Source organism: Scleropages formosus, chromosome 12 (genome assembly GCF_900964775.1).
Source record: "Scleropages formosus chromosome 12, fSclFor1.1, whole genome shotgun sequence".
In the NCBI taxonomy this organism is placed as follows: Eukaryota; Metazoa; Chordata; class Actinopteri; order Osteoglossiformes; family Osteoglossidae; genus Scleropages; species Scleropages formosus.
The window spans coordinates 7,683,302-7,751,974 of record NC_041817.1 but is presented as its reverse complement, the minus strand read 5'-3'; the positions used below and the strand labels follow the sequence as shown (position 1 = coordinate 7,751,974).

At 50.5% G+C, this 68,673-nt stretch overlaps 5 protein-coding genes across 13 annotated transcripts in view; 1 reads left to right on the top strand and 4 right to left on the bottom strand.

Moving 5' to 3' along the window:
* LOC108940319 (interleukin-1 beta-like) overlaps positions 1-813 on the bottom strand; it is a 2,456-nt gene extending 1,643 nt beyond the window's left edge. The window contains exons 1-2 of the mRNA XM_029256901.1: positions 778-813; positions 49-238 (exon numbers count right to left, since the gene is read on the bottom strand). Of these exons, the coding sequence (XP_029112734.1) occupies positions 49-238; positions 778-813 (226 nt within the window). The remainder of the gene's footprint in view (positions 1-48; positions 239-777) is intronic.
* A 10,623-nt stretch (positions 814-11,436) lies between these two features.
* Positions 11,437-35,810, bottom strand: LOC108940327 (metal transporter CNNM4-like). Of its 4 annotated transcripts, none has more exons than XM_029257065.1 (8): positions 33,802-35,810; positions 25,956-26,099; positions 25,705-25,839; positions 24,331-24,500; positions 20,421-20,525; positions 14,816-14,915; positions 13,111-13,286; positions 11,437-12,907 (listed from the first exon to the last, which is right to left on the bottom strand). In XM_029257065.1, exons 1-8 carry the CDS (start codon positions 35,234-35,236, stop codon positions 12,689-12,691), a joined length of 2,484 nt encoding a protein of 827 aa, XP_029112898.1. In that variant the 5' UTR covers positions 35,237-35,810; the 3' UTR covers positions 11,437-12,688. The 4 variants fall into 4 exon arrangements, with proteins under 4 accessions (XP_029112898.1, XP_018617910.1, XP_018617908.1 ...); XM_018762394.2 differs by lacking the exon at positions 14,816-14,915 and adding an exon at positions 20,321-20,347 and having other exon boundaries at positions 20,429-20,525; XM_018762392.2 differs by lacking the exon at positions 14,816-14,915 and having other exon boundaries at positions 20,321-20,525.
* Positions 35,811-40,642: 4,832 nt separating this feature from the next.
* LOC108940318 (SEC14-like protein 2) lies at positions 40,643-55,560 on the bottom strand. 2 transcript variants are annotated; one of them, XM_029257086.1, is made up of 12 exons: positions 55,415-55,560; positions 53,685-53,760; positions 50,631-50,674; positions 48,950-49,034; positions 48,617-48,897; positions 48,403-48,498; positions 47,987-48,047; positions 47,797-47,880; positions 47,595-47,701; positions 42,001-42,140; positions 41,745-41,914; positions 40,643-41,622 (listed from the first exon to the last, which is right to left on the bottom strand). In XM_029257086.1, the coding sequence occupies exons 1-12, from the start codon at positions 55,466-55,468 to the stop codon at positions 41,471-41,473; spliced, it is 1,350 nt and encodes a 449-aa protein (XP_029112919.1). In that variant the 5' UTR covers positions 55,469-55,560; the 3' UTR covers positions 40,643-41,470. The 2 variants fall into 2 exon arrangements, with proteins under 2 accessions (XP_029112919.1, XP_018617892.2); XM_018762376.2 differs by having other exon boundaries at positions 48,617-48,805; positions 48,972-49,034.
* A 2,144-nt stretch (positions 55,561-57,704) lies between these two features.
* On the top strand, positions 57,705-61,980 carry rnf215 (ring finger protein 215). Of its 4 annotated transcripts, XM_018762412.2 has the most exons (10): positions 57,705-58,257; positions 58,744-58,881; positions 59,079-59,150; positions 59,265-59,350; positions 59,467-59,521; positions 59,692-59,796; positions 59,905-60,021; positions 60,126-60,269; positions 60,679-60,781; positions 60,992-61,980. In XM_018762412.2, exons 1-10 carry the CDS (start codon positions 57,976-57,978, stop codon positions 61,012-61,014), a joined length of 1,125 nt encoding a protein of 374 aa, XP_018617928.2. In that variant the 5' UTR covers positions 57,705-57,975; the 3' UTR covers positions 61,015-61,980. The 4 variants fall into 4 exon arrangements, with proteins under 4 accessions (XP_018617928.2, XP_018617925.2, XP_018617924.2 ...); XM_018762409.2 differs by having other exon boundaries at positions 59,692-60,021; positions 60,141-60,269; XM_018762408.2 differs by having other exon boundaries at positions 59,692-60,021.
* Positions 61,981-62,635: 655 nt separating this feature from the next.
* On the bottom strand, positions 62,636-67,957 carry ascc2 (activating signal cointegrator 1 complex subunit 2). Of its 2 annotated transcripts, XM_029257067.1 has the most exons (18): positions 67,845-67,957; positions 67,527-67,685; positions 67,232-67,405; positions 67,007-67,136; positions 66,730-66,797; positions 66,523-66,636; positions 66,124-66,236; positions 65,896-65,970; positions 65,711-65,815; positions 65,504-65,572; positions 65,275-65,349; positions 64,925-65,138; positions 64,471-64,667; positions 64,200-64,319; positions 63,856-64,098; positions 63,666-63,756; positions 63,485-63,579; positions 62,636-63,370 (listed from the first exon to the last, which is right to left on the bottom strand). In XM_029257067.1, the coding sequence occupies exons 1-18, from the start codon at positions 67,935-67,937 to the stop codon at positions 63,199-63,201; spliced, it is 2,307 nt and encodes a 768-aa protein (XP_029112900.1). In that variant the 5' UTR covers positions 67,938-67,957; the 3' UTR covers positions 62,636-63,198. The 2 variants fall into 2 exon arrangements, with proteins under 2 accessions (XP_029112900.1, XP_029112899.1); XM_029257066.1 differs by having other exon boundaries at positions 65,504-65,815.
* Between the last annotated feature and the right edge of the window lie 716 nt (positions 67,958-68,673).

Below are 68,673 nucleotides of genomic sequence, written 5' to 3'. Positions count from 1 at the left end.
GAACCTCCAGCAGTGAGCAAAACAGATGTACCACAGTAATTTGCCTACCTTCCACAATGTTCTCGATCATTATCCTCAGCAAGTCATCGTCTGTGAACTCGGTGCCCCGTGTCTTGTCTGTCAGACACTGCATATCATCGATGAAGCTGGCAATTTGCTCGTTGCTCGAGAACGGGATGATGCCCAGCTGGACGTCTGCTTGGAGCTCACTGCCGTAGGTGTCATCCCTGCCTCCCTTCTGCACAAGCATAGACAGGAGGAAATAATGAGGGGCTCTGCCGAGGGCCCGACACCCTTTCCCATGACTATATTACTTTGGAAAAGGTGCAACTGCAGCGTTTTGTCATCACTTCATCAACAGGACCCATTTAATGGATTTCTAAAATATTTCAGAGCATTATTTGCAGCTTCAGTGAATAACACACACACACACACACATTGTCTGAAGCAGCTTGTCCCAAGCAGAGTCGCGGCGAGCCGGAGCCTAACCCGGAAACACAGGGCACAAGGCTGAAGAGGGAGGGGACGCACCCAGGACGGGACGCCAGTCCATCACCAGGCACCCCGAGCAGGATTCGGACCCCAGACCCACCAGAGAGCAGGACCCGGTCCAACCCGCTGCGCCGCTGCACCCCCTTCTCGGTTAATAACATGCTTTTTTTATTTTATTTTTAATGTTTCAATTGTGTCTATGCAACATGTGTTCAAGTATGGATTTCTAGATAGAGACCTAAATATCAGTAATACAAAAAATCCTGATAACATTAAATATATTACCTGCACCAATGCATGGTCACCTTCCTCATAGCCCATGTTTTCCAAGCTGTTAATGCTATAGGAAGGAAAGCGTAGGTTTGTTAATGTCTGTAGGAATAACATTTTCGAAATCAGGAACAACCGTAGACGCAGTATTTCCAGCATTTGCTGCACAACTAGTAGTAGGTATTCAATGCATTTCAAAATAACCGCAATACAAATCTAAAACTGTAACTTTACAGTAGTCAACAAAACTGCGCTAATTAAATAAATGATTTTTAAACGATAACTGCGCAGTACAGAAAACAACTTGCATCTTACCTCTTGAATAGGCTGAAACTTCCGTCACACATTTCTCCTTGAAAAAATTAAAAAGGAGACAATCTCAATCTGTGCAATGAATTCCCACCTTTTCAAAGATTCAGTCAATCAAATGTGTTTAAAAATAGCAAAATGTATAAGTGTATTTTTATGCAATGCATGTCACATACAACTGAAAAACTATATCAGTCTCTTAAGAATAAAGAAAATAGAAATAAAAGACATGAAACAACACGGACAAGTACCTGTTAGAGCTGGTGTAGCTTTTCCAAAGCTGCTTGACTGTTGTCCTGGTTGCTTCTGTCTGAAAGAGAGGGACAGCAGAGCTTATATATCAAGAGCAGCTCATACAAAACCCCCCTGGTGGAAATGGGAAGGAAAGGACTAAACGCTTTGGCAGGATGCCCGTGGGCTGCAATTTGGGAAGGTCAAAGCCTGGGACAAACCAGAAATGTTCTGGAAACAGCAGAAATTCCACCAGTATTGTAATGTTTACCAAAAAAAGAAATCAAGAAAGCAAAAATGTATATACAGTTTACATATTTCATATCCATGTTATAAAATACATATTTCCTCTGCAAGGATTTAGTAGTTTTGGGATAGATTTAGCTTTTTCAGATTTGATAAAATAAGAAATGTTAGGGAATTGACCAGGTGTGAGAAATGCCAGTGGATGTGGATTTGTATTGTTTTTTACTTACATTTTATTATAACTCAGACAAATACAAATTAATATGTAAACAATTATCCAAAAGAAAACTGGATGACCAGTTCTGGGTCGCAGTGCTCCGGAGCCTCTCTACTTGGCGCACACTTCACTGTACTGTATTCTACAATCAAGGTTCAGCTACTGACTGTCATAGGCAGGTTGTAGAAGACTTGAGAATTTAAAAGTTTTAGGCACTTGGTTGGGGAAAAAGCTGTAAAGTGAGAATGCTTACAAAAATAATGCTCTCAATTGATAAACTTCCTACAAAGCTTAGTAAACATCCATCGTCAACGGGGTCGCGGCGGGTTTGGCTGGGTCCTGGTCTCTGGCGGGTCTGGGGTTCAAGTCCTGCCTGGGGTGCCCTGCAATGGACTGGCGTCCCGTCCTGGGTGTGATCCCTCGCCTTCCAGCTTTGCGCCCTGTGTTGCTGGGTTAGGCTCCGGTTCACCGCAACCCCGCTCAGGACAAATGGTCTCAACCAGTGTGTGCGTGTATGCTTTCTTTCTTTAATGACATACATTTTTGCAAAAGCAGTGCTTGTAAATCTAAAATATGCTCTTTCCCATTGACACTAATGCAGAAGACATTAAATAACCGTCTAAAACAAGTATTTTTGTGAAACATCTAAGTGCCTAAGACTTTTGCACAGTACTGCATGTCGCAGACAAATAGTGTGAATTTAAATTGTCTTGGGATACACCAGGTAACGTTGTCCAGGTCATACTGTGTGTTTCAGGTGGAATCTGGATGTAATCAGAGCTCCCAGTCACTACAACTGCTATTCAGTTTTACTGCATGTTTTCCCGCAGGCTTGGCAGTTTAAAGCGCTGCGGTATTTGGAGGTGTGGTAGGAGCAGAGATTTTTCAACCGGATGCCCTTCCGGATGTGAGCCCTCACCATCTTGCCTGGGGCTTCGCACCAGTACTGACTGAACCCAACACTGGACAAATGATTATTGAATGAATGAATTAATGAAGGGGGTGCAGTGGCGCAGTGGGTTGGGCCAGGTCCTACTCTCCAGTGGGTCTGGGGTTCGAGTCCCGCTTGGGGTACCTTGTGACGGACTGGCGTCCCGTCCTGGGTGTGTCCCCTCCCCCTCCGGCCTTACGCCCTGTGTTGCCGGGTAGGCTCCGTGACCCCGTATGGGACGAGCGGTTCTGAAAATGTGTGTGTGTGAATTAATGAATGAATGAAACTTACAAGCAAGAAGTAATCAATTTATTATTTCAACACACACACACATTTTCAGGACCACTCGTCCCATACGGGGTCACGGGGAACCGGAGCCTACCCGGTAACACAGGGCGTAAGGCCAGAGGGAGAGGGGACACACCCAGGACGGGACGCCAGTCCGTCACAAGGCACCCCAAGCGGGACTTGAACCCCAGACCTACCGGAGAGCAGGACTGTGGTCCAACCCACTGCGGCACCGCACCCCCTTCTATTATTTCAACATTGCAAAATATTTTGGTGCTTTTTTATGCATAAATTACATTTTATTTTGCTTCTCTATTTAATTTTATATGACATTTTTCTTCCAGGAAGCAAACATTTTACCCCATCAGTAATACTTAATCTCCTCACAACAGGATTTCACCTAATGGGATGATTTCATAGAGCACATTAACCCCGTTAACCCTATTATGTGAGGAATCACTGCAACTTGCTGGACTTGTCAGAAGCTACTTTTGTGCTTTCAAGAAGAAACTGGACATTGTTCCAGAGCACTGGGGTTGCTGCTGCTATACACCTGAGCAAAGTGTTTCTCTTGCGTTCCCTTAGTGCAGCGCTTCCCAAGGTGGGACAGAAAAAGTAAACAGTCTCATTCACATGGGCCCCCATCTACGCCTAAATAAGACAAATACAGACTAATTTTCTTTCAACACGAGCAGTTCCATCCTTCACATTTAATGCTATGGTTTGTTACTGAAAATTAGTGTTACAGTTTTTTCATTTTTAGTATTTGAATTAACTACTACTTCTGTTAAATTTATTTGTATTATATATACTATTGGGGGTGCGCGGTGGCGCAGTGGGTTGGACCGGGTCCTGCTCTCTGGGGGGTCTGGGGTTCGAGTCCCGCTTGGGGTGCCTTGTGACAGACTGGTGTCCTGTCCTGGGTGTGTCCCCTCCCCCTCTAGCCTTACGCCCTGTGTTGCCAGGTTAGGCTCTGGCTCCCTACGACCCTGAATGGGACAAGCGGTTCAGAAAATGTGTGTGTGTACTATTAATTTATATACATATATGTTATATTAATCAAGATAAAATAGTATTGTCACTGCCCTCAAGCTCTTTTTTGCCTGTGTTCCCTTGGATCATCGTCTTTCCCTTCCTACCTGCATTAGAGTACAATGATGTCAACCGGGTGTCTGTAGGACTGGAATGGGCCAGATATCACTTTCCTGTGAATATATTATTCAGCCTGATGAGTCTTGCAGCCCTCAAGGCAAAAAGAACCTGTTTATACCAGTTTTCACCCACCTTGAGTCAGATCAGGTGGTGAAGAGCGAAAAGAAATTGCAGAGGTCATTTTTATTGGTTCAAATTCCATTCCCTCTGATGTTGCAACCCTTCGACAAAGTAATACATCAGACTCTATGAGACAAAAAACACTGTTGTGTAGATGAGTCAAATTTCTAAGTTTTTCTGGGCAAAAAACAGTTGCAAGACAGCACGATGAAAAATATGGTGAATCAACCGCCATCCGCCTCTTACATCACAGCTCGCTTTTTCCTGTTTAACACAATGTGTGCATGTTTATTCCTGAAAAAGAAAGATTAACCTGTATCAGGCTGAGAACGTGGAATTAACATGTCTCTTTCAGTATGACTCAAGGGGAAGTGTTGGCACAGAGGGTAAAGCGAGTAGCGCTGCTGTCTTACGGCACCTGGGTGGTGCCAGAGGACATGGGTTTGATCCTCGCTCAGTCTGTGTGGAGTTTGCATGTTCTCCCTGTGTCTGTGTGGATTTCCTTTGGGTGCTCTGGTTTCCTCCCACACTCCAAAGACATGCTCTTCAGGTTTACCCATAGTGTGTGAGTGAGTGACAGAGAGAGTGTGTTCCACTGATGTATGGATGAGTGACCCATTGTAAGTAGTGTATCTAGCAGTGTAAGTCACCTTGGTGAGTAAGGTATGTGGTCTGGTAACACTACAGAGAGTTCATTGGAAGTTGCTTTGGAGAAAAGCATCTGCTAAATAAATGTAAAGCTAATGCCACACACCTCCTGCGCTGCTTGGTGGATGTGCAGTTGGAGCCATGTTCAGGGTGTGTGGAATCTGGATGATTCTCCCCATGTTTGCACCCTCCTGAGAAGCATGGGAAGACGGCACTAGCAAACTGCTTCTGTTTCAGCTTTGCCACAGAAACTACACAAGTGGTTTCTATGAGTGAACTGTGTGTATTACAGAAGAAATTATTAGGAATGTGATTATGAATTGCTGATATTCAGATAACCGTTACGCGGCTACTCCTGTGACGAACATTGGTTCATACGGTGAAAAGTAGCGAACTACTTAAGAATCACACGTCTGTATCTAAGTCTCTCGTTCTCCTAATGTGATGAACACATAGTCTTTTCTATGAGATGAACGTCGCTTTGGAGAAAAGCGTCTGCTAAATGAACACATGAAAATGAGTCAGGATTGACTCAATGGCCCGTACATTTGCTATGACCTAGTTGGACGTAATTGTGACTTAAAGATACTCAATAATTTCACTGGCTGTGTCAGGGCCATGTTTTTACAGTATTTTGTCACTTAAACACATTTCCATCAACAGCACTGCTGTCTCACAGCGCCTGGATGGTGCGAGAAAACGTGGGTTCGATTCCCGCTCAGTCTGTGTGGAGTTTGCATGCTCTCCCCGTGTCTGTGTGGATTTCCTCCGGGTGCTCTGGTTTCCTCCCACACTCCAAAGACATGCTGTTCAGGTTCCCCCATAGTGTGTGAGTGTCATGGAGTGAGTGTGTTTCACAGATGCATGGATGAGTGACCCATTGTAAGTAGTGTATCTAGCAGTGTAAATCACCTTGGTGAATAAGGTGTGTGGGCTGATAACACTACATAGTTTGTTGGAAGTTGCTTTGGAGAAAAGTGTCTGCTAAGTGAATAAATGTAAATGTAAACATACAGTGCTGCTGGAAAGTATGTGAACCCTCCTAGGATTGTCATTATTCTTGTATAAAATATTTAAATAAAATAAAATCTAAAAGCAAAATGAAAAATTCACTATGATTTACACACCTCATTCTTGGTTTAACCAATGCAACTTCGGATTAATTTGTTTTTGAACCTGCTCTACTTACATTTTTTCTACGACACACACGATTTCCCCTAAACCGACATCCTTAACTGGTCATTGCGCGCCTACTATTTCAGACGAGAAAGACTGCTTCCCATTAAATAGCAAGTCCGTGGTAAAACTAAGGGACACAAGGGGTTCATATACTTACAAGCAGCACTGTGCCATTTCCTTGAACACCTAAAAGTTTAATTGAAATCAAAAGTTAACTTAATATGTCTACAATTCAGTGCATAATACTTCAGTATAATGTATAACATTTTAACATGAAAGAACTTCTAAGATATTACTCTCCTCAAGATTTTGATTTTCGTTGAAATGTTATAGGTTGCATAGGCAGGGGGACTGGGAAAATATGGTGCAGGAAATGGTCCCAAGTGTCAGGCTGAGGATCAAGATATGGAACATTAAACTGTAAGAATCGATGAACTCGTAACATCCCCACTAAAGAGATTCTCTTGTATATGGCGTTAAAGTTCTTCATGTCATACATTTTCAACGGTATGGTCATAGTATCTCAGTTCATTATTTTTCTTTAATTTTTATCACTGTTATAAAAAAAAAAAAAAAAAAAAAAATCTCTGTTGCAGAATTGGTCTGCATTTCTGCAAAAATGTGATAGAAATAAGAGAATAGAAACTCATTGGTGGTGCAGGACCAGTTCTAATACATGTGTCTGATAGAATTTACTGTATGTAAAGATATTATAAGCTGATACAACATAAAAGCGTTATCGGTCCCGTCCCTGCGGCCAGTTTTGCTGTCCCTGTCACAAATGAAACGCGTAGTATTTAAGGTGAAACGCTTTTAAATACGTTCTCCGCTCCCTGCCCTCTATTACGTTACAACTTGCTCTCAATTCTCTACACTCTTCCTTGCTGCTGTGGTGCCTGATGCATAAGGGGGACACGTCTCATGCATATGAAGCAGAACACAGCACACTGAATAGGAGACAGAAAATGTAATTTAAAAAAAAACCAAAAAAAACATTCCAGTTGGTTTAAAAGAGACCTTACTGTTGCTTCAGATGAATAAAAGACAATAAAAGTTCTCCACCGTACCGATATCGTATCCACCACCGCATTCCCTGTCTCATACCCTGTGCTTCCAATATAAAGTAACAACGAGACCCTACTTTGCTCAAGTGATTGATGAAAATAAAACAAGTCTGACAACTTTTTATTCATTATAGCGTTATGTGATGTTTTTACGCAACCAAGCCCTTGAATAAGATGAGGGATTAAGCTGTTAAGCCTTTATTGATTGCGGCATAATGGTTGGACTTCCAGTTGTGCACATAAGCCGAGGTCCAAGTGTATATGATGTTTACAGCAGCTTGCATAAAGCTTCCTGTAACTTGGACATAACTCGTACGCGGTTGTGTTGCTTCCCAGGAGGGACGGGACAGAAGATGCGATGGCCAGTTTTGGAAAGGTTTGCGGTGATCTCCCCTGCACATTTTGTAGTCCTGGAATTGAAGAGGTCTTGAAATTTGGCCAGGTCATAGTCCACGACGCTCTCTTCTGAACAAACACAGCGCTGTTGTCTGGCCCCCCCCGATCCAGACATTTATGGAGAAAATGAGAATGGGCTGACTGTGCGATTGCCTTTTTTGAACTGTCTCAGTTAAAAGCCATACCGTCACACCAACCTTACACAAGCCATGGATAACACAAGCACTTGTAAAGCAAAGTCAAACCGAAAAGCATCATAAGACGCTTTCAAAGGTCTGTGGACCAAGCAGACACCGGTTGTGATGGGGGGGTCATGATGAGTAACTGATCAGACAATGCAAATATGCATGCCAGGCCGGTAGCGCTGCTGTCTCCCAGCTGTGGGTGGTGCGAGAGGACGTGGGTTCGATCCCCGCTCGGTCTGTGTAGGTTACCCCTGGGTGCTCTGGTTTCCTCCCACACTCCGAAGACATGGTTCAGGTTCACCCATAGTGCCTGAGTGACAGAGAGAGAGTGTGTGTGTGTTCCACTGATGTATGGATGAGTGGCCCAGTGTAAGTAGTGTATCTAGCAGTGTAAGTCACCGCGGTGAATAAGGCGTGTGGGCTGATAACACTACAGTGTTCTTTGGAAGTCGCTTTAGAGAAAAGCATCTGCTAAATAAATATTATTTACTTCTATAAAGTTACCATACAGCTTTTAAAAAGAGGACCGTTTGGCAAAACTTTTTGAAGGAGATCTTAATTTTGTTTTACAGGAGCTTGGTTTAATTATGAAATCAATTAAACCTTTGTTTCTTCAAGCAATTATTTTGAATGAAGTGTGCAAACAATTCATACGTCTTTCAATAAAAATGTTAGTAGCGTCATACTTTCACAACTGTGTTTTGTCGAAAGTATTGAGGAATTTCATACTGAAAAATTAATGTCCCAATAGTTTGAGGAGGAAAAAAAATACACCACGAAATAATTTTGTATTTGCATACTGTAAGTGGAAATGTTCTAATAGTTTCGGGAGAAAAATACAACTAGAAAGCAAATTCACATTGCACAACTTTTGCACAAGAGTCACAAAATGAAACCTGGCATATCTCCAACCAAAACTTTTAAATGTGAAAACGTCTTTAGGAGTTAAAAAAATATATATATTTTGCCAGCTGCATACAGATCATAGTTGACCTTCATAAAGTCTACTATGAAAACAGTTAGGATGAAAATGAGCTTTTAAAACAGCATAAAAGTAAAAGTTTTAAAAAAAAAATCAGTGGAGGGGAAGTCAGGATGGAGGTTAATGCAATCAGCGCAAAACTATAATGTCAGTTTGGGTTTGGTCAATGCTGGTCACGCTGGCATTTCCCAACATGGGCCCTCGGTGGTTTCGTTCATTGACCTTACCTATAATTTAATTTAAACAAATCTAAATAAAAATTTCATCTATTAAGACTATCGCTAAAAATAAGTAAATCAGTCGTCAGGAATAAATCTGGCAGGCGAGACAGAATAGAAACATTTACCGCTACCAGTTGTTGACCATCTTAAAAGTGTTTGAGTGAAAGTACTGACAGTAAAAAATAGAGAAATATATCTCGTATTTATTACATTTTCCTCTTCTTCAAAAATTGAGGCCGTAATTACAAAACAGTATGTACACATCGCTTTAAATTAAAACATGAGAGAAAGCGGAGCGCGGTACATTTCCCCATTCGGATGCGAAATGATTGCTCATCAAAACTGCCGACAGTGTCGTCAAGTAAAAAAAAAAAAAAAAAAAAAAAAAAAAAGAAAGCCCTAGAATCTGAAACGCTCGGCAAACAAAATTGCTTTTTTCCCCCACCGCCGTAGCCGCCTGCCTGCGTAGGAGCGGCACATTTTTCCTTTCTCAAGGGGAATTCTTCCACGACGGCGGCTGAGCGCGGAGGGGAATCCGCTAGTTCTCAACCGGAGTAAAACCGGAGCCCGAGATACGGACTCGGCGGGGGGTCTGTATGAAATCCCGAGCCTTCGGCGAGCGATCGTTGGGCGGAAGGGCACGTTTCGGTTCGAGACGGCGGTGGGCAAGCCGCTCGTAAACCGTTTGTGACAACGTCTGGCCGCCTTGATGAATTTAGTCAGCGAAATTGTTTTCGGGCCCTCTACTCAGAGGCACATTCAGCATTTTATATATATATAATATATATATATATATAATTTTCTCTGCATTTTTGTGGTTGGCTGGTGCAGAAATGGGCAGGAAAGAAACTGGCTGCCCAGCCTTGGTTTAAGAAACGCACGTCAGCGAGCGCAGCGCCCGATCCGACGGACGGTAGCACTTTACATACTGCAGTACAACACACAACACTTCCCCTAAACTGACCTTCTCCCCTTTTCGGAGGGGCGAACAGATACACCCGCGCAAATGCGTACGCTGCGCGTCTACGACGTGCGACTCGTTACTGGAGCGGCGCGCTACTCGTCCGCTTCTACCGTCAGGCATCTCGCCCACCGTTGATGTTCCCATGAGCCGCGATCATTTCGTCACGAAGGCCGGGTTCTAGTTTTGGCGCATCGTCCTCGCGGGCAGCAGGGACCGAACTCCGTTTCCCCTGTTGAGGATCTGGACTCGCCAGACTTGAGTCCAGATCCTCAACATGGGAAACGGAGAACTTTCCTGACGCACCACTGGGGCGACCCCCTCGCCACGTTCATCCCAGGCCTTTTAAGGAATGATTTACGTTGTGCTTATTTTAAAGAAAAAACAATTAAACTGAACTCAGCTTGGATTCCAGCCCGGCAAAACCACGATCTAAGACACTATGGATTAAAAAAAAAAAAAGGAACCAGATACAAGTTGGTATGGAAGGAGCTGTTTATCACACCAAAACACGCCTTACTAATGGGGGTGATGGGTGTCGCAGCCTAAGGAAGATCGTCCTTTTCCAGACATCCTGCGCAGTGCCTGAGAAAGTCGAGGAACACACTGCGCGTATTTAACACACACACACTTTCTGAACCCATACGGGGTCACGGGGAACCGGGAGCCTAACCCGGCAACTCAGGGCGTAAGGCCGGAGGGGGAGGGGACACACCCAGGACGGGACGCCAGTCCATCACAAGGCACCCCAAGCGGGACTTGAACCCCAGACCCACTAGAGAGCAGGACCTGGTCCAACCCACTGTGCCCCCCCACGTGTATTTAACACCCAGACAAATTTAGCATTTCATCATCTCAGTAGCTCCAAAGCATCAGAAATTACTGAACGAGCCCATTTTATAACAAAATTTAAGGAAACGCGTCGAATGCCACAGGACAATGAAATTATCACAACGCACAGGTGGAAACGGCTTCTACGCCATTCATGGATGTACCGTAGGTACGTATGTATGTGGAAAGTGTTTTATTCCCCATCAGGAAGTCATCACTGTGATAACCATTTTCATAAATGGAGATCGAGAACTGGAACTGAGCAGCGGAGCCCTTCTTCCCCGTGGCGGTGCGAGGATCGCCGGCCGAGGCGCAGAAGGACAGTCGCGCCCCCTTTTCGAGGTCCAGGAAAACGCGGAAGGCTGTGTATCCGCTTCCCTTATAGAACCTTTCGGATTACGGCCGGGAGACGCGCAGCCCTAACGATTTCATATACGCTTTGCCACTGCAAACGGCAGTAAAATACGCAGCGGATCACGTACTGCGAGGGGCGAAGCGTGTTTGTGCCGGAGGCGGGATGGGGGACACCACCCGTGGGAAAGTGAAGCTCATTGCTGCTCGCTGGAAATGTGTGTTCATGACAAAGAAACAGTTTATAAAGCAAACGATTATGAAATACAGACAATTTACAGAAATGCACAAAAAAAAAAAAAAAAAAAAAAAAATCACAAAAATATACAATTTGAATCTTAGGCAAAATAAATACAGCAAAGTTTATATATATTTATATATAAATACATATATTTTATATTGGAAGTCTCGGTTCAGACACACACCCTGCCACTAATGGTTAAAGGTTCCACTCGAGTCACACGCTCAAAGCCGACCGCTGGCAAAAACGAACACGGGACCCGCAGCTCTCGTTGAGATCCACGCGTCAAGATCAAGGTCACTTCAAGATTTCTTCCCGTGTCTTCACCTCCGGGGATGTCCTCTAAGGTTTCTTATGCCGACCCCTTCGTCACGCTCGCTGGTAACACACACACACACACACACACACACACACACTGCGTCATGGGGCATTTACACAAGGACACACACGCCGGGCAAGGCCTCAGACACACAACTCCAGGGAGACCCACGCACAGATTTTTTTTTTCCCCCTCCCCCTCACTTAAAACAAATAAATAGGATTGTCTCTGTCTCTCTCTATGTATATATCTAAAGATTGATAAATTTTAAAAATTCTCATCTTTGATGTCTAGCGTTTTCTCTATGCCTGCACAGTGAACAGCCGCCCGTCTAGCTGTAGTGTACTACTTTGTACTCTTCGCTCTCCCTGAGTTGAGGCTCGTGGTGTCGACGTGCGGAACAGCGGGAAAGAAGAGCGGGGGGGGCCGCGACTCGAGCGCAGACCCCCCCGCGGCGCTTCCGACACCGACGACGCAACTCGTCGAATAAAGGGTCGTCTGCGGCTCGCTGTGTGCGGAGGGGACTCCGGGTGCCTTTTCGTACAAAAGTGAGAAAATAAACGCCTATAAGAGTCTTTAGAAAAAGATCAGTCAGTCCGTGCAGCTTAAGGTTCGCCCTTCCTGCTGCTTCCAGCCCCGACAGCAAGCCCTGCGTGGGAGGAGCTGTACCCTGTGCGATTCAGGCCCCTGCACGCGTGACCTTCCTGCACGATTCTCTCTCTCTCTCTCTCTCTCTCTCTCTCTCTCTCTCTCTCTCTCACGCACGCACGCACGCACACAAACACACACAGGTACACACATACACACACACGAGCCTATTTGCCCCGCATCCTCACCTCCAACACACAGAGCAGTCCATGCTGTGAACTGTCCACCTCCTCAAGATGAGACCCCCCACCCCCCCCCAGTCTCGAGACTCTGGGTGGACGCGGAGCGTCGAAGGTTCACCAGGAAGCCGGGGCACGGCAGACTGCGTGCGGGGGTGTGTTTGCGTGCATCTATACGTGTGTGTATCCGCGTGCGTGCGTGCGTGCGGGCCCTCGGCCTCCTCTCGTCAGATGCCGCCCTCACTGTGGCTGTTGTGGTTGGACTGCCGGGCGGGCAGGCAGTTCTGATCGTTGAGCAGGGAGGTGGTCTCGTCGGGGCCGTTCTCCGTGGCCTCGAGGGGCTGCGCGGGGAGCTGCTCCAAGCGCGTGCGGGCGCTCTCGGGGGACTGCGGCGTGCTGTCCAGTCGCGATGCCATCAGGCCGTTCTGGTACTGAGAGCGCGTGATCTAGTCGGGCGGGAGCACAGCACACGGGGGCAACATCAGCGAGGGAAAACCAAGCGCGTGGCGTGATCCACGTGAACATGCCGGCAATTCAACACGACTGAACCTTTAACATTCTGACCCGGACCCCCAACCACGTCACCGCGCCCGACGACCGGCGTCCGGCCTTAGGTACGAGTTGCTCGGCTTGCGAACGCGGGGCCAACCTTGACGAACTGCAGGTCGGTGAGCGCGCGCACGTTGAAGTCGGGGGTGTACTGCGTCGGAGGGATGCTGTTCAGCTGGTTGCTGCTGCCGCTGACGGACTGCGGCTCGGAGCGGTCAGTGCAGCTGAGAGAAGCCGAGCGGTTGAGACCGCTAAGGTGCGATGGCGAGCGGAACTCTGAAACACAGAAAGCGCCATCAGAGAGCAGGAGGGGGGGGGGGGCGGGGGAAAAAAAAAAGGCACCGATCGCAGCAGGCCTGCGACGGGAGACCTCCGCCTGTCACACGAACACACAGACAGCGGGGGTGGCCACACGCGGCACGTCACACAGCCCAGCGGACGAGAACGGTTAAAGCAGGGTCAGCATCACACGTGAAACAGATGCGGTGCGAGATGAGAGATGTATGGGGGGGGGAGGGGTTGACCAGGACAGTGGGCTTTGTCAGAGCTTCAATCTACAGCATCTGCTGACGGCGACAGGCAGCAGAGAGAGTGGTTAATAAAGACTGGGGTGAACAGAAGAGTAAACACAAACCTAATGGTTCGAGTGAAGGTCTACAACACATTTACTAATAAGGACACTACTTTGGTAGTTTACCGGAGCTCCTTTTCCCGCAGTTTCATTATCCGCGCATTAATTATCTTTTCTTTCATCGGGTTCTGCTCTGAAGCATCATGTGGCCGTGCGTTGTTGCGCTAGTCTGACTGCGGTAAAGTGCGTTTACATCCCGAGGAGGGGAAACCAATCGGATGCCACGAGGAACCTGTAGAAGGTGTCGATCGTCTGACGGTTTCAAAGGGTGTGCGAGTGCGTTAGGGGTTGGCACTTTACATTAGTATTGCATGATGAATGTTGAAGGTATTTGAGTGGCTAAGTGAATGGTGTGTGTGTGTGTGTGAGGGACTCAAGGGGGGTCCGACACAGGAAGCTGGGTTTACACTGTGCTGGAAAGCAGAAACACACGAAAAAAACATTAACAATCCGAGTCACATTACAGCAGTCGGTCAAAAAAAACAGTGTCTCCAACAGGGACGACGGCGCCCCCCCTGCTGAAGGAAGACAGTAACAATGCGCTGGGGCAGTGCCAGCTGTGAGCCTCATCATGGTGGCCATGCCCTTGCACCCATCTCTTTGGGACAAATCCTCTAGAACTGTCCCACCGCCCCATCGCCGGCACCGGGATCGAAGCGGAGGGATCCGGCCGGCCTCCGAGAGCAGGGAGCGGGGGGGCCGGCGCGCAATGCGGCCCGACCCCGGGCCGATCGCAGGGGTCGGGCGACACATGTGAGGTGATTAGTGCTGTGAGTTTGTTATATGATGCCAGGGTGGTGATGCCGTGGGGCAGAGCGCCCCCTACAGTTAGGTCGGCCCACCCTTCCTACCGCTGCCCACCCAGGGAGACTGTTCACGCAGAGCCCTGATCCAGCTGGGTGCTACTCCCCCTCCTCCAAAGACACTTCCACTGTCGTCAGCACGAACATCCTGGACTCCTGGGGCGAGAAGTGCTTTGGCAATAATGAGGGCTGAGCTGAGCTCAGGTTCCAATGGCTCCTACGTGAGCTGCGTCTACTGGATCGCTCTTGCTGGATCAGAGCTCTTCAGAAGCAGCACTTGGTAATAGCCACCCCTGTCTACTCCTCCGGCGGGCGCTGGAGTTAGCTACCCCCGTGTTAGCGATGCTGGCCCCGCACATGCCGGAGTTTACCTGGAAACCGATAGAACAGAGAGAATCTCTTTAAAGAGAGGCGATGAGGACGGGATGGCGGCACTGAGGGGGAGAGAGGGACACAGAAAGAAACGGAAATCTGACAAGAGGAAGAGTAGGCTTACAGGGAGGGGAGATGCAGAAAGAAAGGTGGGTACAACCAGAGCAGGGGGGAGGGAGAGAGAGAGAGCCAAGCACTGATTTAAACAGGTTTTCCTAAATCTGATCAATACAAATCAGGAAAAAACTGAACTACAAAAGCACTGATGAGCCATTGTTATCCTTTGCGCCAAGGCCCATCTCCAAGGCAACTTACCGGTTTACAGACCAAGCTGCTCAAAATTATTTACCCATTTACACAGTTGGGTCATTTTTACTTTATCTGTTGAGGGTAAAGCACACTACAGTAGGATTTGAGCTGTGTTTCTCGATTGCAGGGTGACTAACCACACCACCACATGGTGCCTCATATAATGGATTTAGTGGATTTATCTAATCGAAGGACTGTGTACTCGCAATCTTGAGACCTTTTGTTACATTTGCGTCCGACCAATGTCCCGTACGTGCAAATACATTCAAAGTAAAATTACAATTTGTTCAAACTTCAAGAACTATTTCTATGTCTGACAATTATATTTGTTTGCATTTCAGAAATGTTCTAAAAAGTGTTAAGACGATCCATTTCAGAATACAGAGACAAAAATCAAGGCAAGTGTCTTTTACTGCAATTACAGCGTTCCATCTCATAACTCTTGCCCATTAAAAATAATGGAAAAAGTTAAATAATAATTTGTTCTTGGGCCACAAAACATTTACCCATTTTTCCACTGGACATGCAAAATGCATGCTCTGTGTTTTACGCTCAGAGAAAATCTCATTCAAAACCAAGTCCAGTATTAAAACTGCTATGGATGCCTTTAAATCCAGGCTTAAGTCCCACATGCTCTAAATTACTTATGCATAACACATATTGCAGGCCCTCATTTTTCTATCACCTTTCACTCTCAACATGTAGCTTACTGTTATTTTTTTGTTTTATGCTGTTGTGGTACTTTGTAGAGGCAAGGTGGGTACCCGACGGCACCCGACTCAGACTGGGAGGAGGTTCCATGTTCTCCAGGTGAACTGCTGATTCCAGTAATTTCTGTTCATGTAAGGAGTTTCTCGTAAGTGTGAGATGAAAGCTCAGACAGTACCAATTTTAGGGTACAAATTACATGTGCTCCAAAGTCCACATTCTTGAAAAAATTATGCAGTTTGTTACGTTATGTGAGAGAAATCTCTGCAGCGCTGTTTTCTGCATTCTGCAAATGTTGTCTGTGAGGATGTCAGATGTTACCAGATGTTACCCAAGGTAAAGTCTGGTTGTGAGTCGCAGAGGACACTAGTGGCACATCGGTCAACACGCGGTCTCTGAGCTGCTCTTGGTATCCACAGCTATGGACATACAGTCTTTAGGTGGCGTTTTACATGCTGCCATTTCATCAACACAACAGCAACACTCAAAAGCACAAGCGAACAGCGAGTGACCGACGTGTTCGCAGAACCTTGCCAAGTTCTCGACATCACCTGGCCCTGATCGCGCTGGACCTCCCTGCAAAGTCGCGCTCTCCAAATTCAAGCCCCTGTCAGAAACTGAAATCTCCGACCTCCTGCTGTCACACAGAACCACGACCTGTTCGCTAGATCCGATCCCATCGACACGCCTACAGACCATCTCCCCACAACTCTCCACCTTCATCCCCAAGATCATCAACTCCTCCCTACCCTCTGGCTGCTTCTCATCTGCCTTCAAAACTGCCCTCATTTCACCTCTGGTAAAGAAACCCTCTCTGGATCCTGACTCAATGCAAAACTAAAGACCAGTCTCCCTACTCCCTATGGGCGGCCTGTGATCAACTATCCGAATTCCTCACCCGGAACCATCTCCTCGATAGATATCAGTCTGCATTCAAAGCTGGTCACTCCACAGAAACAGTGCTCCTAGCGGTGTCTGATGCTCTCCAGTCAGCTAGAGCGGCCTCCCTCTCCTTGGTCCTCAACCTCCTTGACCTGTCTGCAGCATTCGACACTGTCAACCACCAGATTCTACTCTCCTCTCTTAGTCGGCTTGCCATCATAGGAATGGCACTAAAATGGCTTGAGTCCTATCTATCACACAGATCCTACCAAGCGGTCTGGTGGGGGTCCTGTTCTCCTTCTTTGCCTCTCTCAACTGGAGTCCCGCAAGGCTCAGTACTGGGTCCCCTGCTCTTCTCAATCTACACCTTCTCCCTCGGCTCTGTCATCGTCTCCCATGGATTCAAATACCACTACTACGCTGATGATACCCAGCTCTTCCTCTCCTTTCCTCCTGGAGCATCAGACATTTCCACACGCATTGCTGCCTGCCTGTCAGACATCTCTGCATGGATGTCTGATCATCACCTCCAACTCAACTTTTCCAAAACAGAGATCCTACATCTTCCAGTCATGACATCTCAATCAAACTGGACAACTAACTCATTTTGCCTACCTCCTCGGCTAAGAGTCTGGGAGTGATTATCGAGAGAGAGACAGAGAGAGTCTTTCTCTCAGCACATCGAAGTCACAACCGGGACGTACAGATACATCCTGCATAATATTCGTAGGATTCGTCCCTATCTCACAACTGACTCTGCCCAACTACTTGTCCAGGCCATGGTGACATCCCGTCTAAGCTACTGCAACTCTCCCGTCTGGCCTTTCTGCTACTGCCATAAAACCTGTACAGCTGATACAGAAGCGCTGCTGCCCGAGTTGTGTTTTCACTTGCCGAAGCTTTCGCATGTATCTTCCCGTAGCTGCCCGGATCAAATTTAAGACCCTGGTTATCGTCTAGAAATGCATCAGTAGAACTGCTCCCAACTATTTACAAGACTTGATCATCCACTACACCCCAACCAGACTGCTACGCTCTTCCATATCTGTCCGCTTTGTGCTCCCATACACGAAAGGTAAAGCATAGAGGTTCTTGGTTCTGGCTCCAGTATGGTGGAACGACCTCCCCCTCTCACTCAGAACTGCTGAATCTTTGTCCACATTTAAAAAAGGGTCTTAAAACTCACTTCTTTGGATTCACTTTTCCCATGATCGCTTACATTCATGTAACGTGTATATGTTCATGCTCTATAACTTTGAGATCATGCCTGTTAAATAATGGATGAACCTTTACGCAGCTACTAATGTAATGTAAATGCTTATATATGAACATAACCTTCAAATATTTTAAAAAAAAAAAAAAAAGGTTATTACTAGGAAAGTGATTTGGACTTGTTTTATGTAACTACCCATGTGATGTACATTGGTTCTTTGTACATTGGTGGAAAGTAACTAACTGTACTTGAGAATCACACGTCTTCATCCAAGTGTCTCTTCCTGCTAATGTAATGCACACATTGTATTTTCTCTGAGATGTGTGTCGCTTTGGAGAAAAGCATCTGCTAAATGAATGTAAATGTAAAAGCTCAGCAGAAATAAAGACTGGAAAGGAGAAGGAAAAGCCAGGGAGGTATGAGGGCAGGATGACAGAGATTGTCTGCCGCACCTCTCCAACAGAACTGGTAATCATCAGTGGTACGTGCACCGGAAAAGTCACCAAGACGGTCAACAGCGAGGCTCCGGAAACCAAAGGCCAACGAGAGAACCAGCGAGTGAGGAGAAAAGGAGCGGTGTTGAGAGAAACCGTGCTGAAACAGAGTCCTGCATATATTCTACCTCTGCGCTCAACCTGAAAACAGACTGAATGTATTAAATGCAAACATGGATGGGGTTTGTCATGCTTCAGCAAGGAAAAGTATCCAGCCAAGGAGCGGTGGGCAACCCGCTGGCCGACAGCCACAACGTGCGCGGTCAGATCCATTTAGACGTTATGTTATAAATATTCCTGGAAACGTCCGAATTACTGAATGAGTGTACAGTGGTCCCCGATTCACTATGGTTTGACTTGCGATTTTTTCAACTTTACGACGGTGAGCTGGCGACAGACATTCAGTAGAAACTGTACTTCGAATTTTGAATTCTGATTTTTTTTTTCCCCAGGCAAGCGATACGAAGAGCGATACTCTCTAGTGATGCTGGGCAACAGCAGCAATCCGCATCTCCCAGCGTGCCACACAGAGGTTTGCATTAAGTGTATTCAATGCTTCTTCGAATTACAATATTTGAATTATGATGGGTTTCGCAGAACGGAACCCCACCGTAAATCGGGGACCACCTGTATATCACTGTAAGCTTTTTTTTTTTTTTTTTTTAAAATCAGGCTATTTATACATGGCGTTCAAAAACATTTTTTGCCACTTTCATTTTTACATGGTCTGTCGTTTATGCTGTAACATTACCGGATGATGCATAAAATGTTGCACATCTGTAACGCGTCATGGAAAAACAAGCAAAATTACACTTTTTTTTTTTTTTTAAAACACAATGTGAAATGCCTTTGTAGGTCCACTGTTACTAATGCTGATGTCATAAAAATTTTATTTAGCTGATGCTTTTCTCCAAAGTGACTTACAATGTTGAGGTTACAATTATTTACCCATTTATACAGCTGGGCAATTTTACCAGAGCAATTTAGGGTAAGTACCTTACTCAAGGGTACTACAGCCGGAAGCGAGGCTCAAACCTGCGACCTTTGGGTCCAAAAAAAGTCGCGCTAACCACTACGCTACCCGCTGCAAACACAAATAAATAGAAGTTCAGGTGTGCATATATCCGATTTCGTGTCAGAGGTCTGAAATAAATTTAAACAATAATTTAGCAAGTCAAGCACAGGAATGGTGAGGAAAAGAGAGGGTGCCCACCCCTGAACTGAGGCTTCACAGCACAACACAAAGTGCGCAAGTTGCCATTATAAGAGGCACCACTAGGTGGCAGTAGCGCAGCATTTAGTTTCCATCACTGCTCCCAGAAGCATAGCAGGCAGGCAATGGCGAGCTCTTCTCCTCTGCAATCTCACACTGGCAGGGCCTGCGGCACGTGCACGACCTTTCCACGTACGTGCGCACGAAGTATTCGCGCGGCCTGTTCGCTACATGTTCGCCGCTTCATGCTTCACACATTTCTGCGCATTCCCGAGCAGATGGGCAGACCCATCCCCCCCCGAGAGAGGGAAAGACCGTCCGCTGGCATGGGAAGGTCATGTATGGGCTCACCTGTAGCAAGCATCTCCATTCCAGTATGATCTCACACACAAACGTGCCGCTAAATAAGAGTGTGTGGAAACGGTGCCGTTATCCCTAACTGATCCCTCGCAGCATCCTCTTCTCAGCATGAACCCCCGTGCCCTTTCCAAATGGCTCACAACACAACGGGATGTCGGCCACCTAGTTAAAGGGCGTTCACGACAAACAGGAGAGCAGAGAGGCGACCGGCCAAACTGAGCCGGATGCGCCGACTCAATTTTATCACACAGTTATGAAGCGCAGGCGCAGAACAAACCCCCGGCGAATCACAGCGGTCGCATTCGCACCCTTTCCCGGGGTGTACCTGAGCATCGCGGTGCCGGCGTGCCACCTGGGGTGGAGGAAAGGGGACGGATGGATGAGCGCGCGGTCAGAGGGCGCAGAGGAAGCTCACGCGGCGGGACACACTCACCCAGCGTCGGCGTGCTCAGGGCCATGACGCCGTAGAAGGAGAAGGGGCCCGTCTCGAACTTCATGTTCTCGTTTCCCGCCTCCACCTCCACTCTGCCCTGAGGAGCGAACGCACAGGTACGCACGGTCAGACAAACACAGCGCAAAGGACACGCAGCTGCATTCATTCGCACCTGGATTGCTCACTGGGGCAGTGAAAGTGTGTGTGTGTGTGGGGGGGGCCCTCGTCACAGCGTTAGACTGCAGCCTAGGAATGCGTTAACTACAGCAACAGCACGGAACAGTTGATCCCGGCGCCGTCTGAGCGCTGCGGTCATCTCCGCCACGGACCCAGAGAGGAGAGGGACTTGGCGAACCCCACCTGCCCACCGCGGGGACCCGATCCGACATCGTAGCCCACCCCCCTACGGTATTTACCGTGGGCCGGAGGGGTCTTGCTCGCACCCGGTACCGGTGCCCAGCCTGGTGGAATTCCAGCAAGACTGAGGGCGGAGTGCAGGACGCAAACAAATATGTACATGTGTGACATTCACACACCGTGTAGATCAAGAATAAACGTAGCCAGAGCGTATTTACATTTATTCATTTAGCTGATGCTCTTCTCCAAAGCGACTTACAGTGTTACGGTTACAATTATTTACCCATTTATACAGCGGAGTTATTATACTGGAGCAAATTTAGGGTAAGTACCTTGCTCACGGGTACTACAGAGGGAGGGGAGATTCGAACCTGCAACCTCTGGGTCGGAAGGCAGCAGCTCTAACCACTATGCTACTAGCTGTCCGTACTCATGCCATCAAAACAGCTCTGACCCATCAAGGCACAGACTCCACAAGACCTCTGAAGGTGTCCTGTGGTATTTGGCACCAAGACGTTGACAGCAGATCCTTTACATCCTCTAAGTTACAACGTGGGGCTTCCATGGCTCGGACTTGTTTTTTCCAGCACATCCCACAGATGCTCGATCGGACTGAGATCTGGGGAATTTGGAGGCCAAGTCGACTCCTTGAACTCTTTGTCAGGTTCCTCAAACCATTCCTGAACAATTTTTGCAGTGTGGCAGGGTGCATTATCCTGCTGAATGAGGCCGCTGCCATCAGGGAATACCGTTGCCGTGAAGGGGTGTACGTGGTCTGCAACAGTCTTTGGGTAGACGATACGTGTCGAAGTAACATCCGCACGAATGCCGGGACCCAAGGTTTCCCAGCAGAACATTGGCCAGAGCATCACGCTGCCTCCGCCAGCTTGCCTTCTTCCCATAGTGCACCCCGCTTCCGTCTCTTCCCCAGGTAAACGACGCGCACGCACCCGGCCATCCATACGATCTAAAAGAAAACGTGATTCATCAGACCAGGCCGCCTTCTTCCATTGCTCCATGGTCCAGTTCTGATGTTCACGTGCCCATCGTAGGCACTTTCGGCGGTGGACGGTGTCGGCATGGGCACTCCGACTGCTCTGCGACTACGCAGCCCCGTACGCAGCACGCCGCGATGCACCGTCACGGCCAGCATTAGGGTTATCGGCCATTTGCGCCACAGCAGCTCTTCTGCGGGATCGGACCGGACAGGCTAGCCTTCGCTCCCCACGTGCATCGATGAGCCTTGGGCGCACATGACCCTGTCGCCAGTTCGCCGGCTGTCCTTCCTTGGACCACTTTCGGTAGGTACTAACCACTGCATATTGGGAACACCCCACAAGACCTGCCGTTTTGGAGATGCTCCGACCCAGTCGTTTAGCCATCACAAAGTCACTTAGATCCTTACGTTTGCTCATTTTTCCTGCTTCCAACGCATCAAATTCAGGAACTCGCCGTTCACTTTCTGTCTAATATATCCTACCCCTTGACAGGTGCCATTGTAACGAGATAACGAACGTTATTCACGTCACCTCTCAGCGGTTTTGACGTTGTGGCCGATCGGTGTATGTGTGTATATATACACATAAACATATATATAAAATATATAAACAAAGCACTATTACGCAATGTAGGATTTATCAATGTTAATTGTTTATATATCCTTAATGTTTAAAGAACGCAGCATAAGGATGTAAGAAGGGAACCCGGTCGCAAGCGGAAGGCCACCTGTGCATGGAGCATCGAGGCCCAGAGTCCATGACCTTAACCACCATTTAACCGTGTAACGCAGGCAAACGTCTACGAAGACACGCCGACACAGGGCCACGGGTAACACGCTTCATTTACCCTGCGTTTACTAGCACGATTTCCTCTTTAACCCATTCTTCGCACACTATGGATGTTGGCAGAGGGACCTTAGAGATGTTCCGCGCAACCGGGCCAGTGCGTGACGGCGTGCGGTTTACCGTCCCCTCGCCGTTTCCTGCGGCGGGGACATAAGAGCCCGGAGCTCAGACCGACTGCGCGCCACCAGCTTCGGTGCGATCGCACATTCTTTTCCGCGACGGCCCTCCCTTAATGCCGCCCCCCCCCTCCCCAACGGGACCCTCCTATTCCCACTCCCCTGCCAAACAGAAGGACAAATATTTGTGCGATGATGACAGTGTTTTGGCTTGGGAAATTACAGTTAATGTTCATTCTAATGTTCAGCCCAGATGCGCTATCATTACCCAGCATTTTTGTCTACATAAGTAAGATGAAAAAATAAACAAAGACTAACAATAACTGCAATTACCAGGAAGTCGGTCCATGTTGCCATAATTGGAGAAGAATACAGAAAGGAGCAGACGATACATCAGCAGGATAAACTCCCATCTCCTCCGGATCTCTGCTAATCCTCCCACTGCTGTGCGCGCGCGCGCGCACGCACACACACACACACACACACACACACACACAAACCAAGATGCATCTCACACATCCCCTTTCGGAGGACCTACATTTAGACACGGCGCTCATATAAATGAATGCTAAGCGTGCCGTACGCCGACACAAGGATGTCGTGCGAGATGATGTAACGTGTTGAAATGTCAGCATCCTCCGGGGAACGCCGGGGCAATCGGGAGCGCGCGTCTACATTCAGACGGGCGAGGCCCCCCCGCCCTGCCGTCCTCCGTATGAATGAGCGTGGGAGAGAAGCCCTGGGCTCTCGCCGGGATCAGGCTTCGCAAGCCCTGCGATGGAGACGGTGTCTCCGCTTAATTATTGTTTAGGGGCATAAATGAGAGAAGAGGCTTATGGAAAAAGCGATGTAGGAAGGATGGCATGTGCTCCATCTTCGCTTTGGCCCCCCATCACCCCCCCCACCGAGAGAACAAACAAGACTTTGAGAAAGCGCGCTCCTTGCGCGAAGGGCTCCGCGAGAGACCGCCGAGCGACCGGCGTGCGACGCCCGACCTTCATCTCGCATTTCGGGTCGTTTCCCGGATTTCGACTGGCGGAAGCGGACGGCAAGGCCGCTCGCGTGGCTGCAAAGCGAGCGATGCGAACGCGCCGGAGAGCGCACGCCAAAAGCGGCTGCCGCTCTACGCCCGCAGGTGGCTCGACGCCCGCGCGGACCTGAAAAGGTGCAAGCGCTACTACACCTGTCCTGGAAAAAACGATGAACGTGTCAAGACATTCATCATCTATTCAAAGTCACGCAGAGCTCCTTTCCTCAGCTTCCTTCGATCTTCTCATCTGAGCTGCATAAAGGGAATAAACAAACACCGACAGGAGCGTTATTCATCTTTAAGTCCACGTGGGGGGGGGGGGGGGGTCCCGCGGCGCTATCCTTTGAACAGCCCACCGAGCGCCGGTCCTCGGGGAACCGACACGACTCCAACACCCCGACCGCCACAATGTTAATGAGGCCCTTTTCTTCTCCAGAGCGGGTCCCATCCAGGCCTAACCACTCCATGGGCTGAATTCCTCTCCGGTGAGAACTAAAAAGGCAAGGGCATCACGGGCGTCCTGGGAGTCAGAGCAGAGCACGCGGGGAGGCCTACCTGCAGGATGAGGATGAAGAAGTCGATGGGCTTGCCGCGCTGGTACAGATAGTGCTGCGAAGAGCGCTTGTCGCTCTCGTTGAACTTGAGCTCCTGGATGACGTCGGGGTGCTTCAGGATGCGCAGCAGCACCTTCTCCGAGATCTGAGCCGGGCTGAAGAGGCTCACCTCTGGAGTTGGGGACAGGAAGGAGTGGGAACCGGTCAGGCGGTCGGAGACGAACCAGCCGCAGTGTGTACACACACACACGCACACACTCGACATACATCCTACATCATCATTTACAGTCATTCATGTAGCTGATGCTTTTCTCAGGAAGCAACTTCCAACGATTTATCCATTTATGCAGTTGCGTAATTCTGTATCAAATCAAGGTAAGCACCTGGGTCAGGGGTACTACAGCAGGAGGTGGGCTTTGAACCTGGGACCCCTCGGTACAAGAAAGCAGATTTAGGCCCTTCGGCACCTGCTGCCGCAATCTGGATAGCGGTTTTAATCGCCATGTTTTTAACTGTTTTACCGTGGCCAGTAAGCATTTGAAAGTCCACGCCCGCGTGCAATGAGAACAGCAGGTATGAGAGCCGTGCAAGGCGCGGTCCTGAGGTCTCAGCTAAAAAAAAAAAAAAACACCACAAGGTGGGTGGAAGAGGATCTCCCTTCTTCCCCTCAGTGGTGCCCCACATGCTTCTTCAACCGTTCAGCACCTGACGACGCGGTGGGTAACCCTGGCGTCTCCCGGTGCACGAGCTGCGCGTTTGCGTGTTCTCCCCGTGTTTGTAGACATGCCTGGGAGAGGACGGCGGTGAACCGCTTCCACACCCTCTCTTACCACGGAAACCACGTGAGTAGTCGCCAAACTCAAAGTCGACGGCACTCACCTTCTTGCTCTCATTACTCATTTATCTGACGCTTCTCACTTACGGCGTCACTCTACCTACAATTATTTACCCATTTATACAGCTGGGTAATTTTTACTGGAGCAATGTAGGGTAAGTACCTTGCTCAAGGGTACAACAGTCGGGAGGTGGGACTCGAATCGGCGACCTTTGGCTCCAAAGGCAGCGGGTCTAACCATTACGTTGCCAGATGCTCCCGATGCCGTTTTCTTAAACAACGGAGGGTCACCCAACTCCAGCTGTACTCATCCGCTGCGCTCACAGCAGTGATGGAGATGTGAGGTTGCGGTTAGTCAGTCACCAGCTCCCTTAGAAAGCAACGGCCGTCCCGTACCGTTTGGCTTCGAAAGCTTTTAGATCACTCCCAACGCAACAGCCGCGTGAATGCGAGTCACAGGAGCCGGTAAAACGCGAAGCAAAAACGAAAGGCTGCTTCGCTCCCCATTCCTCGCGCCCAGCCGAACCTTCGGCGTCTCACCTGTGGCCAGGAAGCGATGCGCTGCCAGCAGCAGCTGAGAGGAGATCTTCACCTTCGACTCGCTCTCTTGCTTGAAGGCGGAAAAGTCCCGCTTGTTCTTGTTGGGAGCCACTTTCTTCCTGTTGCGATTGTCAGCTGGAGGGACACGGGACACTTCAGTGGTCAAACGGGCACACGGAGATGCGCGGCATCGAGCGCGCGCCCCCGCGTCTCCGAAGAGGTTCGTTTGCTTTCGGCGAAGGGGGACTCACTGTAGAGGTCGGACTCATCCAGGATCTCGGACTTGATGATCTCCTCGATAACGTCCTCCAGGGTGACCAAACCCAGCACCTCGTAGAAGGGGTCGCCCTCGCCCTCATTGTTAACCTTCTGCACGATGGCCAAGTGCGATTTGCCTAGGAAAACAGGTGGGAAAGAACACGCAAAGAGCACTCGGGACGCGAAGAAGGCGACAGAAAACGGCTTCCCCCCCTCAAGCAGCATCCCTCGAGGACCCCCGGAGCACACAGCCCGCATTCCACACTTGAAGGGATCATTTAGCCGACACTTTTCCCCAAAGCAACCTACAATGTTAAGCTACTATTTACCCATTTATACATCTGGGCAATTTGAAGATAAATACCTTGCTCAAGGGTACTACAGCTGGGATTCGAACCCGCGACCTTTGGGACCAGCTTCCACATTAATATTCCGCTGCTGTCACCCAGCTCCTAAATGAAGAGAATGCAACTGGGAACCCGCACCGCTAACGTAATACACAGCGCAATATAATATATTTATAATGTGTCACCAACTACATGTATTTATATTTGGTCCTGCCACTATTCGCACCGCTAAGCTCATGGCACTTAGGATACGCTCATACCCATCCTTCTCATTAATTATACTCTTGGCATCGCATTTATTTTATTCAGACCGTCACTTTACGGAAGCCTTAGAACGCCGGAGACGTGCCGTAAACCGAAAGCGCGAACGAGCATCGACGCGTCAAATCCTTTGTACGTGCGAACAACCGGTCTTTAAAGTCTAATCGTATCTTGTGCCATAGAGCCACCCTCGCGCAAAGCACATCGGGCGGCGTTCGACTGCGTGACATCTCTTCGGGTCAGGAGCGGACACGTCAAGCTGCTCGGTTTAATTTCGCCGAACAGCATCCTTCTCGAAGGCGTGGGCTTCACGCGAGTTTAAATTTAATTACAGAGCACCGGACGGCACACAGTTACACAACAGCGACGATGTACGGCTGAGGTTCTAAACCAGGCGGCGGTTGAGGAGACGAAAACAAAAAAACTCCCTTTAACAAAGAAATCGCTTATCGCGCTGCCATGTTGCACAAAACACGTTTTAACTGTTACTTGTGTTGGACAGAAGCTGGAAAAAGAAAGAGCAGTGATCAGTCTCCCGATGAATGGGCTTGTTCATCCACTTAGCTGTGGAACAAACCACGTCTTTTTCAATGACTACCTGACATCCTCATTTATGGAGCTACTGGACATTTAGGCCAAACATTGCATGTGGCTCAGAAACAAAACAGGCCTCCCATTTACTACCCCCCCCAACCCCACCCCCACGTGAACAGCATGCGATGCAAGGCAGGGCGTAATGCGACCGTTCGGCGACGTCGTTTCAGCGTTCCAACGTTCCCATTCCTCTCCGTCCGATTCCGACTCGCGGGTCAGCGCTCCGCTGCTCAGGAGCAAAGGGCTTTCGGCGGAGGAACGCGGCATCGGGACGGCAACACCCCCTCTGATTTCTAAGAGGATGCGACATCTAACGTGACAGCTGGTAGCGTTGCGGTTAGAGCAACTGCCTTTGGACCCAAAGGTCCCAGGTTCGAGCCTCACCTCCTGCTATAGTACTTACCCTGAATTGCTCCAGTAAAAATTACCCGGTGGCATAAACGGGTAAATAATTGTAACCTTAACATTGTAAGTTGTTTTGGAGAAAATGTAAATTTACGTCGTAAGGCTGTAAATAGAAAAAGCGGCATCCGGAACAGAAAAACAAATACCGTCCCGCTGTAGAACGTCCCGAGAGGAGCAGGCAGACATCAGGCGGTTTATTCAACTTGTATAGAAATGTTTATTATCGGAGAAAAGGACGCGTTGCGTGTTTTCAACGTCTCGCCGCGAGCGCTCCGTTAACGGACGCAGGGGTGCGGCACAAGGGGCACAGCTCAGGGGGAATACAGGGTCTGCCAGCAGGCCTTGCGCTCTACCTCTTACTAGGTCTCTTCCCTCGCTCCTGTTACCTGGTCCCCAAGCATCCGCTGTAATCGTCGCTACTCTGCGGAGGAGGCGGGTAAAGAGCATCACGTGCCCTGTACTGCACAGGACTCCCCCCCACACACACACACACACACACACACTCATACAGAGATCAACCGCAACCCAGCGTTGCTCACTCATACGCTCCGGACGGGCGGCGTTCCGAGCCCCTCGCACCCAACTAGTCTGGGAGGACCGTTACGGGGAGCCGCAGTCCCGGAGCACGAACGCGCTGCCGTCATCAGGGTCGCGGCTTTAAAACCGACCACGCCGTCCCCGCGTGACGTAGGGGCGCGTCTCCGAGTTCGGGCGCGTCTCGGACCCTCCTTTGCCTCCCCGCGACACCTGCGCCATCAGCGCCGACTCCCTCGGCACGGAGTCGCCACCTGCGGTTTCAAGCGACGCGTCGGACGCGCGGGCGATTGACGCGGGACGCACCCAAAACCCGCCGCCGTCGTCCGGAGAGGGGACGGCAGACGCCGCGGCGTTATTTAATATAATGGGACGGCAAGCATCACCGTGATTTCAGCAGCCAGTTCACAGCCAAAAGCCCAAGGTTCCAATCCCACCTCCTGCTGTAGTATCCTTATCAAGGTATTTACCCTGAATTGACATGGTAAAAAAAAAAAAAAAAAAAAAAAAAAAAAAAAATCACCCAGCTGCATAAACGGGTAAGCCATTTAATATACGACCCACGCTTTGGAGAAAAGTGTCAGCTAAATGAAAAAGTAATTCTCATTTCGACCTCTTGCCGAGCGTGATGGCGCCTCGGCGTGTTTTCCGCAGGCACTACACCTCCACCTTTGCGCTCAAACTTAGAGCTCCGGGCATGTCGTCGGCTGCGCTCCGAAGGTGTAAACAGAACGACGAGGGGTTAAAAATAAAAAAAAAATTTTTAAAAATTAAAAAATTAATTAATAAAAGCGAGCCAGATAAGGACGCGCACGCACCGAAGGCCAGAGGTTCGCACGCTGGGAAAGCGACGAGCCGTCGGATGAGTCGCGCGAGAAGAACAAAGTGAGCGCGGCGTCTGCGGAAAACCACCTCTGACTTGCACACCAACCGAAGCAGAAAAGCTTTCCGCAGGGATGTGACTCAAAACGCTCCCCCCCCGCCGTCAGGAAATCGGCTCGGCGTGAACATTTTTTTACCTTAAACGCGCCGAGCCGCGTCTCTCACGCACCCTGGGAAGAGGTGAGAGAACGGAGCGGCGCTCCCGCTCGCCGCCGTCCGTCGGCCTCTGGCCCGACCGGTCGCTTGAACCCGGAGGACCGGCCGTTTACCGCAAAAAACCTACATCCTGACGCCCGAGTTGCAACACAAGCTCGAGGTGAGGCTGGGAGACACACCCACGCTCATTCCGGCACAAGAGATCTGCTTAGTCATCTGAAGCAGAGGCCCGACACCTCCGTGCCCCCCCACCCCCCACACCGCTTTGTCAGGATGACTGGTGAGGAACCCCCCCCTCAGGCGAGAGGCGGGGCCTCGTCCTCGCCAACGGCCAACACGGCGTGCTCACGTGCGTGTGAACACGTGCGCCCGCACACACACCGCTCAGCAGACGTATGAATCTGCAGAGCTCGACTGATGAAGATCTGCCGGTCGTTAGAAGCGGGGGGGGGGGGGGGGGAGATACGAAAGCGGTGGGGGCTTCCCGCGTCCGCTGTCTTCGTGCGGGACGGAGAGCGGGAGGCACGGTGCTCGCAGCGACCGCCTTGCACTCAAAGGACCCGGGTTCGAATCCCACCTCCTGCTGTAGAACCCCTCAGCAAGGTACTTACCTTGAATTGCTCCAGTGAGAGCCTTCTCGGCCCCAGGGATTCGTGGGAGTCACTAGATCAGCTCGCCGGTTTTGATTCCCATCATTCCTCGCATGGGTCTGGAGAGCACTTTGGTCACCGCTGGCTTCCGGAGCCAAACGTGACCGTAGAGCAGCTTCCTCCGACGTATGACCTACCGTTCATACCCATAATGCCACTCGCGATGTTAACGTGCGCGGATGAGTCCTAATAACGACTCAACCGCTATAGCCACCGACACCCTCCCCGGCCATCAGGCCCCTGGGAACCACGCTGTCCGTCTTACAAATCTACAGGCTCAAAAACACTTGTTTTTTTTCCTCCAAAAGTGACTTACACTGATTTACCTATTTACACAGCTGGGTCACTTTTGCTGGAGCAATTCAGGGTAAGTGCCTCGATCAAGAGTACTGCAGCAGGAGGCAGGATTCAAACCCGAGGCCTTCAGGTCCAAAGGCGGCGGCTCTGTCCATCGTGCCCCCTACCGCGAATACAGGGCTCGCCGGACATAAACGGTACCAAAAAAAAAAAAAAAAAAAAAAACCACAACAAAATGCAAATAAAAACAACAGAACTGGAGATCCGATCTGTTGCAGGGAAAAAGGAAACAGATCCGTCAGTCAAGACGGAAGGGACACATCGCGTCTCTCTTCGCTGCTTGGGGTCAACGGGGGTCGTCAGGCCCCGGCACCGGACCGCCACCAAACGGTCAAGCGGGTCAGCAATGGTGAGCGCGCTAGTGTGGCCGTCTTACCGCGGTAAGAAAGAACGAGACGGAGCGGACAACGCGATCGTCACGCAACGCCGCCAGGAGCGGCGGGGGTGGGGATTGGGGGGGGGGGGGGCTGCAGAGTCAGCACACGGCACTCAGGCCAAGTGCAGGAAGAGAAAAAGAGGAAGAGGACACTGCGAAAACACAGCGAGCGGCCGGGCGGCCGAAAAGCCGCCACCCCCCCACCCCCCCGCACCCGCCGCCCAGTCACAGCGGCGTCACGTTGCGCAGTTCCTCAAGCCGAATCAGCGCCGTCACCCTTCGCTCCGCAACAGTAAACAAACGCGCGCCAATAAAAACGGCCCCCGCGAGGGACGCGGCCGCGGCAGCTCGACCCCTCTGGTCTCCGGGCCGGGGCGCTCGAGGAATCCGCACGGCTCGGCAAAACACTCGAAGGGCTTCCTCCGTAACAATAACACTCCGCGGCAGATGTAGGAACGACGGTAAACGGGGAGTCGCGGTACGGAACACAGTAACTGGAAAGGTTTGATGGACGGATGGGCAGGAAGGCAGGAAAGACCTTTCTGTTTGCCTTGGGAGTGCCGGGTGGCGCTGGGGGTGCGGTGTGTGTGTGTGTGTGTGTGTGTGTGTGTAGAGCTGGAACTCAGAGCCCAGGTGGGGCAAAGGTTGTGGGGCGATTTGAGAAACACCGATGACAGCGAGCTGGTCCAGAGAGGAGCTGAGCTTCCACAGAAGCCCCGAGGGAAACGAATGAACACACCTGGTCAGATACAGATACACACACACACACACACACACACACACACACACACACACACACACACACTCCTTGAAAATGGCAGATAATCCAGCTCAGCATAACCTACAGACACGCTTGCAGGAGTGTCGCTGATGTGTAACCGCCGCCGGAACGAACCGGCGGGACATCGGTAAGACTGCAGTCCAGTGGAGGGTCTCAGTCCGGTCCAGCTGGGGTGTCCCACATGTACCAAAGGGCGCGTTGTCGTCTCTTCAGCGAGCTCCTGCAGGACCTGATCACCCCCCGTCGTACCCTCTACCACTGGCCACTCTGCGGTCCCACTTACGAGAGGTCCACCAAAGTCTGAAGGTTCTCTGCTTTGGCTCAGATGTGGTGGGATGAACTCCCTGCATCCCTCAGAACTGCTGAATCCCTTTCAGCGTTCAAGAAGGGTCTGGGAACACATCTTTCAGATCCACTTCTCTCCGCATCTCCTGTGCGCTGCATAAATGTACTTCGTACCACCTGTCACGATCATCCCCATATTTACTGAGAATCCCACAAAAAAAAAAAAAAAAACACTGATTTTGGACAAATTGCTTCTAGAGTCACGCATCTTTTCTTTACGCTGAGCCGGACACCGCTTTAGAGCTCAGCGCCTGCGAAATGAATAAAAGGATCAAGACGGACCTGCGGACGTGACCTTCGGCTGCGGACACGACGAAGGATCGAGCGCAGGAACGCGGCGGCCCGAGACGTGACGGCGCGACGGGGGTGTTGCGCGCGTGCTTCAAACGCACGTCGCTTCGCCGCCACATCTAACCGAATCGGCAAACTTCTTCGCGAAGCTTCATTCTTCACCTGGCAACGACCTTCAACGGCTGCATTCTCACCAAGGTGACCAGAGCTAAGAAGGCAGCGATCCGTGTCCCGGCTACATTTTCGGATTTGGGGAAAGACAAGCTTCCTTGCCTTCCTCGAGATTAAAAAAAAAGAAAAGACGTACAAACAAGCGACCATTGACGCGACTCGCTGGACTCGACCTTGGACAGCGCTGCCAGCGCTCGGATGAGGGAAAAACAAAGGTCCTTCAAGTTGAGCGCCGTGCGGTAAATAATTAGTGGAGGAGGACAGGGAGGAGCGGGCGGCCCGAGAAGTGCGGGTCCCCGCAGCGGGGCGACCGGGTCGAGTTCCAGCGCCCGCCGGGATCGGCTTTCGTAGGGCCGGCGCTCAGTCCGCCGCGCATCTATGAGACGGAGAGGCCGTTTCCAGGACCGGATCAGGAAGACGAGCCAGTCCGTGCGTGCGTGTGTGTGTGCGCGCGCCCATATGCACGTCTCCAACTCAAAGTGACCACAAGCAGGCCATCCTAATAATGAGCCCATTCGCGGTTGGGGTGGTACTGATCTCTTATTGTGTGTTGATATATATTCACTTAGTGGACGTTACCTGCAAAATCACTTATAATGTCAAGCTACTTACAGTACACACACACACACACTTTCTGAACCGCTTGTCCCATACGGGGTCACGGGGAACCGGAGCCTAACCCGGCAACACAGGGCACAAGTCCGGAGGGGGAAGGGACACACCCATGACGGAACGTCAGTTCGTCGCAGGGCACCCCAAGCGGGACTCGAACCCCAGACCCACCAGAGAGCGGGACCCGGCCAAACCCGCCGCGCCACCGTACTACTTAGATTAATTTACACTTTTTTTTTTAACAGCTGGGCAATTTTCTCCATAGAGGCACCTTGCCCAACGGGTACCGCAACAGGAGGTGCGATTCGAACCCGTGACCTCTGAGCCATCGTTCGCCATAATCAAGTCTCCCTGGAAGGGGGGTCTACGGGCAAAGCAGAGCGACGCTCAGCCGATCCGCGGGTTCCTCGAGTCGCCGCCACGGCCCTCGTTCCCCCAGGTGCGAATCGCAGCTCAAGTTGGCGCGAACGCCCGGCTGAGCTCCGCGCCGGTGGTGTCGGCGAGACACGGGAGGAGGTGGGAGCGCCAGGCGTTGCACGCGGATGGGTCTCCGGCCTTTAACACGGTACCGTACTGTTTAACTGAGGGAAGGACAAAGTCCACCCAAACAGCAGCGCTGCATCTCACACAACGCGGGCGATAGGAAACAGGCTGCCATTCAAAGGAGCACAGTGTCGCGGTTAAGGAATCCGTCTTGTAACGTGGGGGCTGCTGGTTAAAGGTTAAGGCCCTGGGGGGGTCGGTCCTGTTCCATCCCTGAGTACAGTACTAAGTCCTTCAGTAGAACGTTCATCTGTCCAGACGGGTACAATTGTCCACTGCGCTGGACAAGCAGCAGCAGGTGCCGCCTTCCCCACAAAGGACCCGGGTTCCGACCCGAGCACCCGCTACACCTCGGAGCAAGGTAAATACCCCGAATTAATTCAATTCGACTGTAAGCGGTCGAAGAGCAAGTCTCTCTGCAGAAAAGCGTCAACGGAATAAGCGATCGTAAGCAAAATAATAATCGTAATCACGGATGTTGCAGCCGCAACGAGTTCGACCGCGACCGGGCGCCTGCCTCAAGACCGTACCGACCTTTCTTGAACTCCTCCAACATCGCATCCAGCTTGGTGTCGTGGAATACGAAGTGGACCGGGTGGTTGTAGAACTTGGTGATGGTCTTCAGAGTGGTGCAGTCATCGGGGTCGACGAAGGCCAGGTCCTTGACGAAGAGGATGTCCACGATGTTGGAGCGCTCGTCCTCGAAGACCGGGATGCGCGTGTAGCCGCTCTCCATGATCTCGGACATGGTGTTGAAATCCAGGACGGCGTCGCTGCCGATCATGAAGCAGTTGCTCAGCGGCGTCATGACGTCCTCCACCGTTTTGGTGCGCAGCTCCAGGGCGCCCTGGATCATGTTGAGCTCCTCCTTGACCAGGTCGTTGTAGGGCTCCGTCACCTTGAGCATCTCCACCAGCTTCTCCCTGTTGTACACGGTGCCGATCTCCTGGCCCAGCACGCAGTCCAGCAGCTTGCTGATGGGGTACGAGAGCGGGAAGGTGAGCAGCATGAAGAGCTTGGTCAACAAGATGGTGTTGGCGCCCATGGCCAAGCCGTGGCGGGAGCACAGCGCCTGGGGCACGATCTCGCCGAAGATGACGATGCTGATGGTGGAGGCCACCACGGCGCCCAAGCCCGAGCCGATGAGGTCGTCCAGGAAGATGGTGAGCGTGGTGTTGACCAGCACGTTGCCGAGCAGCAGGGAGCACAGCAGGTAGTTGCCCTTCCGGCGAATGGGCTCGATCTTGCGGGCGTACTTCTTCTCCTTGTCGGTGCCGCAGCTCTGCACGATGCGCAGCTCCATCGGGTCCAGGGCCATGAGCCCCAGGTTGAGCCCGCTGAACATGCCCGACAGCACCAGCAGGGAGCAGATGAGGATCAGCTGGAGCCAGATGGGCAGCAGGTACTTCTTCTCCTCGACCACGAGCAGGCGGCCGTCGCTGTCGCCCAGCAGGTACCACGTGTCCTCGGCGCTCTGCCGCACGCACAGGCTGTACTCCTTGCTGGGCTCGCTCTTGCGGAGCGCCTTCACGATCACGCCGAGCACCCCGCTCGTGCCCTGGCCGCTCACGTTCATGTAGCTGCCGATGCTCAGGTCCTTGGTGAAGTCGGCACAGGTCCGGTTGCCGGAGCTGTCAGCGTCGGCGGCGGCGGCGGGAGCGACGCCGCCCTCTTCTTCTTGCTCTTCTTCCGCGTCGCCGTCGCCGTGCTCCGTGAACCTGATCTGCGCCCAAGTGCCGGAGTTCATGTGCAGCCCGTAGAAGCGGAGCAGGATCCTGCTCTCCTCCGTCACCTGGATCACGCCGCTGTCGGTGGTGGACGCGGGCTTGTCGCTCTTCTCCAGGCGCATGCCCAAGATGCGGCTCGCGCTGCCCGCGGCGCTCCCTGTCTGCGCTCGCCCGGCCGCCGCGCTCCACAGAAAAACAACTAAAGTTAGAAAGCACCCCCGACCGCTCCAGTCTGTCGCCATGTTTGTTGCACTCTCCCTGAGCTGCGAGCTGACGTCACCTATTCATTTTACTCGCCCCGCCCCCCTCGTTAACATAACGCCGCCCTCCGCCACGCCCACCCCAGACGTCAGGTGAGCTCCGCGGGACGCGTCGCTGAACGCTTGTGAAATGTGGCTGAGCGCGGCTGTCGCGGCGAGTAAGCAGATATGTTTTAGCTTAAAATAGAGGGATGCGGAAAAGGAAGACGACGCGGTTTCCCTTTCGTCGCCGCGATCGACATTTCAAAACATTTCAAAACATTTCATCCCAAAGTCCGTTCGCTTCGCTGACGCGGAGGCTCCCGTGCTGTCACTTCCCATACCGTCTTCTGCAACATTACGTCATCCGTTTACGTTGCATCATCGCGGACGTCACAATCTGATTGGTCACGGCGACATGCCCGGAATGGAGAGAATGAGGAAAAAAAAAAACCTGTGACGGGATCTCCTTCATTTAAGATGCGGTTACCCTGCTGCCCAGCCTTGCCGCCAATGACTCCGGGATAGGCTCCGGACCACTGCGACTCCGACTAGAAACTGGCGATTATTAGCGACAGTCAGCGAGTGAGTGAGTGGATTATTTGATGTGTACCAAACATAAATAAATGCCATTTGAAAGCTCATGTGGTGGCTGGGGGATCGCATAATAATACATTAAATCTTGAATATGAATTCGGATTATCAAGTGTTGCACGCGCTGGATGTAAACGTACGGGTATATACAGTAACATTGCTTCGGCCTGTGTGGCCAAGCTCGAAATGCTTACTGACGTTCGCTCGTTTCATTTTTCCCTTGCTGTTGTACCGCAGCCACAATATGAATATTCCAGACCGTCGAAGACGCGTCTGCTTCAAATCGCGGAGATTTCAAAAACGGCTCAGAAACTCCAGCAGCGCAGCCCAGCGGCTTTCTGTACGGCGCCACGATAGGTGTCCAGGACAGAATGTACACCTCTTTGTATTTTTTTTTTTTACCCTTTTAAAAAAAAATGTCTATTTTTGTTCCAACACTTTTAAGATGCCTGTACTCACTGTATTTATTTGGTTGAAAATACGGCTATCGCCGGTGTGGCGGTGTCGCAGCGCCCCCGTGTGTTCAAGAGTCGAACAGCAGCCCCGTTGCGCTCCTGCATCTCCAGTGTCGCGTTTAGCATCTTGAGCCAGTGTTCCCAGTCAGTGTTTCCAGTGATAAGCGTTTAGTTAACATTGTAACTCCAAAGTGAGCCACAGTGTTAAGCTACTTGGAAATATTTACCCATTTGTACAGCTGAGTTTAGTGCAGGGGGGGGCATGGTGGTGCAGTGGGTTTGACCGGGTCCTGCTTTCTGGTGGGTCTGGGGTTTGAGTCCCACTTGGGGTCCCCTGCGATGGACTGGCATCCCGTCCTGGGTGTGTCCCCTCCCCCTCCGGCCTTTCGCCCTGTGTTGCCGGGTTAGGCTCTGGCTCCCCGCGACCCCGTATGGGACAAGCGGTTTCAGATGATGTGTGTGTGTGTGGGTTTAGTGTAGGTACCTTGATCAAGGGTACAACAGCTGGAGGTGGAATTCAAACCTGGGTCCTTTGAGTCCAGAGGCAGTGGCTGTATAGCCACAGTAATAGCATAGTAGTTCTAATTGGTTAATTTTAACTTTAGCTTTTATTTAGTTAGACAGTTGTTTTGAAAGAAGGTCAGTGCTTCATGGACCCACTGAAACCCATCCACTAACCCCCAGTCATCTCTAGACTCCAGGTTAGGAACCCCTGCCCTAAAGACACTTGACAATTCAGCCAGTTTGTATAAACTTTGCTGCTGTTTGTGGCTTTGGTGGTACTTTTATCCAAAATGACTCTTGACTTGGTGGTGGAGGAGGGTCTGAACCTGGGTGAGCTCTGCTGTCAGACTGAATGAGGAGCTCCACCCAGGACCTTCACCCAGGTTCCTGAGGTGTCACTGCAGTCCTCTGCGAGCTCAGTGCTGTAGCGGGAGTTCTCAGTGCCCCCAGGGACAGGATGTGGGGAGTAAAAGGCTGTGGGGAGTCCTGAAACTCAGGGGGAACCACACATCTTGGATCTTGATGTCCCACCCTGAGCATAACTGTGTCCCCACAAATAAAGTGTAAGAGAGTGAAGCTGGAGACACCATAATGCTGCACATTCACAAAACAGCTTCTAATCAGCTCTCTGGCCAGTCAGGGGTTCGAGCCCTGCTTGGGGTGCCTTGCGATGAACTGGCATCCCGTACTGGGTGAGTCCCCTCCCCCTCCTGCTCTGCGCCCTGTGTTGCCGAGTTAGGCTCCGGTTCTCCGCGACCCCGCTCGGGACAAGCGGTTTAAGGCATTTCGTGTGTGTGTGTGCGCATGTGTACGCGTGGGCATGAGAAGTGTCTGGTGTGATACACTAGTTGGCAGCACGTGGCAGCGCTGCTCTACCACTATGCAGCACTTGTGCTGTGTCGCAGCCACACAAATGACCCTTGCAGTTACAATACACTGGAACTCCTCATTTATGGAACACACTGATTGGAAAGAAAAAGGCTAATCCCCCAACAAACACCGTATACCTAATAAGGAGCTTCATATCAATTAATCTGTGGAATGTACCCAGTAAAGACCCTCTTCACAAAACAATTTATATTTATTTATCAGATGCTTTTCTCCAAAGCAACTTCCAATGAACTCTACATAGTGTTATCAGCCCACACACCTTATTCACCAAGGTGACTTACACTGCTAGATACACTACTTACAATGGGTCACTCATCCACACATCAGTGAAACACACACACTATCTGTCACTCACACACACACACCTGAACAGCATGTCTTTGAAGTGTGGGAGGAAACCAGAGCACAGAGAGGACAATACAAACTCCACACAGACTGAGCAGGGATTGAACCCACATCCTCTCAACCACCCAGATGCTGTAGGACTGCAGTGTTATTTGCTGTGCCACCATGCCTCCGTCAGATGAGTGGGATGGATTTGAGATGAATATAGATGATAAATGTGTTGTTTATGAAAGAAGCTCTTGAAACAGCCAACATTTATGTTGGTTATGTCCCTCTTTGGGTTGAACTGCGATGTTAGATAAAAAAAAAAAAAGGCAACTGTTGATATTAATTTTAAAGAAATGGATGTGATGATAAATTTTAATCACACTGAAAGTAATAAACTTATTTGTAATTAACTTAATTATAATTAGCATTTAGCGACAGTGTTATAAACGGGGGGGGGGGACACGGTGGTGCAGTGGGTTTGGCCGGGTCCTGATCTCTGGTGGGTCTGGGATTCGAGTCCTGCTGGGGGTGCCTTGTGATGGACTGGCATCCTGTCCTGGGTGTGTCCCCTCCTCCTCCAGCCTTACGCCCTGTATTGCCGGGTTAGGCTATGGCTCGCCGCAACCCTGCTTGGGACAAGCGGTTTCAGACTCTGTGTGTGTGTGTGTGTGTGTGTTATAAATAGCTGTACATTGACTTAAAAGTCTTCTTTCATTCTACATTGCCCAGGAGGGGTGGGCCACTGCTGGCACTTGTTCCCCAAAAGGTTTTTTTTTCACCCTTGCCTTTTGTATGGAGATTTTTTATTTCCTTCCCCTGTGGTCAGCTGCTTTACTGTTGGTTTAATAATTGCGATCGTTTCCGAGACTGGATTTGTTGAGATCCTTTGCACCTCTTTGGTAGTTTTAGGTCTTTTCTAACACTGAAAGTGTGTGACATGTGGATGAGATGAGTTTTCTGTGAAAGTACTGAACTAATACAGCATCGCAGCTTTCCACTTGATCACGGTGCTTATAAATAATGATAATATTCTATGTACAGCGCTATGTAAGGCTGTGCTTATGGAGCGTTACTGACACGACGGCGGAGGCAGATGTTATTAGAGGCCTTTTTCCTTGTACAGACGCACTCTGTGCACGGCCCTGCGTCCAGCCAGTTGCCGCCGTACGCGTGCCGTGTTTGCATTATGTGATGCATTATGTGACAGTGCAGTGACAATGTACAAGGCACTAAAAGCAAGGGAGGCCCTGGAGTGATGAGAAGATCGCACAGAGGCAACAGGCTTGAAGGAAGATGTGTTTTCCAGCCCTCCACGGTGCACCTTGTTTCTTCAGTACACAAGAAATTCGGGACGCAACCGGAGCTCATCTTTATTGGCATATCGTGGTATTCAAGTCTCGGGTAAATCAGTGACACTTCAGTCATGTTCAAGCTGAGAGGTTATGACTTCAGGCCAAAATACATAAAACGCGAGCGGAGGAAAAGGGGACTTGTCGCACTCGCAGGAACTAAATGACAGTTTCGAGGTCGCATGGAATGGGTATCTGGTATTTATGTTATTCATTAATTTACACAAGTAGTTTGATCGACATATAGAGCATATAAAGGCTTTGACCAGTTCACTGTTCCCACTACGATATGGAGAATTTTGCCTGCGTGGACATCAGTACATATATTTGCCTTCCCTCTGCAGTAATAACTAATATGTCATTAGTTTATATTATAAACTATTAACATATTACATTATATTATATATTATGTTATATTTCCATGCGTAAAATAAGGGTAGTTAGAAAAAAGCCGGAACTGCATCTCCTGCATTTTAGAACGGAGTGAATTTCCTCATCCTGATGGGTTTAGGGTCACCACGGAAGTAGGACTTCAGGTACCAAATTTCTTTTAACCACTGAGTCATAGTGCAATATGAGCAAAGAGCAAAATAGTAATTAAGGCTACATCTTCACAATTAGTTATAGTAAAGTCATCTGTACTTGTGATTATAAAATTGCATACAGAGAAATAACGCTCTGAAATAATTCAGTTAGTTTTCAACTGTAAAGATACATATATATATATATATATATATATATTACTATTATTTTTTTTAACCAAATTGTCAAGATACATAGCAAAGATGTATCTGTCAAAACATCACAAATGATGAACACATTTAAGACACATTTTGACTAGTTGTGCCATAAAACGCCCAAAACAGTGTTTGCGCTGTGCTACGAAACCATGTGGCGAAGACACGGGTATCGAACTCCGGGAATTACGGAGGGCAGCGGAATGTCAGCCTAACACCCTGGTGCAGGAAATGTTCGCGGCACTTGTGCCGGACGAGACGACCGAGCCGACGGCGTGAGCAGAACTCGGCAGGAGCAGGAAATTCCTCGGAGTCGTGATAACCAGGGTTCGAGAAGACTCCCGTGACCAGAAGGGGACCCTTATCTTGGAGACAGTAAAGCTATGGAAATACCTTGCTCATTTTTCACTAACTGGGGGCGGGGGGGTGTAGTGCTGCAGCGGGCTTGGCCGGGTCCCGCTCTCTGGTGGGTCTGGGGTTCGAGTCCTGCTTAAGTCGTCTTGTGATGGACTGGCGTCCCATCCCGGGTGTGTCCCCCCAGCCCCGCGCCCCACGCCGCCGGGTTAGGCTCCGGCTCGCCGCGACCCCGCTCGGGACAAGCGGCTGTAGACGTTGTGATTTTTCACTAACTGTACTGGATTTTCACTTCCGTACCGTGCTTCGCCACGGTCTCTTTCACGTGGAAGAGCGTGTGGGGTGTGCGTACGGACAACTGCTGAGTCACTGCACTAGAGAAAAAGCTGCAGGCAGGGCCGCCTTCACACAACGCTGAGCTGATCCTCATCGGGGACAGAAAGAGGAGAGGAGAGGAGAAATACTGAGGCCCCACACACACACACAGAGTATAATCGAGAGAACTGTCTTACTGGGCAGTGGTACAAAACTGCACCAACACAGATCGGTACCTTCATAAGGCTGAGGTCACTGTTCTTCAATACTGCAAGTGTCCCGTGTGTGTGTGTGTGTGTGTGTGTGTGTGCGCGCATACGCTAATGCAATGAAATGATTCAGCGACGCTCTTTTTTTTCTGTGAGCGTTTCCACTGTGCAGTTTCTGCTCAGGGTTATTTCTTCAGTTGTTCCCCTTTCAAGTAAAACGGTGTACGCAGTGTAACTGTACATTCCGCCCGGTGTACCGGGGCAGCGACTGTGTGCGGGAGTCGACCGTCTAGCGATCCTTCCGTTGGTCGCGAGCAGCATTTAGAAGAGAGAGGTTCGTTGTGAAGGAAAGTGCTCCTTTGGGAGGCTGCCAGTCAGATGAAGCGGGCGGCAGTTTGTTCGAGCGCTCGCGCTCGATCGACTTTGGGGGGGGGGCGGGGGTGCGACCGAGCCCAGAGGCCGAGCAGCGGCGTCGCTCGCTGTCCTCCCCGCACAGCTACTGAGCGCCCGCGTCCAGCTCCTTCTGCGGTCCGGCCTGGCCGCCGCCTCGGGGGGTCTCCGCCTGGCCGTCCGACAAGAGCACCTCCACCGTGAAGCCGACCCTCTTCGAATGGAACACGCTGTAGGTGTTGTCGAAGCGCAGCACATCTAGAGAGGACGGCGTTCCGGTTACTGCCGGTTCCGATCCCGGCCATACTGACACGGCATCGAGAAGGACGTCGCGTTTGCGAGACTCGTCCGCGTGAAGCCGAGCGTCTCTCCATACTCACAGACGCCTGGGTCCGTACAGGTAAGAGAGCCGTCCTCGGGCACCAGGTGGGCGTTGTAGCGCTGACTGGGTACAACCTCCAGCATGTCGCCTGCTCTGCGCCGCTCGCCCATTCTGGGCTTCATGAACACCCCGAAGCCGATGTCGGCCCCGTCGCTCGCAAACTGCCACCTGGGGAGGAAGAGCGCCCTCGTCGTTAAACGGCGACGGAACGCCGCGGACCTGCGCTCGGGACGGTTCTTGGAGTCGCTGCTCACCGCAACACGCAGCCCGGGAAGAGGATCTCGTACTCGAGCTGGTGGGAGGACCCCCGGCTTATGGAGACGCTTTGGTCGTACTGCACCTTGACGGACTCCCGCACGTAATAGGTCCTGGGCACGTCGCCTCCATACTTGATCTGGCACAAAAGCGCAAAGTCACAACGGGCCGACGCCGGGTAAAAGAGTCGCTCCGGCGAGAGACGAGCGCGGCAGTCGTGAGACGACGCGTCTTTGTGCGCGGGAACTTGGTCCAGAGAGCTCGGAAGTTGGCGGGCGGGAGCGGTTACTCACCTTCGCCAGCATCGCATTGCGGCGCAGCGCCAGCCGGGGCGACCCCCCGCGGGGGCCGGGTTGCGCTGGAGCCGCCCACACACAAGGACGGTCCGCAAGAGGCGCGACGTGTCGGAGCCCCGACCCGAGCCCTGCGGGGCAGCCGGGACCGCCTTGGCTGGACGTCTTCGGCAGGGGCCGCCTCTGAACACCGAGTTTCTGTTCAGCACTTCTTTGTCATACCTCGCTGCCTGTACAGAGACCGGCGCGAAGCTCCGATGTGACCCCCGACCCTTCTGCTCTGCTCCTGCTGTCTTTGCCAAGGGCAAACCAGGTGCTAATGAAGCTGCCGCTCCACGGGCGTTCCTAATATTTCTCTTATTTCCGCACCGCACGGACAAGTAGATTACGACAGACGCGCGAAACCGCCGCGGCGTTTCGCATCGATTTTCTCCTTCATGCAGTAAATCGCTCCTAACTTCATTTCTGAGAAGCTCCGAAACGCAAGAAATAATTTTTCCTTTAGTTTTCACGTTTTTTTTTTTTTTTCGAATTTAGAGTTGCCACCGGATCTCTTTTCTCAGTGTTTACTGATCTCGCGAGCACGCCGTCCTCAAAAATATCCTCTCGAGGTTCGACAAATGCGGCGTCACGCGAACAGAATCGTGCACGCTGGTACTTTGTGAGGACGCGAAGATGGCACGTGACATGTAGTCCCCACCTTCTTTCCATCGTTCTCATATTTAGACCATGACTGCGAATGCAGACATCCCTCTTCAACGGGGGGGCCTGGATGGGCACCGACTGCCGTACCATAGCGCCATAATCATGAAAACCACGACCGCTGCTGTGGCCTGTGCGACCGTGTAGGAACTGCCCGCTATAACTGTTTCCCGGACCCCACACCCACCGCTCTGCCTGTTTGAATGAACAAAATCAGAACCGAAAATCTGTTCATAACTCAAATTCGTTTGTAACTCCAAATGCACTTTTACCGCTTCGCCACAGACAACAAAAGCTCAAAAATACAGATGTTCCTCCGTGTTTTCACAAGCAGGTTGTGTTCACTCTGCAACAAATGTTTTTTTATTAAACAGTTGAAGTCATATCGAGGAGTAAACGTATCTACATACCGAGTCTAAGACTTCGGCCGCAGCCTACGAGAACATCAGCAGGTGATACCTTGATACCTATGTGACCCGATCACTCGCTCCAACCAGCGCTACCCAAAGCCCCACCGTGCTGCCCTATATGCTGCAACCAATGTAACATCATTAATGTTACCCGTTTTAAAAATTATGTACCCTTTACCAACGTTACTCGCAGCTACCCGTGTAAAATATGCTGATTTAAATGGTGACATTAGACTGAGTGACTGTACTTTGAGAATCTTACGTCTGCATCTGTATCTCTCAGTCTATCGGAGAAAATGTGCCTTTGCTTTCTCTGCGGGGTGTCTCAAATGAATAAATGTACGATTTAAAAAATTTAAAAAATGGAAAAATCTCGTAAGATTTGCGACAAGAACCCAGTGTAGCTGTCACCCCCTGGCCTGTGCACGCTAACTGATGCCTATTCCTGGCTAAAAACTTCTTTAGCAGCACTGTAAATATAAGGTGTTAGTGCACAGTCGGTGCTGGCCACAAAAGAGGAAACCAGCTCCGAGGCGGGGGGGGGGACGGGGACATGGGGCCTCTTGCGGCTCATACGTCAGCTGGATTGGCAGTTTCCGTGCTCTGCTGTGCAAAACAAGGACGGGGACCGTCAGCCTGAGCAGCCTGTCTCATTTATTTGCATGGAACCAACTATTTGACTCAGGCCACAAGGGCCCCCAGGCCCGATAGCAACTGCAGGACACCAGCCCTGTTGATGAGGAACACAGCACAGCTCTGAAACGTGCCACCCGGCACTCCGACGCTGCTGCGAACGCAGGGTTAGAGCATCTCCCCGTGTTGGTGCTCCATGTGAGAAGAGACACGGGGATCCGAGAACGCTTCTCGGACCCTTGATTCTTTTCCTCGCAGGGGTTGCAGATGCACGCGCTTCTTATGCCGTTCACGCACACAAAAGCCACGTGCTTTTCGATAGTCTTTCCGACCCCTTATTTAAGAGTTCAGGGTGGGGGCGGAGGGGGAGGAGGAGGTCGATGATGTCTTTTTCCAACCAATAAACAAATCAATGCACGGAAGTTTTGCAGTGATTTTTTTTTTCGATGTTCTGGGGGGGGGACAAAAAACGCTGTTGCAGGCATTTCAAACTGACTGCAAATTTGATTTTACTCTTCTGCCCTGTGAGTTAAGCAAATAAACAGCAGTTTGGATTTAAAAAAAAAAAAAAAAAGTTCTGCAATGTCTTGACAAAATCAGCTTATAACTACAATTCCCCGATCCCCACCTAGATACAGATTCTTATCCTGGCTGATGCTTCACAGCTGGGGGCTACAATCTCAAAGTCCTCCTCTCCTACTAAAGCATCTATGAACATATAGTTGTCACACAGTTGAGAAACCGGTCAAAAGAGACAGAGCCCTGCACCGTACTACCAGCAAAACACAGTACTTTACATCCCGAGAGGGCCAAGGTACATGGGGTAAATGGAGTCCGGATGTTGAAAATCGAACAGAAGTGCCAGTCACGTCATCGCACGAACGCAGCTGTAACATCTGCAGTCCTTCGTTTAGTTTCCCCGGAGGTGCGCGTCCCAAACGGAAGCTCCGGAAAGGCCTCCTTTGTCCCATGGCCTGATAAAGAGTACTGCTCCGCTCCGGATGGGCTCTTTACCTATGTATCTACGGGTAGAAACAGCAGGATTGGAGTCACGACACACCGAGCTGCTCTCAGGGCGTTAAGAGTGAGAAAGTGAGACAGGACCGGGATGCTCTGCACTCCACAGCATCCTGCTTTGACACACACCCACCTCCAGATAATCTTCGCAGCGGGTGACAAATTTGCATATGGACCGATGCTTCGAAAGAACGTGAACGTGCAGGCTAATATCGGCAATTAACATTTTAATATCAATTAATGTTTAGAGACATTTTGACAGCGTCCCAGGGCACGTTGTACGATTTCTTATCGCACCCCAGGCACAAAGGGATGAAATGCATTGTCATTTACTGACTTTTTTACTCCATCCAGAAGCTTGCCGATGCTGTGAGATGCAGCGCATTTTATCTCCCGCATATTTTAACACGGCAATTCATCCAGGAAACTCGTATCGCTGTACTGCTGCGGCACTACTGCAATGCACTAGCGGCAGGTAGTCTAGAGCGCTGCGAAAGGACGGGGAATTCGGGTGGGGAAGGGGCCCAGGGTGAAAGACGGAGGAGAGGCGGAACCGCGCAGCGGCACGAGGGTGTGTTTTTCCACGGAAAATTCGAGGATGCTACGCGCGGCACGCGGTGCTGAGAAACCGTAGAAGCCGGCGAAGAGGTGCGCGACATTCCTGTTTGTGCTCCGAATGACCACGCGCCGAAGATCGATCAGTCTGAAAGCACGGAGCCGTTATCTGCGAGGGTTTTCGAGTCCATTTTTCATGCACGCAAGCAAAACATGTGGAAAGAGGCTACACTTATATAAACGCTCCTTTTCTGAAAGCATGTTCCAGGTGAGCATCCTACCCACCCATTCCTGTGTTTCAGGTGTACTTTATATTGCTCGGAGGGCACAGTGGTGGTGCAGCGGGTTTGGCCGGGTCCCGCTCTCCGGTGGGTCTGGGGTTCGAGTCCTACTTAGGGTGCCTTGTGATGGAGTGGCGTCCCGTCCTGGGTGCGTCCCCTCCCCCTCCGGCCCTACGCCCCGTGTTGCCGGGTTGGGCTCCGGCTTGTCGCGACCCCCGAAGATAACGGCTTGCGGAGCATCCAGCGTCCCAGGAGGCTCTCGGAACACACCCCTTTCAGACCCACTTCTCTCCTGATCTCCTAACAGCTCCACACATTTGCATCACCTGTCACCGACCACCATCATTAACCTCTCCATTTCAGAGGCGGCTACCCGTGCACAGTACACTCATCCCGTTCTTTGGTTTTCCAGCCGCTCCTCCTCTACCGCTTCCCGAGAATCGCTCCAGATTTTCAGCATGCGAGTCAGATCTTGGTCGCATTTTATCTGCTCTGAGATGTTTTGTCCAGCGTGGGAAAAGCGCAGCTGCGCGAGAGAGCCGGGAAGGCGCACTGCGCTGCGGGAACCATGCGTCGGCGCTCTCGGTTGCAGAGCGGCGCTCCGTGGCCTCGTGCGCACGCTCGCTCATGTGGGTTTGCATCCTGGTTCGCACCGTTGCGCCCTCATTTTCTAATTGCGGGGGGGGGTCCCTGATTCACGATGGGGTTACGTTCCCCGAAACCCATCGTAAGTCGAAAAAGCATCATATGCACTTAACACACACTTCTGAGCGACACGCTAGGAGATGCGGATCGCTGCCGCTGCCGAGCATCGCAAGAGAGTATCGCTCCACATATCGCTTGCCCGGAAAAAAAAAAAAAAAATTCAAAATTCGAAGTACGATTTCTACTGAACGTCCATCGCCATCGCACCATCGTAAAGTCGAAAAAAATCGCAAGTCGAACCATAGTGAATCGAGGACCGCCCGTGTTAATTTATGACATACAGCCTTTGCCTTCCTCAAGCCAGCCAACACACATTATCGCATGAGTGTACGTAATCAATGTTTTTTAAAATTAATTTCATATACGCTAGACCCTTCATGCTTGAGGGGCCTCCGTGCCCAGCCCCCGGCGTGAAAGTGAAACGTGCGCAAACAGCTTGCCGCTACCCCGTAGACCCAGAAAGCTTGAGAAATACGGGAACTATACGACAACAAATCCGTCGCTGACATCTGTATTTATTTTAAAAGTAGACGGAAAAATAAATTTACATCCCACCTCCTGCTACAGCACCCGCGAGCAAGGTACTCGCTGTACATTGCTCGAGTAAAAATGACCTCGCTCTATAGGTGTGTAAATCACTGTCGGAAGCTTGACGCTCTAGGTCACTTTGGAGAAAAGCGTGAGATAAATGAACGCGTGGAAATGTTTGGCACCTCAAACGAGCGTCTGGCCGCTTTAGTTCCGGGAGCAACGGTACCTGCGTGGAGCGGGATGCGGAGGTGGGCAGGGGTGCTCTGCCACGCGGTAAAGCAAAGCGCACTGCAGCGGCACAGGGCCGCGAAGGGCACCCAGTCTGCGCGCTAACAGAAAGCTCCTCGCGTGCCACTCGGTGGCCTTACGGCTCACTTTCTGTCCAGCGTCCGCCGAGACGCGGAGCGACAACCGGCGATCGAAGCAACCGGGATGCACGCCTTTCGGCCTCACCGCCCCGACTCACCCTGGTCCTGCAGCGAGGGTCGCCATCCGGGTCGGTGAGGTTGCCCCCGTAGACGGCGGGCAGCTGATCGGGGTGGATGTAGCTCAGCAGCACCTCTTGCCAGTTAGCTGAGCGCGTGCAGAGAGACGAGAGGTGAGACAGGCTAAAGGGAAGAGCACGCTGAAGAGAAAACCGAGTAGAAGGCTCCTCGCCCTGCTCTCACCCCCCAGCACGATGATCTTGCTGCGGGTGTCCTCGCTCAGAAAATGCTTGACGAGGTTGTACGCTACCGGGAAGAGTTTCGGGGCTGCAAGGGAGGCGCACAGAGGTCACTGCCGTAGCCGTGATGGAGCGACTGGACATCGAGACTCATCTGCAGGGCTGCCTCACAGCGACGGGCGCGAAACACTTGCCTTTGATGACAAACAGTCTCTTGAGGCCTTCGGGATAGTTGTCCTCGAACATGGTGAGGACCTGCGAGAGAGGAACACGGTGGATCAGGCTCGCATCCGGTGGGGTGGCGCCGATTGACGACGATGTACCACCGGGATGATCGTGCACCACTTCCTAGGAGCTTCCAGGAGGGTGTCCAGACATCCCAGGATCCATCTAAATAGAACTGACATTCGATTTTCAACCGCTTCCGCGGCGTGTACGGGTCGAGAGCCTAAATGTTCCTCCATGAATGGATCTGAGAAGCCCAGGCAGGCAGAAGTGTGCATGCAGCTTGGAGCATTGTGCAGGGAAGGAGGAAGTGTGTGTGCCTGCGTGTGTGTGTGTGTGTGTGTGTGTGTGTGTGTGTGTGTGTGCGCTGTTACGGAGTCCCCACCTCTCCGTAGGCCTCGATGGCAGGCTTCCACAGGTGCTTGAGGCCCAAGCCCTCAAGGTCATAGATCATGGTGATGGACTCCACAACCTTCCCCAGCTGAGTGAGAGGAAGCGGGCCGTCACGCATAGCACACGACACACACACACACACACACACACACACACACACACACACACACCGGCTCCCGCACGTAACGCAGGAGGGCACTCCGTACCTTCTCTGACTGCTGGTCGCACTCCTTTTGCAGCAACTCGCAGTCCCGCACCTTGGACTTGACAAAGTCCTGCTTGGAGGCGGACAAGAGCAGGCCCTTGGGGTCCACGGGGCCGATGACGTCGTACCAGATGGGGCTGCCCTCGCGGTCGTAGCCGCACATCCCCCCGGAGAGGTACTTCTCGATGACCTGGGCAGGCAGCGAACGGACGAGGAGAGAAAGAAAGGAGGACGACACCCGCGTACGCAACGCCCCGCAGAGCAGTCTGCACTTAGCGGCCGCTTCTAGCAAGAAGCCGAGAAAAACGCTTAGGAGGCGCAACGAAGACAAAGCGTATTTTCTTAAAGCAGGATACCTCCGGTGGCCGCCAGTCCGTGGTTATCGTGTCGGCCTTCATGTGTTTTCGGAACTCCAGGTGCTGAGGACGAAACGCAGCGATGGAACGAAATGATGACAAGACAGTTAGTGCGAGCAGAGGCGGCGGGCCGGCGGCACCGGACCCCCCGCGGACACCGAAACGACGTTCCCGCGATACGCCGTGCCTCCGCGCAAAAGGCCGCGCGATCACATGCGGGTCGCCTTCCGGGAGGCTGATGAAAACAATTCACCGGCCCGGTATCTTGTCAGAGGTTAAAGAATCTTGGTTACCGATTAGGTGTGTGTGTGTGTGTGTGCGCGCGTTTGTCCGCAGCATATACGTCAGCGCCCGTCCCTCACTCTAAGGGAGTCCCGGTTCTTCGTCAGCCCTGGGTTTCCGGGGACGAGGACAAGCAGTTCGACAGCGTGTGAGCGACTGATCGACCGCCCTTTGTCACACATCTCACACACACGTCAGCAGCGTGAGCTGCCGCGTTTGGTTTCAGCCTCAGGTCCGAAACGCGTCACTGGCTGCAGACCCGAGGAGGAGCGCGTAGTAAAGAGGATCAGCTGGCTTAGACGCGCCGAGGAATTAACAGCTGCCCAATAAGCAACGGGGGGATGATGGTTTTGCGCAGGGAAGATGATGGGTGCGGAGGGGTGGGGGAGCTGGCTGGGTGGCCACCTTTCTAGATCGTCTGGCTCTCTGCTGTGGTACTCAGAGCGCCAGCGATGGAGTGATAAGACATGCACTAATCTGAGGAGCTGAGTGCAAACACACACACACACACACAACGCACATGTGCACCTATATCGGTCCATCACGCTTCGCCGCAGCAAACGCTTCCTGACCCACCCAGTCAAAATTCAGGGATGTCGATAAGAAATCTGGCGAGACAGCGGCGGCAACGAAATGCACTTTCGGTTTCATCATCGGAGTCATCGCGTGCGTCACGTTTACGATGTCGGTCGACGTCCCCGCGAGGAAGTGCCCGACACACCGACGCACGTTAAGAGCGACGGTCCCGCCACCGGTTCCACCCCCTCGCCACCCGCTTCGCGCAAAGTCTCTTTATTGAGCCGCTCGGTCTCGAGCCGATGCCCAGCTAACGTAACGTCACCAGAGGCGACGCGCAGCAGGCTCACGATTGCGTAAGGCAAACGCAAACGGCTCCCTTCGGCGGAGCCGGCACGTGGCCTGCGGGCTCGTGATTCCCTATTTCTACACGCGTGGCATTACGAAAGACGTCGGAACAGATTTGAAAAGCTCAACAGGAAACTACCGTGTAAATGTGCTCTGATGCGTTTGCCCGTTACCATGATTATCACACACACACACACACACACACACACACACACACATCGGCTGAAGCCGCTTGTCCAAAGCGGGGCTGCAGCAAGCCAGAGCTTAATCCGGCCACACAGGGCGCAAGGCCGGAAGGGGGAGGGGAACACACCCGGGACGGGACGCCAGTCCATCACAGGGCACCCCAAGCGGGACTCGAACCCCAGACCCGCCGGAGAGCAGGACCCGGTCAAACCCGCTGCGCCCCCACCGTAACCATCAAAAGGATCAATCATAATCGTGGTTATAAAAAAAACTGGAGAAGAAATGTAGAAGTGATTGTGTGTCAGGATGAGAGGAGGACTGAGGTACCTTGCGGAGCATGGCTTCTGCTTTCTGCACGTGGAAGTTTCTGGCTGAAATCAGAGAGAAAGTGGGAGCGTGTGAATCCATACCCATGCCCGGGGTAAAATATACCAGGGTACATCACGGAGCACATGCAGAAGGGAAACGGTGCATCTAAAGGGAGCCTACAGGAAATCTCTCCCATCGCAGGAGAAACATTCCCAGCACCGGAGGGACAAAGAGCGCGTGGCACCGGCATCCCTACCGCACCCCACGCAGGAAGCCGAACCGACCGTGTGACACGCGTTCCCAGCCCGCTTTCCCCGCCAACTTCGCCGTCTACGAAAATTCCAGTTCCGCTTAAAAAAACCGACTCGGTCTCTTCAAGTCTATTTTTAAACTCCCTCCCACTCCTGCCCCTCTCCAGGAGGAAACCGTAACCTAGAAGCTGGACGTTAAGCACCTAATGCTCCGCAAAGGGGATTAGCGACTAGTGACCGACCGCCTGACCGGGCCCCGCGGAGCACTCGAACCTGGACGGAGAAGAAAAAGCCGGAGAGAGAACGCTATTCTGCGGACCCGCGGGCTGCAGCAGGGCCACGTGGTCGAGCGCGAAGGATTTTACATCTTTGGACGCGGTGTTACCGCAGCCCTTTTCCATCCAACGTTAAAGAAGGCGCTCAGATTTTTCGGTGCAGTGAGACTCCCGGTGGGTCTGAGTATTTGTACTTTACCACACGCCACTGGGGTGGAAAAAGGGGCAGCTGGTAGGGTAGCGGTCGGCGCTGCTGCTTTTGTATCCAAAAGTCACAGGTTTGAATCCCACCTCTGGCTGTAGGCGGGATTCAAACCTGTGACTTTGACTAGTGATGCGAGTAGTAATAAAAAGCAGGTAGCGGGACCCATCCGGGACTGACGGCGCTGCGGTCAGAAGGCACGCCCTCCAGGCTCTCGGAATGGCGCCCGAGGCCTTGCGGGCACCGAGAAGATCAGACGCCCCCGGCCGGGCATCCAGACCCGTGCCCTTCTGTCTCGGCCACATTTAATCTCATTTCAAAGCCCGGAGCGAAGGCCTGCGCACACCGTGACCCACTGACATACTGCATCTACCTCCTCCTCACACCATCTCGACCTTATTAAACGCTCCGAGAGCATCCCAATAGATAGTAAGGACATAATTAAATGTATTATCTAAGCTAACATACTTATATATTTACCTTCATATTAAAGCTTTATATATATATATATATATATATATATATATACTGTATATATAGATACGCATAGCTTCTATATATTTAGATATATATTAAGAACGTTATTACATTTTGCCTCCGTTTAATGGCGGACGACGTGAAATATTTGTGGGTTTTATTAATTTATGGAATTTACAAATTTTGGAAATTATTATTCTTATTATTATTGTTGTTGAATTTAAAAGTATACACTTGCAGGTATAACATCTAAGTATTTTGCAGGTGCCAACTGATGCTGCCGGAAGACAACTGTCACCAGTTTGTAGGCTTTCAAGGCACTTGCATTTTGAAATGATTTGCACTGATCTAACAGAAATAAGTGATATTTCACATATTAGTCAGTGTATTAGCACAGTTTTTATGAAGTATGAAATATGAGCATTCCTTTTATGGCTTTTCTAAGATACAAACATTATTCATTTTATATATTATATAAAATAAATAGACGTATCGTATTTGTATCTGGTATGTTTAATATTAATGTTCTACATATTTTATTAGTGTTTTTATTTATTTATGTATTTGTAGACTATTTATTCATTTTTGATGACATTTTCTTTATGTGCCAGTTTGCAATTTCTCCTTGTTATGCATTGCAGTATCTCACTCAAATGGAATAGGAGTGCGCTACTAATTAATTAACAAATTAACTAATTAACTAACTAATTTCACTCGTTTCCAGGTGTTTACCGCCAACTCGTGTCTGGTGTTCCTCAGTGTTGGTGAGCGGTAACAAGATGAGGTTTAACCGATGAGTCGGTCAACAGCGATCACGGAAAATGATCCCATTCCGACAATTTCTTTTTATTTTCGGTCTCTTTAAAGTGTTCATCTGAAAGTTTTTCAGTTTCAGAGTTTTAATACAGCTTGAAGTTAATACACTAAAATGTTTTCCTGAACCTAACCTAAATAAATAGAAGAATATTTGTATTCCGCCTTGACTACGGCGTAGTGGTAAAAGTAACTTTGGATCAAATGGAGTTGCAATCAGAAGGATGAGGGGTCGGTGTACGGTAAGCCTCTTTCTCCACGATTTACCTTCTTCTTACTTAAGATACAGACGTTTCAGACTTAAGGTGCTAAAATCCAAAAAAAGCCCGTAGCACCTGTCAAGAAAGGGGATTTCAACGTCCAACTAGGAGACGTCCAGAAGAGCGGACACCGGTAGCCACGGCGACATGGAGCTACCTCAGGCTAACTGCTCATCAAATCCAAACCGCACTCATCTCATTAACATTTAATCAAATGTTTTTATTGTACGATAATGCGCCATCTCTTGTTTGAGTCGATGAAATCTAACGGGTGGACGCAAAGTCTGTAGCCTTGTCTCGGCGACTCAGCAGGGCGATAAGGACATAAGACACGTGGAGCACATGGTACAGGGTTCAGCACGCGAGGGGACGAATACGGCCAAGTTATCGCAACTTCTTCGTCGGACGTTTGGTTGCCGGATCCCCGAAAAACTGCGGCGGCTTGACCGTCCGGAGGCGCTGCCCACCGCTTTACGGTTTTAACAGGATTATTACAGGGATTACAGAGAGAGACACAGCACGCCCTGTGCGTCATGCAGTACAAGGACTCCTTTATCGGGCTTCGTTCTCATGACATGTAGCGCCATGGAGATGGAGGGGGCAGCGGGGGATGACACCGCAGTGCAACTTCCTCTCTGCTGTAGTGCTATCCAGCGCTACGATGCGAATCCATCACGACGATCACGTGCGCAGAGGCATTCGCGCTGGAAGTCGTTGCTCTCGTTCCATTTCGTACCGCAAAAGAAAAAAACATCGAGCCTCTACAACAGGAGGAGATGCGGTCGAGTCCTCACCTCGGAGCCAGCGCAGGAGGAAGTGGTCGTGCTGCGCAGGGAGCTGGGGCAGAATGTCCTGAACCCTCTCTCGAAACTGGGCGCCACGATAGTGTGAAAAACCGCAGAGGGGATGAGGGAGAACATGCCCATTGACGGGGAGGAGAGGAATAAAAAAAAAAAAAAAAAAGAGAGGATTAGAGGAGAAGAGAAGCAGAGATTTCCAGTAGGCCTTGTGTAAGGCTCTACGAGTTTCCCACGGAAAAGCCAAGTATAGAAGTACTTGGCAGATGGAGAAAAAAAAAAAAGTCACCCAAAATACCACAACAACAGGCTGCGTGACTCCCTCACGCTCTTTTCCCCCAATGTGTGGAAATAAGCAGCGCTGCGCTTCATCAGTTACAAAAACGCTCTTGCGGCGCTTTCGCTTCCTCGCTGCGCTACCGGGGGTCTCCTGTCATTTACTGGAGTCACAAGCAAAGGCGTGTTTTTTCGCACCACCGCGTCGCCTCGGACGATGGAATTAGACCGAATAATACTAATATTAACGCTAATAATACTATTTCGATTTCAATTTATTTTGACACGCAGCGCACTTGAACACATGGATGGAGCAAAGAAACAAATGCATCAGACAAGGAGGAAACAAAGAAATTACAGAAGTAGAGTAATACATTATCAATGCATTTATTAAAGCTATAAGTGTACAAGTATGTCTACTGGCCACGGAGGAAAGGAACCAAAAAAAAAAGACTCCCAACTGAAAGTCAAGGGAGAAAAAAAAACCTCTGGGGGTCCAAGTGCCAGTGGCTGCCCACCCTGGGCATTCTACATTAAATAAGACTTCTAAGTCAGTTTACGGGTAATATTATAATGGCATTGTTGCTTAATATATACAAATATTAATTTTTAAGGGAGCCCGAAGGGTCAGGATGTGTATCTTTGGGCTACAGGTGTCCGTCAGATGTGAAAGCTGTGCGAAAGTATGCAGCGCAATTGCTTTTTTTGTCTACATGCAGATGAATTCCCGTTTCATTATTATTAATTTAAAGCTCGAGCTGAAATTTAAAGCGCGTTTTGGCCCTAAGAGGATCTTCCAGGTTCACCCAAGACAGCGAGAAAGCAGACCCGGGTGAAGATCTTCTCGAAGTAAGTTTTGTAGAGACGAACGCTCGGTTACTCTGTGTGTGTGTGTGTGTGTGTGTGTGTGTGTGTGTGTGTGTGTGTGTGTGTAGTTCTGCGCGCGTTTTGCAGCGGCGGCACAGACCGAGTCGCGTGTCTGCGCCTCGCGCGGCTGCTTTCTCTGGAAGATTTGGCGGAGCCCCTCGCGCGCGGCGCAGGGACAGAGGTGCCGACCAGTGACAGCCGCCCTCGTGCCGCTGTGAGCGGAGCGCGTGAGCGGAGCGCCGAGCCGCGTCGACTCAAAAGCCGGGCGAGTCCAGCAGCGTCGCACTTTCTCGGATGATCATCGCGGGCCGAAACGAAAGCACCGCACCGACGGCGGCGTCGCATCCCAGCGCACGGGGTCGAGGACGGCACCGAGGAGGAACAGCGAAGTCAAGCTGCCGTCCGAGTTTGGAAAGTTGTTCCGCGAAACGCGTCGAGGCTCCGGCACTTCGCCGCCGGAGTGATCGACATCGTCCGATCATCATGATCATGCAACATCATCCCAACCAACCAACGGAAACAAGAGGACACACTCGGCCCTGACATCATCACAGCCGGCGAACTACGGCACGACGGAAATTCACCTGCGCCAAGGCCTCGGCTTGCTTCGGGCTTAGGTCTTCGAGTCGTCCGCTCATCCTGCTTGTGAAAGCCTCAGAATAACACGGAGCTCGCGAGCTTCAGAGCTGCTGGTCCCGAAGGCGTTCGTTCCTCTTGTACTTGTCGCACGTGGTGGTGAACCGCGTGGGGTCGCTGTTTCCTTCCCTTCCTCGACAGTACAGTGCCGCGCAGTACTGTTCACTTCCGCAGCACACCGCGTGGTGTCGCTGTTTCCCCCCAGGTCAAGAACGTCAAATCCGTATGAATCCTTACAATAGCAGTAACGCTTACATTTTACATTTTTACATTTATTTTGCAGACGCTTTTCTCCAAGCAGCTCCCAGTGATCTCTATGTACTGTTATCAGGCCACACACCTTATTCACCGTGGTGACTTACACTACTAGATACACTACCTACACTGGGTCACTCATCCATACATCCATACGACTCCTACAGTAAACCACGAATGAACTCATTCTTCAAGTGTACTAAATTGGAAACTGTCAAACTTGATACAAAGGTGGGAAAACATAACAGATTTCCAGAACTTTTTTTTTCAACTTTGGTCCAGCTCAGAGGGTGCCATGATATGCATTGTCTAAGTATAAATGTCTATTATTTTCTGCCCTCACTTGTCTGATTCCAGAAGAACTACTCTTTACAATCCAAAACCCAAAAATGTTAATCGGCTGATTATAATTGAGGTACTTCAAAAGTATTTCATATCATATTAGATCTCCGTCATGTTGGTAATCAAAGCCATACCCCACAGAAACTGCAGAAATTTAAATTTAAAACCTATACCCCACCTCACCAACATCGACATCAAAATAATATACTACATTAATAACTCAATAATTACATTATAATTATACTGCTAAGTGCATAAAGATAGATACATTAAATAATTTTCTAATTTTAAAATATTAAAAACAAAGAACAAGAAATGTAATTTTTTAAATACGTGTTCTACATTTAGAGGCTCAATTGAATCGAGAAACAATACAACGAATCTCACAGGTTTTCAGCGTTTTGCTCGTGAGTTTTTAAATATATTATTTCAGGACAGTTTTCTTCGTTACATAGAAAATTGCATATTGTTTGGCAAAACGTTACCATTTTTTTCTTTGTGAAACCCAGGCCAATAAGTGGCCATATCAGAGCTCTGTCTGATTGTAAGTTAGAGAGTAGAGAAGAAATCTGTTAATAAGAAGGGTCAATGTAATGGTGCGGTACCACGAACAACATTTTTATAGACAGTATTACCAGTAACAGCACTGGGCCATATACACACAAAAAGGAATAACTAAATGCCATTTGCAACCTCCTATAAAGCATGACATACATGTATACATAATATGCTGCTTGTACATACAGACTGGCAATCCGACAACTCTTGAGCAACGTGTAATCAGTTTTGTTTCGCTTCAGCATGGTGTTAACGTGAATTAGGTCATTACGTTGAGAATGGCCAAGTGTGCTGACACACACAAGGAATTTGCTGTGGTTCTAGATGCTTCCAGTGTTTATAGACAACAAACAGCTGACACAGAAGAAATAAATAGCACATTTACAGAGTACACAAACACATACATTTTCAGAACCGCTTGTCCCATACAGGGTCGCGGGGGAACCGGAGCCTACCCGGTAACACAGGGCGTAAGGCCAGAGGGGGAGGGGACACACCCAGGACGGGACGCCAGTCTGTCGCAAGGCACCCCAAGCGGGACTCGAACCCCAGACCCACTCGAGAGCAGGACTGTGGTCCAACCCACTGCGCCACCGTACCCCCTTCATTCAAACATTAAACATTAAATACAACATTTTACAACTATCAAACATTACACAAACACGAGGAGTATAAATAGTAGTATAAATATTAAAAAAGTAAATAAATAAGAATTATCAAAATGATGGGATATTGTTGCACTGACAAGAGGAGACCTATAGGGGAGTGTTAACTGTTCATGAGAGTGATGGCCTGAGGGAAAAAACTGTGTACTGTCCTGTGTATGTATATAAATATGTATGTGTATATATGTAAATTTTATACATACATTTATTTATTTAGAGGAAAAAAAAAATCCCTCCCAAATTAGGGACAAAACTTTATTATATAACCCGTAAGAGGTAAAAACACCGCTGATTATGCAATCAACGTACACGCACTTTCCGAAGCCAATGCGCCGGACAAAAGTAATACGTTTATTTGCAGGTGGTTTACACTAAAGGATGAGCGCCGCTGGCCGACTGCCCTCAAGAAACCTTTTTGTCTGGGAGTGTCCTGCGGATGGAACCATGCCTACGGAACGGCAAAAACAGGCGCGTTCGGAGGCCAGGGTACCAGGCAGACGGCGAGGGCTGCAGCAGTTCCCCGGTCGGCCGCTAGATGGCGGGCTCGCCAGCCTCTGTGTTCCGGGCGACCAGGAAGCAGTACGGCTCGGATGTTTACATGGGCAGCGGCTCAGCGTCCACAAGCACCATGAGCCCGCGTTAGTGTGCCCTCATCGGACATTATCTGACACTTTATTCATCGCGGAGGAATGGCTGCCGATGGATGCTGGCGTTGCGTTTCCGTGCTGTGGGCCGTTGTGGCGCGCGCCTTCCTGCAGTGCGCCGCGGTGTCCGGCGCACAGCAGGTGGCCTCGACGTCATCATCGGCCGGACAGGTGGCCGCGGTGGAGGTTTTCCTGAAGGACCGCGCGCAGCTCACGGCCGCCCTGCAGGGGGAGGTCGTCGAGGGAAGCTGGCCTGGAGATGAGCGCGCGGCAGAGGACTTCAGGAAAGAGCTTCGCCGCGAAACTGTGCAAGGGCACCTGCGCGTAGTGAGTACAGCTCACCTGTACGGAGAGGCGGGATAGTGAGTGACGTGTGCGGTGACGTGGCGCTGCGTGTAGCCCCGCCCCCTGCATACGTCACCGCACTCAACGTGTCGTCATTACAGCAGAGAGATGACTTCATCTTATTGCTCATGATGTGCAAAAAAAAGAAAAAAAAGTTCTCACAGTGTGCAGTGCGTCCGGTCATTTTACAACACTTATCACTTTTAATGCATAACCTGAATAAGGATCGCAACGCCGTTTTTAAGCAACTGTCAATTTCAGAGCAACACGACTCTGACAGCAGTCTAAGACAGCATCCTCTGTAAAATACTGTATTTCCTTCTGACCTCTTAAAAACTTTTCTCATATTCCCGTTTTTCCTCTACGGAAAGCAGAATTAAAACGTCAGCTCGTGAGGCGTGCCCCGTGCCGGCTACGTGTCGCGCTGCACGTTGTAGTGATGTTACTTTCTCTGTGAACCACACTCAGGTGCAGGATGAAGAGTTAGACCTCCAGGACCAGCCTGAGGGCAAGGAGCCCTGGATCGGTGTCGTCCCAGTCAAGGTGGACGAGAGCGAAGCTCCAAATGGCAATCAGGAGTCCTTCGCCGCCGCGGTCGTAAACAGGGTCAGTTCAAAAGGGAAAGGCGGACAGCGCAACGCCATCCCTCCTGTCCTGAGTCTTTCTTAAGTTGCATGAAGAAATGGATGAAAAATCCCCTTCCCTAACTGCCTGTCCATGAACAGTAAGCGGGAATGAGTAGTCTAGTCGACGTAAAAAAGGTGAAATGGCACTAAGTGCCATTTGATTACCGTTGCTTGCAGATGAAACGGGCCCTTGTGCTGGGCGCCTCTGCCCTCATCATCCTGGCGCTCAACCAGAACACCATCCGGGAGGTAGGTTGTCCTCACGCTGCCCAGATGGCCTGGGCACAGCCAACTCACTTTCACACGAGCTGCTGTCTGTACTGAGTCTCTTTGTCCTTTTTTTTTTTTTTTCTTCTGCTATAGATGGACCTCTCGCAAGTCCTTTCCAAGCCAGTCATAGTGATCCAGACATCAGAAAATGTCACCAAACTGATCGGAGCGCTGCTAAGGTATTGTCCTTTTCGCTGCAACACGAGCAGAGCGCTCTCCTGTTCCGCCGCTGGTGTCAGGCCGCGCACGCAGCCGTAATCCAGTCTTAACCAAGGTATGAAATTGTTCTTCACAGAGGTCTGCAGGCAACAGCAAAAATAACATACAAGACAATCCTCCAGGATAATCTGGTACGGTAGAGAAAGTCATTTGCAGTAATTGCAGTATAAATATCCAGTCATAATAGTTACTGGAAAGTTGCTTATCTACCGTTTTCATAGGTGTCAGTTAAATAATAATAATAATATAAAGACGGTGTGGCGGATTGCAGTTAACGCGTTCTTTTTAATCTGATGGTTAGGGGGCAACGTTGACACTGTGGTCCAGCTGTGGACGGTCAAGAGGGGGGCTGTATGGGGAGTGGCAGGGGGTCATCTGCACTGGAGAGACCAACTCCCAGGTCCAAGTAGGTCCTCCTGATGCCAGAGAGCTCAGAGTGAGAGTGGTCAGGCCTGGCAGCAGAGACTCACAGCTGGAAGGGCACCGAACTATAACTGTCCCGCTTCGTCCGCAGAAGTACCTCCAGCAGCTGTGGAACACGGTGCTGTGGGTGGCCATGATCCTGTGCACCGGTGTCATTGTTCAGGCCCGCTGGCAGTACCGGGACCGTCAAGGCAACGATGACGTGGAGGTGACGCACCTTCTCCTTTCCCCTTATGCCTTGCCGTGTTCTCAGCTCATGTCAGAAAATCATGCAAGCGTCACATCCAACGTAAAACTGTCCAACCTTTCCAGTTACTCCCCAAACAGGACATCCTGAGGAGGCTGGCAGCCCTGAAAACCAGGAAGTACCACCCACCCAAAGCGTGGTGCGATGCGGGCCAGGCGGGAGATGCAGATAACTGTGCTGTTTGCCTTGAGCAGTTCTACAACAACCAGGTCCGTGTGCCAGCGGCGACCTGCCCGCTGTAATGGTCCGGTTCGGGTCTCGAGGAGGTGGCTCAACGTCAGTCTTTGCTGCGTTCGTTTGGAGCTCGGAATTCACTCGTGGCCCTGAGGGCTGCAGTATCCGCAGGTTTTTCTTTCTGCCTAGACGCTTAACTCGACTCATTCAAGTTACGGAAATAGACTGTGCGCTCTGTCCCTTGCTCTTCATATTGAGGCCATTCGTGGTTTCAGACTCTAAAACCTCCCCGTTTTGGGATCCCAGAAAAATGGCTGATTTAGATGTGCTTATGAGATTGGGGAACCAACATGAAAAACCCTACAGATAAAAAGTGTTAATATTGCTTGTATAGCGGGGGGGGTCCTGTGCGGTGACACGTGGCATATGCGTGCTCCCCTGCAGTGTCTGCGCGTGTTGCCATGCATGCACGAGTTCCACAGGGACTGCGTGGACCCCTGGCTGCTCCTGCAGCAGACCTGCCCTCTCTGCAAGCGCAGCATTTTGGGTGAGTACCTCTAAAAGCACTTTGATTCCTTTTCCCGTTTCGGACCCGGTCGAGAGCACGTTCGCCGTTACCCGGTCTTGCCAAAGAGGACATGATGGGAGCGGGTCTGTTCATTTGCAAAATGATGAGCTCATCTGTGTGGTCACCTGCCAAATTCCATGGCTCTGACTTGGTGATCACTCTCACTGGCCTTCAATGCTTTGCCTCTAGGTAATTTGCGTAAGGAGAGCTAACGCCACGGCCCCCGGTGGACCGGACTCACGAAGGGATCAGTGCTTGTCCTCCCCCGCTGACTCTCACTCTGGCAGTTCAGACCTGTCCTTCTGTGCTACAGAGCGAGGGACTGTGTTCGGGCTCAGAACCACGCCTGGACTGACGTATGCCTGCTGGGGCCCATGGCCTTGAAGACCCTGTGTGCGTACCGTACAACTACCATAGTGTGTAGTTTATTGGGTCTGCTCCTCTACAGTCCTTTTACGTTCTCTTTAGGCATGTCACGTGTTTGTACGAAAGACACAGCTTTAAGTGGTCCTGCCTAGGCACCAGTGGCCTAAAACATTATGATTTAGAATTCCTTTGACCGATGTGAATAGATGACAGATTTTTTTGAAAGTACTGTATTAATCTGTCCTGGAATTCCTTGGATATTTGCTGACCAAAAACCAGACTGAGCTGAAAGTTAATACAGTACATGCTTGAGTAATTCATCTTTGTGTGATCACTGAACTCTTTACTGAAGCTCCCGTGGCTTACGCCCCCCCCCAGGCTAATATTCTAATACATTATAATGCGACAGTTTTTCCCAAAGGAAATGCTTGCCGTTCATCTTAACAAATCTACATTTACTTAGCAGATGCTTTTCTCCAAATCGACTTCCAGTGGATACTATGTAGCGTTATCAACCCACACACCTTATTCACCAAGGTGACTTACACATCTGAGAAAGTAAATCTGGTAAATTTACTTATAAGCATTTTAATAGGGAGCTAATGGGGCGGTAAAGTAAGTTAATTTGCTCATAGTACAAATTAAATTAAAAACTAAAATCTCTGTTTGATGAAGTTAAAGGGCAGGGAAAATGGTGCACAGCAGAAATGACCCAAACTCCTTCCTGGAGGGATCTAATGCAATGTTGCATTTTTTTTTTTTTTTTTTTTTTTTTTAAAAATAGACCCAAATGAACTTTTTCCTCAGCGAAAAGTAAGGTGACTGCTTGTTTAAGATGTGATTATTGAAGGCTGAGGATAAAGAGTAGTAAACAGTAAAATGCGTTGTACAAGGTCCAGAAATAACTATTTCTGCAGCTCCGACACCTTTAAGGAGAAAAGACATGGTCTACAGCAGCACATTTCCAAGCGATAAAATTGTTGCAAGGTAAAAACACCTTTCGCTTCACCTGCCATCACAGAGACAAGGAGTCCGGATATAGGGAGTCCTACACCCATGCTGCTGTCGTTCCCGTTTCTCAGATTTCACACTTTACTCCAGTCACCTGTTAAATACATATATACCTGTTCACACTCTTGCATCTAACAGAGCAATAAAACACAGCAGTCCTAAATTACACCGCTTCAGCAGGACTCAAAAATGATAGCATGTTTATTTTTTGACACATCAATACAAAGCACTCTGAAGTACAAATTTTGATGAAAAACCCTCATCTGTTTAATTACGTCCTTGCACATTAAGAGCTGAGCGCGTCAACCCAGGAACCTCGACTGGACTGTTTTTTTTCCCCGTGACAGCCCTCAGCCCTTTAGCGCTCTTACACACGGTGCACTTCCAGTATTGCTCATTTACACTACTCTGCCCTTCCTCCTGCCTGCCTCTTCAAGTATGTACTTATGATTTATGTCAGTCTCTAAAGTTTTTTTTTTTTTTTTTTTAATGCAGGGATACCTTCTAAGGCTGGACATCCAAATTTGGTGCTTGAGCTGATTGTTTGATGTTCATTTAATGTCAGAGAAGTCGTTTACCTCACTCCACTCTTAATAAATGGATTATGTTACATGCCAGAAAGTGTGTGTTTTTTGTGTCAGCCCTGCACGTTGCCAGAGAGTGAAATCAGTCACTCGCGCCTCTTCTAACTGGGAAGGAGGTTATTTCTGGGTCACTCCAGTACCTGCGCCAACTGTGCAACTCCTTATAAGCCCCACCTGAGATTGTATCCACAGAACATGAGGTGCAAAGAAATAAAACACTTTTTTTTTTTTTTTTAAAAAAGAAATTAAAGTATCCCAGATGGGGTCTCTCATGGGGGAGAAAAGAAAGGGATGTTCTTGCACAGTGGAACCAGCACAGCTGAGGCACGCAGCGGGATATGGAACCCAGAGGCAAAACGGTGATTCCTTCCCTTTTAGATACCAAAGTCTGGGCTGTCCTTCCGGATGGCTGCCTTCAGTGTCCATGGAGTGCTGTCAGGAGGGGATCATGCCTTTGTTCCTCTTGCGGTCAGCCATGACCCTGCGACTGTGGTTGGCATTGCGACTCTTGTTGGCCTCCTTCCTGCGTCGCTCCACAACGGTATCCTGGGTCTGGCCCTGTCCCTTGGGGCGGCCCATCACATTGCTGACCGGCTCAGGCCTGTACCTGGAACCACAGACAACACAACACATTCAGACACCCCCCTCTGGTTCTACTTCTGGCATCTGTGATTGTGTGCATGAGTGAGGGAGAAAATTTAAAAGAAGTATAGTGGCACACCCTCTCCTGCTTTGCATGGCTGCTCTCCTGGCCTCTGCACGCTCCCTCAGTACTGCTGGATCCTGCACAAAGTGGTCCTTCTTCACACCATCATCCTAGAGAGGGGGATACAAACATGGGTTGAGTGAGGGCAAAGCAAACTATCACCAGTGTGATGCTCTCCTCTGTAGCACATCCACACCTTATTTTCTTCCTCCTCTTCATCCTCTTCGCTTTCCTCCTTGTCCTGGGCTTGTCTGCCCGATCGCAGGACCTGAGGGATGGTGAATGGTCTGTGGGGAGATAAGGACAGGAGATCAGCACAGAGCACACATGCCTGACAGGTCACACACATACATCAGGGAGGACATGACAAAGTCCCATGAACCAACCTGCGGTTTAACAAGTCACTGTCCTCATCCAGGTCATTGGCCCCCACTTGGTTGACATCGTAGGTGTCATCGTACTCGTCGTCGTAGTCATCTGCAGCATAGGCGGCTCCCGCCTCACCCCCAATCTTGGCCCCTGCGGCCACAAGCACCTCATCTACCACCGTGTCGTAGGCTTGGTAGCGTCCCCGCTGTTCCTCTATGTGCCGCTTGTCATCGAGTGTAGCACGGACACTCTCTGCCTGTCTGAAAATTCATCAACCGTTACAACAGCAACCTGGGCAGACTGGACAGACCCTGACATATCCACACAGAATGTCATGTGCTGAAGCTTTGGGCCTCCTTACTTCTTGCCTCTCCAGACACGAGACGTGTCCACATTGTCTCGATGAAAGACATCGAACTCGTCATCGTCAAACACATTGGATCGGCTGCTGAGCACGGGAGGCAGTTCCTCTTTTGGCGGCCTGAGAGATGGAACACGAAGAACCCCCATCACAGTGAGCAGAAACACATCCCTCAAAGCCGTGTGTCCTTAAAAACGCACAAGATCACATCATGGGGACAGACACTGCCAGCATATCAGCTCCTGCGGGACAAGTGTGCCTACAGCCCCACCTGGGCAAACTTCGGTCCATCTCAGCCAGCGCAGAAGTTAGCCTGTCCTCCAGGATGTTGTTGATGACCACCTCAGAGTTGTAGCCATACTCCTGCAGGCAGGCAAGGAGGAAGCCCTCGCCCAGGTCAGGGAGCAGGTCCTTGATGTGAGACAGCAGGGACTCCATCTCTCCGGTGCTCAGCGTGCAGAGTAGCCCCTGCAGGCAAAGAGTTTCCTGCATCACAGAGCTAGGAATTCCAGATCCCTCAGTCTACACAAAGCCCATTTTACTGCACTCCAGTGAAGATCCTCATAACAGTGCTGCTGCTCAAAAAAAATGGTAGGGTACCAAATAAAATTTGGAAACTGCGTATTGGTGTGGTCTGGCAATAAGCGGTAAGGTTGTTTACCCTTTCCTTTCACCCATCCCAGAGTGTCTTTTACTTGTGAATGGGAGTGGGGCTCTAAACGTACATTGTCCTCCCTCTGTGGTGTGTCCACAGGGGCCACAGCACCCTTCTGGAGCTCCTCCACTGGATTAGGCTCCCTCTCAGCTTGAGTTTGCCCACCCCCCGTCCAGTCTCTTGGGGCTGCTTTGTTCAGGGGGGCCAGACGGGGCGGCGTCCTGCCCACGGTCTCCCAAGCTGACTCCACACCCTGCAGCAGGTAGGATGTCCTAGTCTCATCTCTGCGAAGGAGGACACCATTAAGGAAGACACTGCTGATGAGCGAGGCTTGGAGAGGGTGTACGTTTCTGCTCAAGTGCTTCAAAGTCAGCAACCAGCCCACTGGGGGGCCACTGCCCTGGGCTGTGTGGAGGATACAGGAGAGGGAAGGCTTGCTGCAAGAGGCTGATGTCATCTGCTACTGGGAACTGCTCATCATAGTCAGCGAGGAACCTGGGCACAGGAAGCAGGCCATCGTCACACACCCGTGGCAAGCGCATTAAAGAGACACGGTGAAATACCTCTTCTATACGAGGAGGAGATCCACACACACATTCAGCATCAGTCTAGAGAGGTTAATGCTCAAGTTTAGCTGGTTGAACCACACCTTTTCTCCTGGAGGAAAATGGTGAGGATCTGTAGGAAATCTTCCACAAATGTCTGGATATTCTCAGAGCTGTAAACCATCAACACAGAAGCCTTCATTAAACTAGAGCGACAAACATGCTGTAAACCATTCTTACAGCCTATTGTGCCTAACACGAGCACAAGTGAACCGATGTAGAAAGCAGCTGCATGACAGACGGACTCCGACCCTTCCAAGATGGGCTGCAGGCACGTGTGCTGGAGGAGCAGGTGGACGATCTCTACCATCTTCCTGCGGGAATGGGACACCCTCCTCCACAGGTCCTCCTGTAGGCTGGGAGCATGGAAATGAGTGTCTGCATCTCAATCCACCAGCCTTGGACTTTAGCAACACTAGTGTACATTGACACCGACCTTTTGTCATCAAAGTTCCTCTTTCTCACAGCTTTCTCCATGTCAGGCACCACCATCTCATAGAAGGAGACCAGTCTAGCAAGCGAATCAGGCAAGTTGGCTTGGGCACATTTTGATTCACTTTCACAGTTTAACTTCTCACACCACTTTTGCATTTTAATTAAATAAAGTCAACAGCTCTTTTTTTTTTTCTTCTTTCCCCCCTCTTTTCTACAGCAGGTCTCTCACCTGCTCAGGAAGCCATGTGACTGGAAGGTGGCACAGGCAGCTGGGAAAATATCCAGGAAGGAGTAAATGGTAGAACAGGTGTCACAAAGATACAAGACGAGGTCCACCAGGTCCTGAAGTGGAGAAACGCAAGGCAATGGCATACTTTATACCAAGCGCAGTAAACACACTGATTTACGCCAACAAAGTTCCCCCAACATTACTCAACGGAACCCTCTGCTGGAAACAAGACAAGACATCCTACCACAACACAATTTATAAATCCACTATATATAATGTCAGTCTGTAAAAAAAAAGTTCTCTTTGTGCAAGATTAACACAGATTGCGCACAAGAATGTCACTGACGTCTGAAATTGCGTGACGGTTTTCATAAGTGTCACTGCGGTTGTGTTAGTTACCTCCTGGCTCATCGTCATGGCGGTTGCTGTCGCTCGAGCCTCCAGCTTCAGAGGCTCGTTGGCTGCAGCTCCTTCCTGCTGGAGCCCACACCTCTCCAGGATCGTGTTCAAGACCTGGAGAAAAAGGACCGTGCGGCAAATGGGTCTGATATGCGGCGACTATCCGCGCTGTAAGGTGAGCTGTCCAGTAGCATGCGTGTCCTGTACCTGCATGATCGTGGGCACTGCCTCATCCAAGTCACTGTAATAACTAGGCTGTTGAATGAATATGTTCTCTGGAAAACAGAAGGGATGTCACCTTAGCGCAGCTGCAACGCACCACCAGGCAATCAGAGCCTATTCACAAAGAACACAAGACCCGGAGGCACACCATCGGGACTTTCCTGAGCTCATTCCCGAGTGACTTTACCGCCCGATGTTTCTCAGGAAATCAACTGGCGGCACAAAAGTCCTTAAAACGGACGGAAATAACAGACCAACTCACCAATCATTTTGTGCAGCAGTTGAGAATTCCCTTTGCCAAACAACACACAGAGGTCCAAGATCTTAGGAATGTCAAACAGGAAGTTGTTGTAGATAATTTCTCCGAAAACGGTCGGAGTAAAGAAGTTCTCCTGAGAGCAGCGGGAGGATAATCGTTAGATCGACCCTCCTAACTACCCACCGTGTCGTTGCCGTGCAAAGAGAAACGTGGGCGAGGGGCCCCCACCTTGGATTCTTTGTGCGTCGCCATCCTGAGGAAGGACATGAAGACGGCACGGTGGAGGCGCTTCTGCATGTCAGCCACGGCGGGCGAGGCAGGCAGCGCGGCGGGGTCCAGGCCCCTAGGGGCGTGGCGCAGGTACGAGTCCAGACACCTCTGCAGCGATTCATCAAACACCACCTGCAAGACCAGGGGAGAGCAGCGCACATGCACAGGTGCGCTTGGCGGAGCGGCGAGGCGCCGCAGGAGACCGAGAGCCCACCGGCACCCGGGTTCGGAGCAGCGGCGGCACGGGACCGACCTGGCACCAGAACTTGTCGTGCGGCAGAGCCAGCAGCCAATCCAGGTCCTCAGCGATAAACTGGGCATGTTCCAGAAACTCCTCGACGAGAGCAGGCGAGCCATTCGCGCGTGGAGGTCTGTAGGCCACGAAGGAGCGCTTCTCCATGCGATGGGGGTGCTGCTGGGCACATACACACACACACCACAGGAAAATCACTGTGCCTGCAAAGGCCAGAGAGGACACTGACTGATACTTTGCCGTGTTAGTGGACTCTACGGTACTGATCTGAGAGGTCATGCTGTGCTGTGTGTGTGGTCTGGCTGGAGGAACACAGACCAGCGCCGGCAGGCTGCGCTCCCCGTCATCATCGGGCCCGCGGGGCTCCGTCACTCGGCGCTCGTCCAGCGGCACCGCCACCACACTCTCCATCACCGCCGGCCCGGGGGGTCTCACAGCTACGGGATCAACGACACAGTCAGCAGAGCCATGAGGAACTCCACACAAAAGGCATGATGACAGGGAGGGAGAAAGGAATCCGGTCAGTCCGAACTCGGCCCGTCGCGACACGACACGTTTTCAACGACGGACAAACGAAACGTACGAATCGAAAGTGCGCATCAGCACTCGCTCGCGACAACTTTTTTTTACGAAACTTCTTCTTGTGTTGTTGCTCGACTCCATTTATCAATCATTTATGCTTACGAGTCAACAGAAGCGAGATGTACGAGTAACAAACACGAACAACTGATTGAATCATACATTATATTATGCTGGTCCGCGGCATCTGTCGGTGAACTCACGCTCCGCGTTTTCCTGCCCTTCGCTCCTGTCACCATCAGTGACGCGCTCGAGCTGCGCTCCTACTTCCGCCTCGCTCTTCTTCGCTGGTTTCTGAAAGCGGAAGGGAGCCGAGAAGTGCACAGCGCCCCCTACGTCTGGGGGGGGGGGGGGGGGGGGGGGGGGGGGGTGACTGGTGAAACAGCGCCGCCCTAAAAAGCTACTGCACTGCACAGCACTGTACTGTACTTTACTATACCGTACTTCCTCCAGTCTTCTCCACTACTTGTAAGATATCAAGGGACCAAAAATATAAATCATAATATTCAATGACGTTATGCACACGTTCGCTCGAATATTTAGTGGAACATTCCCCCACTTGTCACAC

Excerpts from the sequence above, each read along its gene's own strand:
- ascc2 (XM_029257066.1), bottom strand. The coding sequence starts at position 67,937 with ATGGAGAGTGTGGTGGCGGTGCCGCTGGACGAGCGCCGAGTGACGGAG. Across the intron at positions 67,137-67,231 it reads CGACGCACAAAGAATCCAAG|GAGAACTTCTTTACTCCGAC; the intron begins GTGGGGGCCCCT and ends CGCTGCTCTCAG. Across the intron at positions 65,971-66,123 it reads TCACATGGCTTCCTGAGCAG|ACTGGTCTCCTTCTATGAGA; the intron begins GTGAGAGACCTG and ends TTCGCTTGCTAG.
- rnf215 (XM_018762408.2), top strand. The coding sequence starts at position 57,976 with ATGGCTGCCGATGGATGCTGGCGTTGCGTTTCCGTGCTGTGGGCCGTT. Across the intron at positions 59,351-59,466 it reads CTGATCGGAGCGCTGCTAAG|AGGTCTGCAGGCAACAGCAA; the intron begins GTATTGTCCTTT and ends TGTTCTTCACAG. Across the intron at positions 60,022-60,125 it reads AAGGCAACGATGACGTGGAG|TTACTCCCCAAACAGGACAT; the intron begins GTGACGCACCTT and ends CAACCTTTCCAG.
- LOC108940318 (XM_029257086.1), bottom strand. The coding sequence starts at position 55,468 with ATGAGCGGACGACTCGAAGACCTAAGCCCGAAGCAAGCCGAGGCCTTG. Across the intron at positions 48,499-48,616 it reads GCGACCAGCAGTCAGAGAAG|CTGGGGAAGGTTGTGGAGTC; the intron begins GTACGGAGTGCC and ends CCTCTCACTCAG. Across the intron at positions 41,915-42,000 it reads TTCCCGGGCTGCGTGTTGCG|GTGGCAGTTTGCGAGCGACG; the intron begins GTGAGCAGCGAC and ends CTTCCTCCCCAG.
- LOC108940327 (XM_018762392.2), bottom strand. The coding sequence starts at position 35,236 with ATGGCGACAGACTGGAGCGGTCGGGGGTGCTTTCTAACTTTAGTTGTT. Across the intron at positions 26,100-33,801 it reads GTTGGAGGAGTTCAAGAAAG|GCAAATCGCACTTGGCCATC; the intron begins GTCGGTACGGTC and ends CTGTTTTCCTAG. Across the intron at positions 20,526-24,330 it reads TCTTCATCCTCATCCTGCAG|GGCAGAGTGGAGGTGGAGGC; the intron begins GTAGGCCTCCCC and ends TTCGCTCCTCAG.